At 37.2% G+C, this 72,089-nt stretch overlaps 2 protein-coding genes across 2 annotated transcripts; one reads left to right on the top strand and one right to left on the bottom strand.

Moving 5' to 3' along the window:
- The first annotated feature begins 22,127 nt into the window (after positions 1-22,127).
- LOC114313541 (uncharacterized) lies at positions 22,128-44,238 on the top strand. The gene is made up of 6 exons (XM_082898835.1): positions 22,128-22,585; positions 23,542-23,712; positions 27,968-28,201; positions 29,672-29,761; positions 31,819-31,938; positions 43,969-44,238. Exons 1-6 carry the CDS (start codon positions 22,406-22,408, stop codon positions 44,011-44,013), a joined length of 840 nt encoding a protein of 279 aa, XP_082754961.1. The 5' UTR covers positions 22,128-22,405; the 3' UTR covers positions 44,014-44,238.
- A 2,443-nt stretch (positions 44,239-46,681) lies between these two features.
- Positions 46,682-56,246, bottom strand: LOC114313540 (cardiomyopathy-associated protein). Its single transcript, XM_028259911.2, has 3 exons — positions 55,969-56,246; positions 52,452-55,670; positions 46,682-48,548 (listed from the first exon to the last, which is right to left on the bottom strand). Exons 2-3 carry the CDS (start codon positions 55,623-55,625, stop codon positions 47,037-47,039), a joined length of 4,686 nt encoding a protein of 1,561 aa, XP_028115712.2. The 5' UTR covers positions 55,626-55,670; positions 55,969-56,246; the 3' UTR covers positions 46,682-47,036.
- Positions 56,247-72,089: the final 15,843 nt, after the last annotated feature.

Here is a 72,089-nt window from a genome sequence, read left to right as displayed (position 1 = left end):
GTGTGGGCAAATTAAGGGCATACGGGTTGGAAGGTTCTTCCACAGCCCGACTTAATAGTTCGGAAAGAGTAGTACAAGAATTGGCAGAGATCTTGAGACAACAGCGTCAGTTGCCGCTACGGCAAGAACCTTTGCCACCACCAGTGTGAGAAACACCGAGGAGTTTGTTATCAGACTCCTGGGGCTCGTTATAGATATGGTAAAATGGACCATACGGTAAGGAACTGTCCCCGGATTGAACGAAGTGTGAATGAATCCTCTGCCTTGGCTAAATCCGTACCAGTGGTAGGAATTGCTACTCAGGATGGAGTAATCACACTCATCCCAGAAAGCACTCAGAATGTTGTAACCATTATCCCAGGTATCTATACTGTTTACAAAACGAATGCTTATGTATTGATTGATTCTGAATTAGTACGTTTGTATGTCTTCGCTTGGGATATTATTTGATTCGGATCGGCATATATTTCATATCTGCTGCATGTGTATCTAGATTGGTTAGACCCACATGATCGAGACTGTATTCATTGGAGGTATATGCCCCGTTTGGGAAATTTGTGAAATACGTTTTGGGATATTGATGGACTCTGCACATGCACATATATCTATCTACACCTAAGCTCAGGGTGATTTATTATGTTATCGTCGTCAATGACTAAACCACTGGAATTGTGACCTTGTGATTGTATAACTAAGTTGAGCACCCCAAATAATAAACTCTGCAAATTATGGATCATGTATGTGGAACTGGTAGAAAATTGACTGAACTGCGTGACTAAACTGAGCTTGACTCGTAAGTCTTTGTTTTGTGACCGATTTGGAACTTTTGCGTGACAATCCTAGGTTATGTGTAACTGAGGAACCTTGTTTACCGTGTTACTGTGCACTATGTACTTGCATATAAGACTTATTTGGGAACTGCTGATTTGATTTTGATACATACCTTTTTATATGAACAACTGCATGCAAATGCATCTACACCTGGACTTATGTGAACAATGTCGTATTGTACGTGACCTGAGTCATTTTGATATAAACAGTTGTGATGAATGACCCTGATTTGACTTTGAGAACTGATAGACTTAGGACAGTTGTGTAACTATCAACCAAGTACCTAAGCAAACGAAGTATGCCTTACAGAACCGAATGTGCCTATTTGAGAAAATTTTTATCTGATTCGATCCGGTAGAACCTTTGCCTGATATTGTTCCGATGGAACCCTCATTTGATATAATTTGATGAAACCTTTGTTCGATCTAATCTGACAAAACCGTTGCTTGGATCGACCGATAAGACCCTATCTAATTTGATTTTGTAAAAAGGGGATTAAGAATGGCTTGTGAATAAATAGCCAGATTATTCTTGGCAGAAAAACTGATAGACCCAAAACTTGAATTCATTTGGGATACTTGATTTATTTGAAAGACCTTTTGTGGGCTATCAACAGATTGATCTGACTATGAACACCGTTGAGAACCAATCCCCAACTATTGAGAACATACGTGTTAAAAACGAACGGAATTGTACAAACCCCGTGACTGGGTGTCGTAAGGAGTGTTGTTCCATTTTGTTTGTTTGACGCTATGGGAACCGATGACGGTAGACTGATTTGATTTTGAGCAGTACTGAACATTTGTCTTTGACTGATCAGAACATGTTTTGTAAGGGAGAGTGGTTGTTTCAGTATTATCAGATTTTGGAGAAATCAGGTTATAGTGAATGGTGTTGTGATGCTTTGATGACATTCTTAGAGTGTCCTTTTATGCTAGGGGACGTTAAGCCTATGTAGCACCTTTGATTGAGATACCTTTTGCCACCGACGGTTTCGTACGGGTGGGTTTGACTAATCGATCTGGAATCGGCCGCCGACGGTCGCTAACGGGTGTGCTTCGATTCCGAGACGATTATTCCTTTGTTTTGTTTGGAATGTCATCCTTTGGCATTATGTAAATGTTATAGACGTCCAAGAAGCTTTGAAAAATCCTGATCAACCATAAGTGTGCGAATTCAGTGCACCGTGTGAACGCCTGCCCAGCGCCATCATATTCTGTAATTGGGGCCCTGAGGATGTGTAAATTGTGCTTAACATGTGATTGACTCCTTTGATACTACCTTTGCCATTATGGAGGTTTATATATGAATTGCCTTATGCTTTTAACGACTATAAGATAAAGTAGAAAGACTTGATGGAACAGAGAATTGAATACTGAACTGAATTGTGAATTGCAAACTGTAAACTGTTGAATGAACTGAGAATACGTGTGTTCTATTAGAAGTCGATTGCCTCAGTGTTATTGTACCTTACAATCAGTATTATGGGGATGTCTGGACTATGTGTATTGTGTGGGTAATTACTTCGATGTTACCTTTGTTGTTTCGGGAATCAGTATCTGGATCCATCTTATGTTCCTGAAGACTGCTAATTGACCTTGGATAATTGTGATGAGTCACTGGACTAAATACCGAATCAGATCGTGAATTGGGGAAATTATTGAAGAATGAATTGAACTTTTGTGACACAGAATAGACCGAACTTCTGTGATAAAGTTAGCCGACATCTAAAATAAATTTGTTGGTGACCTACCATGAATGGGGCAATTAGTGAATTTGTGTTTGAATATTTTCGGTACCAACAGGTCGAAGTCGAATATCAGTGGTGGCAGAACTGCTTCAATCTCTCCATTTTGGAATGGGAATGGGAATATGTGGCTACGAATTTCGTTGTGGGGCTACCTTGAGCACCCAAGGTATAAGTTCCATTTGGGCTATTGTAGGTAAAATTATTGAAGTTGCCCATTTCTCCCTATAAAATTTTGTATGATGCTTGTAGACTAGCCACTGTTTACATCGATGAGATCGCTCATTTACATGGAGTCCCAGTACCTATTGTTTAGACAGAAATTCTAAAATGTGTTTGAATCCGGAAAAGCCTTCAAAAGGCAATGGGGGCTCAGCTTCTGTTATGTTATGTTACCCGGACCCGAAGGTTCCCTTATGAAACTGGTTATTCGTAACCTCATATGTATATGTTCTGTACTGTTCCGTTCTGTTCTGTTCTGTTAATGCTAATGGATGTGTCACGTAAACTTAATCATGACTTATGATTTCTGTATATGATCTGGACAAATTACGAATTTGATACGAAACTGAATTATGATTCGGCGCCGTTTTTCCATCCGCAAATTGATGTATGATCAGAAAGAACTTGTTAGACTCTGGGAGAAATGCTCCAAATGTGTACCTTAGATTTTCGAGGAATTGGAAAGATCTATTCATCGTTGGCAGACCTTACTCACGACGACGGCTTACACTTTAGTTTCGGTATGGCACCATACAGGCCTTGTATGGAAGAAAAGGTAAGTCTCTGACCGAGTAAGAACTGAGTTTTGTTTGACTTTGGGGCTAAGTAAGTGGCTATCAAAAAGAAATGGAACCGTTGAATAAGAAAGTATTCCGAATTATTTTCGACTACAGGTAAATTAAGTTTGGAGGACCAAACTTCCTAAAGGGGGGAAGACTGTAATACCCCTGTTCCGTAATATGTTAATTGGTCCTTAACATGATGTGATTATGTATTTTGATATGATTTGTGTTCCACTATGTGAAAATATGTGATTTGAAGTTCCATCTGTTCACCGTAGGAATATCTGTTTGAATAATCAGCTTTGGAAATTTAATTGAGGGCCTTATCGGCCACAGAACCCGAAATCGATTACGCCATTGTGGTTGGCATAATTTTTAGAGCCTACGGTGAAATTTAATTGAAAATTGATTCTGGTCAATTTAAACTGATTGAAATGATAAATTAAGTACCCCATTATTTTATATTATTATATTGACTTAGTGGGACTTAATATATTTGAGCACTACACCTTATTTCTCTCCCTTGGCTTATTTTGGCTGATTCTTGAACTCAATTTGAGAGGGAGAGCCGACCATAGGAGGGAGAAAGAGGGATTATGCAACTTTGGTCTTGAAACTTGGAGATTGGAAGTCTAATTCAAGATTTGATCATAGATTGTGAGGATCAAGCTCCTAGGTGAGTGATTCTTGGATTATAATTGTAATTTTGTGCATGTCCAAGCTATCTTGGTGATCAAGAACAAGATTGTAATGAAGTTGAGTTGTGTTTGTTGAATTGAAGCTTAATATGTGCATGCATGTAAGAAATACTTTGAAATTTGCATGTTTGAGCACAAATGTGTATAACCCATGTGAAATATTAAAGGAAACTCATGTCTTGATCACCATTGGTGTTATCTAAGTTGAGAATGTGGCTAATCCATCACATGCATGTACAAATTGAGAAGATATGAGCTTTGAATGCATGAAATGGCTACATTGGTAATGAGTTGGTGGAAAATGAGCCATGCATGTAAATAAATTATGAAATTGAGCTTCAATATGTTGTAATTCTATGTTTGTACCATGTTAGTATATGATTATGTGAAATTTGGGCCGAAATCATGCATTTAGAGCCTTTGAATGTCAAGATGAAGCTCAAGAACCCAATCTGGAAAACCCAGATTTTCGATGTACGCTCGAGCGGGTGAAGTTATGCTCGAGCGGAGAAATCGAGCTCCCAGCATTTTCTGCAGATGTGGTGTTCGCTCGAGCGGGGAAGTTTACGCTCGAGCAGGGAGCTGTGTAGGCAGGCAGTCCGCTCGAGCGGCCTAGTTCACGCTCGAGCTGGAATAGAAGGCAACCAGTACTTTCGCAGACTTAAGGGTCCGCTCGAGCGGGTAAGTCCACGCTCGAGCGGGGACCCTATTTTCTGAAATTCTGTTTTTGCATTTTGTGTTCTGTTTTCCGTTCTCTTTCACTTGCAAGCACTCTTAGGCATATGTTAAGCATTGTAAATGAGTTAATGAGATAATAATAAAGCCTAAAGAGGAATATGTGAATTAAAGAACGGATTGAACTGTTAATGACCCTTTTGTGTTCATGAAACGTGTAGGGTCAAGCTCCAGGGCAAATCCACAAGCCGATCACTGTGAGTAATATCAATATTTGAAAACTTGTCAATGTCCAATTGTTATTCCCCTATAAATATTATGAGTTGTTAATTGGGATTGTGGACAAAAGTCTGACAAGAATAAATGAATGAATGGGCCAAAGGCCGTTTGACATGAATGAATGGGCCAAAGGCCGTTTGACATGAATGAACGGGCCAAAGGCCGTTTGACATGAATGAATGGGCCAAAGGCCGTTTGACATGAATGAACGGGCCAAAGGCCGTTTGACATGAATGAATGGGCCAAAGGCCGTTTGACATGAATGAATGGGCCAAAGGCCGTTTGACATGAATGAATGGGCCAAAGGCCGTTTGACATGAATGAATGGGCCAAAGGCCGTTTGACATGAATGAATGGGCCAAAGGCCGTTTGACATGAATGAACGGGCCAAAGGCCGTTTGACATGAATGAATGGACCAAAGGCCGTTTGACATGAATGAATGGGCCAAAGGCCGTTTGACATGAATGAATGGGCCGAAGGCCGTTTTGCCATGAATGGAAACCCGGATGGACCAAAGGCCAGAATGTTTGGAACTACAGTTACTTGACTTGCATTTCATATAGTTATATATATTTTGCTGTTAAACAGAAGTATGAATTGGGCCCAAGGCCGTTTGGAGCATGTTGATCTACATATTGTTATGTAACTGTTATATTTGATATTATTCACTGGGCTATCGCTCACGCTCATTCATGTATTTGTAGGTGAGCCAAGGGAAGTCCAAACCCAGCCCCAGTGAAGTCTGCTAGGAACAACAGGAGTTTTGGGAGAGTCAGCCTTGTGCCTCGCGCATGAGACCATCCTTGCCCTTTTACTATGTACCTATGTTTTGTCTTGTTGGCAAGGACCCAGTGCATGTCTGTACATAGTCTGTTATAGGTTGACTCGTTTTGGACGATCCTGTCTGTAATGAATTTTGTGAAGCTGTACTTTTGATGTGGGTTATTAACGTATCTGAGTATGGTTTGTTTGATGTGCATATAAGCACGGCTCTATGGACAAAGTTTTTAATTTTGCTTCCGTTTGGCCCCCATTAACTCTGTTAAAATACGTTTAGAACAGTTTGAGGCCGTAGGTAATCTCATGATTACTGGCCGGTTACGTCCTTAACCCACGGGGGCGGGTTCGGGTCGTGACAGCTGATCACTGTTCTCAGATTTCTGTTCCCAAAACACTGAATCTAATACCCGCGGATGACTGATTCCTGATAACTGATTCTCAACAACACTGATTCTGGCGCCTTCGGGCCCGATACTCAAACTCGCAAACTGGTATATGCATTCCTGTAGAGATACACTCTAAAAGAACATAGCAAATAAAGAGAGCTCAATCACCCCTATGTTGGGGTAGGGTTTCCCTGTCCTATTTTGTCAGGAACTAGGGTTTCACTACGCACACAGCGGTTTCAAACAACTTAGCAGGTAAGCAACCTGTCCTAGTTTGGAATGGTCACTACGGATTCCGAATATGCACTAGGTCGAATGGTCAAGAAGGGTGCCCCGGGTAAACCGGGGTTTGTGTTCCCATACTGTCAGAGCCCATAGCCGGTCAGCCTTATGGACATGCCTTGACAAGGCAAGCCTCCAGCAAACCGTTCAGGAATGGCAGACGGCAAACACTGTGTTCCTAGGCGCATCAATGCACATGCAATGCAAAGAAACACATAAGCGAAATCAAAACAGGATATCACGAGTTCAAGTCAAGCTCTCTAAATTTCCCCAGCGGAGTCGCCAGAAACTGTAACAGCGCCCGCGCGAGGGCTCGTGTTACTGTTCGGACTCGATTTTTGTCACGGTTCTTAATCTGAACCAAAGAGTCCAAATCTGGAAAATCGTTTTGAGAAACAGATTTTTGAAAAAGTAGTGCCAAACATGGACTGCTTTGCCAGATACAGAGTCGCCACCTAAATATTTTAAAATGGGGAAATTTAGGAAACCCTGACTCGGTGCCGAAGGCCACATGTCCGTCATCACCGGAGTTGTCTCGGCTCGGGAGCTTGGGTACGATCGGGGAAGGTCAGCTATGAGCACCCCCTTTCGCCCGGTCCGAAGACCGGCCTCTACTAACCATGATATCAGTATTTGAAAACTTTATATGTTCTTAAACCAATTATTAGCTTAGAATTACTACGTTATGCGCACAGCAAACAAGTATAGGCTAGATTGCCTAATTTGGAAATAAACCTTGCATATCCGTTTGGTTTGAAAATGCTTTGGAATTTGCTACTCGCAAGTAGGCTAAAATACAGATTTCAACGAGTTTTTCCAACTCAAACAATCCAACCTTCACCCACAGGCATTCAAAACAGTTTAACACATAAGCATCTAGCCACATGTTAAGCATGCTGTCATGTCAACATTCACACTCATGCGATATGCTAAAGCGGAAATACTTACATAGTACTCCGTGCCAAAACAAAGAACTTGTTAGCAAACATGCATGATCCAAGTCCATGTGAAGTGCCTAATGCATCGCATATAAAATGTCGCTAAGATAGGCTCGGCTAATCCTAGACATGTCATGTGAAAATGCACAATTATCACATATTCAGTTTTTGATTTGAAAAAACATATGCAGTTAGCATGATGTACCGAGCCTAATGCATGCAATACAAATGCATGGATGCACACATGCATAGCATAAGGTATGCTAAATTAAACGTGCCCTAATCTACCATCGTAAGCAGGTAAATAAAAGGGAAGAAAGACGTGAGGTTGGAAGACATACACACACTCACGCACACTTATTACAGATTTGCCCTCGCTCGGAGGGACCAAAATAATAATACAAATTAATTAACTACACTAGCTAATTAATATTACAAATTAACTAATTTAATCAACAAATTGAATAAATTAAATAAAGCGGGAAAACGCCTCGGGAAGCGCGCCACCATGCGCAAGCTGCCTCTGTTTTCCTTCCTTTCTTCCTCTGGAGGCTGTCAAAGCCTCAGGACTGCATCCTTGGACAGAGGGGGTCATCACCGGCTGATTGAAATTTCCACCGGCAGTGTAATATGGCCATCGGCACAAAATTGAAGCTGTCGGCAGAGAAAATTGTGCCGGTCGGCACATTACACTGCCGGTCGGCAGAGTATTCCTGCAGAACCTGCAACTCACAGCAACAGAGGGCAAAGCAAGGCATGGCAGCACAATTCAAGGCATGTATGCACCAAACATGTCTCTTATCATTGTAATGACTCAAAGGGACATGTGCCTCGGTTCTCGGGCCACCAATCACGCATTTCCATGCATGATGGCCCAAGGAACCAAGCATGCAACTTTGGTTTCAAATGCATGCAAACCAATCAAACAAATTAGGCCCAATTCCTATCACCAATTCAAGGAACAAGGCATGCATGCAAAATGCAATGCAACCTAGGCATACAAGCTAGGAATGCGACATGACATGGCAAGGCACTTATGCAATCATGCAAGCATACATATGGCAATGCAAATGGATGGCAAGATGGACTTATACATGAATTAGGCAGCTCTAAAATAGGCCTAAACAGTAGCCATTGTGCTAAAAAGTGAGAGCTAAATGGCATGCACACACACATGCACATAAGGACCAACACTTAAGCATAAATCAAACAACATTCAAGCACACTTGAAAGAAGGAAACATGGACAAATTAGCATGCAACATGAACCCTAAAATCATGTTATAAAATGATGCCAAATCAAGTTATAAATCAAGCTAAGCATGCACGAAATGGCCTAAGTGTTCAAAGCAAATCAATGAAGCAATGAACTACACTTAATATGACCAAACATGGCATGCAAAGAAGGACCAAAATCAGAGGTTTAGCATGTTAAAACAAAGCTAAAGGACTACTTAGATGGCATCTAAATGGCCCAAATTCAAAGGCATACACCATGGCCAAAACATGGAGCATTGCAACACATGCTTTCAAAGCATTAAAGAGGCATGCAAGGTAATCAAACAAGCATGGAAATGGGATTGAAATAGCATGTAGGATGATTCCAAATCACCAAAACAATGCAAAGATGGCATGCTACACATGCACATACTCAAGGCCAACAAGCCTAAATACAAAGGAGCTATATAATGTATGCAAAGATCAACCCAAACGATTATGGACAGAGCTAAAACATGGAAAAATAAGCACATAATCTTCACAAATGCAAGCCTAAAACATGCTCTAACAAAGGCTAACAACCTAGAACATGTTAAGGCACAAATAAGGCATTACATGACAACAAGGAGAGGGGGTGGCCCTCTCCTTCTTGGGACTTCAAAGCATCATCTTCACCACTGAAATCCCTCAAGATTTCAGTGGTGAAGAGACCTCAACACCAAAATCCCGGAGCTAGCACAAAAAGGCTCAAAATGAGGCCTTTTGAGGCCTAAGGGTGGTCAACACCCCTCAAACAACAAAACACTCTTAATAAACAATAAAGAGGGCTTAAAAACAGAACTTTTTTATGTTATACAATAATCACAAAAACAGCTCTAAGACTAGTAGAAAATCAATGCAAAAATGGAGAAAAAAGGGACTAGTTTCTCACCCTTGTAGTCCTCTTCAACAATGGTGCTCCAATGGCCTCCTTGAGCTTGAATCCAACACCAAAACTTCAAAACACACTCTTTAGAACCTCAGCTCCAAGAGGAAGGTGAAACACTATGTGTTTGTGTGCAATAGTGAGACACAAAACACCTAGTGTGCAAAATGAGAGGAAAAGAGAGATAGGTTGTATATGTCTAACCCTAACCCTAGAAAACCAGAGCTCTCCTCTGTATTTTCTCTCCCTAAAATGTCTAAAGCTTCTCCTCTTTGCCTTAGAGAGGGCTTCTCTCTATATGCCTCTTGTAAAGCTTACAAGACAAGCTTTGCAAGAGGGAGATCCCTCCATGGAGAGCAAAAGCAATACAACTGTCCAAAAATATCTGCAAAAGCAGATGAACAGCAATCGGCCGGCAAAAAATGCCATCTTGGCCAAAAATAGTGCCGACCGGCACAAAAGAGTGCTGACCGGCAACAAAGAGTGCCGGCCGGCAAACTATATTGCCGGTGGCAGCAAAAACCAGCCGGTGGCATCTAGCCAATGCCGGTGGTGGGTGGGGATGGTCTACAAGCCCCACCCTGCCTTTCCAAGGCAAAACACAAGTGTTTGGTGCAAAACCAGACACTAAACGGTCGAGTTCGGAGATCCTGAGGCAAGGCACGCGAGTCGAGGCCTCCGGGAACTCCAAACGAACACAAACATGGATAATCACCGAGTGTTCAAACGGTGACGTCCAAGTCTTGAGGACGGTCAAAAATGGGGTGTCTACAGTGGCCGGTCGGCCACTTGTGTCCAAAACTCAAATGTTTTGCAGATATTTTCCCTCCAACTGTTTTCACAATGTGCCAGCTATCCTAATTCAGATATTTCGACCTGAAGCTCATATATTGCTATATATGGAGGCCATTCTCTATAGTTTTGAAGGTTGGAAGAAAGTTTGGGAGCCTCTCTCTCTAAAACCTCTCTCTCTACAATTCTCTCTCTCTAGAATCCTCTCTCTCTTGATATTTTATGCCTTAAAGCCTAAATTCTCTACACTCTTGCATGTGAGCCCTTGATCAAACTTGATCACTATTGTGTTGAGATTGCTTGAGGTCCTATTTGAGCTCTAGAAGAGGATATTGGCTTGGTTTGACTTGCCTTTGTTGCCTAAATAGCATCTTGTCTTCAAGAGGTAAAACACTTGTATTTTAAGCCTAATTTAAACAATTGTTTTGCCATCTTTGCATTCTATTTTGAGGCTAGTTTTAACCTCTGAAATCTCTATTTTTATGGTCTAAAATGGTGGTTTAAGGTTCACCCTTCTTGTAGCTTGCTTGTTAAGTTGTTGTGCCATTTTTCAAAGCTTTCTAAAACAACTTTTTGGGCCCTTTTAACCACTGAATTCCAGGGAAATTTCAGTGGTAAAAACTTGGTTTTGAGGTCCAAAATAGGAAGAGGTGGCCTCCCCTCCTTCTATCTTGTTTGCAAGTGTAGATAGCCTAAAATTTGAGCATGTTTTTCTACCTTTTTGTGACTTAATCTCAGCAAGTTTAGCTCTTGTTTTGGCATATTTTAACTTTGTTCCGAGCTGGTTCTGTCGGTTGAGGTTTGTATTGCATGCCTCTAGTGTAATGCTCTTCACTAGTTTAGTGTTTTTGGCTTTTGAACATGTTGTGCATGAGTTACTTGCATGTTGTAGTAACATTTTTCATGCCATTTCAGCACTAAAATATCTGCAACCTCCCTCATTTCTTCACTTTTCATTTGCTTTGAGGGTTGGTTAGCTTTTGGGTTGTGTTTAAGCTTGAGATAGAGCTTGTGCTCAATGGTTTTAATCCTCTTTTGAGGGTTTCTACTAACCAACGGCATGATCTCTCACATGTCTTAAATCATCCTTTGGTTGACCCCTCTCTCATTAGAGGACTTTCACTTTGGACTTAACCAGTTAAAGGACTAATCGGTAATGTAAAATGTGTAAACAAAATGAACCAACTAAAACATAAACAAGATAAGCATATTGTGTTGCATTGCATGTGTTTGGATCGGACGTTAATCTAAACACAAGAAAAATGGAACGTTTCATACTCAAAGTGATTAAACGTGTCATTTTTCTTGGTCACCGACACCCTTGGTCATGCATGATAAGGTGTTGGTTGTTTTGGTCTTGTTTGTGTATTCATTGAGCTTGTACAAGCTTGGTTCTTTGGCCATCATGCATGAAAATGCTTGTTGATGGTTTGAGAACCAAAAGCTACACTCCTTTGAGCTTGAAAAATGATAAGGAGTATAACAGTACACACATTTCTTGAAAAATGCATTGCTTTGCCTCTGTTGCTCTCTATTGCAGCGAAAACAGAAATCTAGAAAAAGCAGTGGCCGATCGGCCCCTTAAACTAACGACCGGCTAGTTAAGGTGGCCGATAGCCATCTTCTGTGGCCGACCAGCCACTAATCAATTTTTGTGCAAAAGTCTTTCTGTTTTGGAGCAGAGGCAGTCTGGAAGTTGGTTCGATGTTCAGAGATCACAATGAGTGCAAACAGAGGATGGATTTCCGGGAGGACACAACCAAGCATGCATGTCTCCCTCGCCCGCGAGGCCACTTCATTGCTTTATTAGCTAGTTGTAGCTAATTAATACATGTGTTGTAATTAATTAGTTTAATTTGATTTGTAATATTTTAATTAGCTTAGCATAGTGAGTTATTCAATTGTGTTGTAATAATTAGTTAACTAAAATAGTTAATTAGTTTCGTTTTGTAATAATTAGCTTAGCATAATGTAGCTTAGCTTATTCATTCGGACCCTCCTTCGCGAGGGCATAATGTTGTAATAAGTGTGCATGCGTCTGTCCATGTCTTCCAACCCCACGTCTTTCTCCCTTTTATTTACCCGCTTTTGATGGTTAGATTAGGAACATTTTCAATTAGCATACCTTATGCTCAAATGTTTGCATCCATTCATTTGTCTTGCATGCACCGAGGCTCTGCACATCATTCAAACTACATTGTCAATTTCAATACTTTCTCGAATACGTGTTTCAAAGCATGTTATCAAATTGTATCATATGCCATATTAGTAGTCGAGCCTATTAACTGCATTATTACATGTGTTGCATTAGGCATCTTGTATAGTTAGGATCATGCATTTTTCTAACTAGTTTTTGTTTCGGCTTGGAGTATTCCATGAGTTTTATGCTTTAGCATACTTACATGAGTGTGATTGCCATATTGCCATGATTCGCATGCTTGCCATGAGGCTATATGCTTATTTGCTAAACTGTATGAATGCCTGTGGATGAAGGCTTGGTTGCTTGAATTGGAACAATTCGATAAATGTGAGTTTTAAGCCCATTTTGCGAAGTAGCAAATCATATTTTAAAGCCCGTCATGTTTGATGGTAAATCTGTGTTTTAGCCCACTTGAGGGTGGCAACTTCAAACCATTTTCAAAAACAAACATGAGTTATTTTGTTCCAATTCTTGCAATTTAGTCTATACTTGCTTGCACGCGTGTCACATAGTAAAGTTAGCTAAATAACCGGAATAAGAACACATGTGTTTATAAAACAACATATCATGCTTAGTAGAGGTCGATCCTTTGATCGGGCGAGTGGGGGTGCTCATTTCAGGACCTTCCCCTCTTGTACCCAAGTTCCCGAGCCGAGGCAACTTTGGTGATGACGGACACGTGGCCTTTGGCACGAGTCAGGGTTTCCTAAATTTTCCAAAAATAAAACATTTAGGTGGCGACTCTGTAATCTGAAAAAGTAGTCCAATTTTGGCATTTTTTGATTCAAAATTGATTTTCCAAAATGATTTGCTGGATTGGACTCTTTGGTGTTTATCAGGGGTGGTTTGGGATGATCTAAATAAGTGCACTTTTTGAATTTTTGTGAAATATGGGTTGGGTATGGGTTGGGTTTGAAGTGATGTGATAGAGAGGTGATGTGACTTAAATAAGATGATATGACTTAAATAGGATAGTGACTTTTTGACTTTTAAACTTTTTTAGAGTACCCCAAACAAGGCCTCAGTCTCACATTGCACTTTGTGAGATTAGATTCAGAACCGTGACAGGAGTCCGAACTGTAGGACCAATTCGAGCTCTCCGAAAACGGGGCGCGAAGAAAGTTGAGCCATACCGTAGCTAGTAGACTCTGCAAAACTATAGATCTAGTTCAAGGTCGGCCAGTGTTGGTGTCATTTTTATTAATTCTCAATTGAAGAAGAATTAGACAACCCCAGCTAGATCAGAGTCCGCATAAGTCACCTCTCAAATCCCTTCTACATAATATCCTAGTTGTCCGTTCACCAATTTTTGCAATGGCTCAAAATCCACCTAATTTAGTAGAGATGATTGCCAATCTTCAGCGAACCATGGACAATCTTAATCACACTATGACTGTTCAAGGCGATGCCATCAGTGGCATGCAACAAACCAATAGGGACAGCTACCACACATCCACTACCAATCAATTATCCGGTTTTAGACCCACTTCTGCCGGTCAAGAATTTTCCAGGACTTGCTAGTAAGAGAAGCTAGCTCAAGCCCCAGCCTTCAAAGCTCCAGTACAGCCTGTTGAAGTGTCACGACCCAAACCCGCCCCTATAGGTTTAGCGTCGTAACCGGCCAGTAATCCTTGGATTACCCCGAGGCCTTTGTACAAAATACCACATAATCAAGGGGCTAGTAGAAGCAATCACAAAAAGATAATGACCATAGAGTTGTGTAGACATATGTGGGACAGAAAAGTTTAAAACTTTATATACACACATGTGACGTCATATCTACATTAGTCTTACGTCACTCACTTATACAGATAAAGCCAAAATGGGTCTTAGCCCAATACAGATAAACAAAAACTTGTCCAGATTCAATAAAAGAAAACAACGCCTTAAACTTAGTTCACAAAACTCGACTACTTGACTCTTTTCGGAACCTCCTCGAGAGGCATAAAGGTTGGCCAACAAAAAGCAGCTCCAGGCAATCAACTCTAAGCCTAGTCACGTGCCTGGTCACCCACATACATAAATAATACAATGAGCTGGAGCCTAGTAAATAATAATAGAGTAAAGGATTTAATAAATGTTGCCCATAACAGATACAGAATCAAAGTTCATATCAAAAACAGATTCATATTCATATTCTTGCTCAGAAATCAGTATTTATAACAGAAATGGAATCAAAATCATATTCATAATCAGAAGTTACAATTAATCGTACGTAGTATATGCATTAGCACTAATAGAAATAGTTGACCCATAAAGGGACGACCATGAAGGCATACAGTTGACTCACATGTACAGAGATGATACAATTGGCTCATGAGACGTACAGTTGGCCCATAAATGGGGCGTATACAGAAAGATCCATAACAGTTGGCTCATGAGACATACAGTTGGCCCGTAATTGGGACATAACAAAACAGATAACAGGTGTCATCTGAAACTAAGGATGCCACAAATACATTTTAGAAATATTAGACAACTATTCATTCATACAGAAAATGATAATTCAAAAAATAGATCATCTTATATAATTCAGAAAATACTTATAATTGAACATAGTTTTACAAAGTTATTACTCACAGATGGCTCCGCTAGCAGATCAGATAAGGCAGACAGATCAGATAGCTTAAAGCGCGTGACCTGCATATAAACACATAACAGATATACACGTTGAAACCCATGTTAGGAAGGTACGTAACTCATTTCATTTCTATCTTGGTGTGTTTCTAATCTTTATCTTCATTACTATGTCATAATTAGGGCTTAGGAATGCCTGAGATGCAATGAGGATGCCAAAATGTGCTACGGAACGCTTAGTCAAATTTTCAAAAACAAGGCAGTTCGCTCGAGTGCAACATCAGTCGCTCGACCAGTCTACAAAGTCTGCAAAAGTACTGATTGCTTGATTTTTCACTTGACGAACGCTCGACGGTCGCTCAAGTGCAAGACTGGGTAAACAGGGTCTCCGCTCTAGCGTAACTTCCTAAGCTCAAGCGGTCTACAAAAGTCTGTAAAACTTCTTAGAGCTTGCATTCTTCGCTCGATCGCAGACTTCACCGCTCGAGCAGAAGGTGCAAATTCTGGAATTTCCAGATTGCGATTCTAAGTCCAAAACTCAAATTCAAAGCCACAAAACATGTTCTTTTGGGCTCGTAATTCATCTTGAATTATAACTCATTTCGCAAAATCATGGCCTAAAAGCAAATGAATTATGTTAAATTCAAACTCAAAACTCATGATACAAACATGCATGTAATTCTTTGAACTTAAACCCTTCAAATCATGCTCAAACAAGGTAAATTGATGGAAAACATGATAAAGTCTCAAAATTAAGTTGAAAACATGACATGCATGGAAGAATTACTTGAAATTAACTTCAAAATACTATGAAATGCACATGCATGCATGAATTGATTCTCAATTCCATTCTTTAGCTCAATTCTCATGTTAATTCACCTATCTCACTTGATTCCATCCATTAACCAACTAAATTACCAAACTAGAGGCTAGAATTCTTACTTAAGGTTCTCAATTCTTTAAGGTTCAGACATAATCTTGAGCAATTCTCCAAGTCTCCTAGCAATTTCCTTCCAAACCTCAAGCTTGATCTCAATTCTCTTAGTCCCTCGGTCTCTCTCACGTTTTTGTTGCCTCAAAGATGAAGAAATGAGAATGTAAAGTGTATTCTAGAGATCACTTGTGCCTTACATAGGCTTGATTAATGAGACTTAATTAAGCTTGGCTTAAGCTAATCAAATTGGCATTAATTATCCTAATTAATTTGTTCCGAATTGAATTTCAATAAATTCTAAAATTTTCAAATAACAAATAAATCAAGTCAATTTCGTGATCGGATGCTGATAAGGCCTTCAATTCATGTATCGAATCAGAAACACAGACAAGTATTCCTACGTCAAACAAATATGAGCACATATAACACAATACACATGCAATTAATTTAGAATTTCTCTTAATTACTTATTAGGCATTCCTAATCAAAGATTATGATAAATCACAGGTTAGGGTTGTTACATGAAGGGCTTTTTCCCCTTGACCTCGCTGAATTTGATTCGGCTATGTTAAAGATAGCCAAATTGGAGAATATGTTCAAAAAATCCAAGGGATCAATTCCATTCCAAACATCGAAGATGGGTATACAAAGGCGGCTATGAGATTACCAGAAAGATTCAAAATGTCACATGTGGATTGGTTTGATGGGTCTGGGGACCCTATGGTGCATATTCGCTTATTTTCAAATGTTTTGAAACCTATGGGTCTGACCCATCCTCAGAAATTGTCTCTATTTGGGAGGACTTTGTCGGGAATGGCTACCACCTGGTATGCCAAGTTGGCGGATAAAGTAAAGCAAAATTTGGAGAAGTTAGCTGAGGCTTTCATTACTCAATATTCCTATAACACTCAGATCGAGGTAACCACTCGAGAGTTGGAAGCTACCCGTCAATAACCCAAGAAAAGCTTTGTGGAGTTTGTAATTAGATGGAGAGCTAAGGCGGCCATTTGAATTGTGGTTAGAAATATGCATGGCAAAATGTTATAGAAGATGATAGTCCTTCCACTCCTTACTTTCAAGGAATTACATGAGATGGGGGTCCAGATTAAGGACACCATATAGCAGGGAATTATAGTAGACGAGAAAGAGCTCATCAGAAAAACATTTCTTTGTGGTTCCAATGTTACTAGTAGTAGTGGTATAGTTGTGAAGCCTTCAGAAGTCGGTACTATTACCACATTGGCCAAAATAATTAACCTATTTGCCGATATCCACCCATAACCCTACAATTCAAACCAACCCCTGAATCGCAACTTTCATCCCCTTTACATGACCCTATTCTGAGCTATGAAAGTGTTGGTGGAGAAAGGCCACCTAAAATCTCTTGAACCTCACCCTCTTCCTAACACTCTTCCTCCCAGGCACGATGCATCCAAATACTATTCCTTTCACCGACAACATGTCCATGAAACCGACCGGCGTGTCCGCCTCTTTCATGAGATTCAGGATCTCATTGACCATAAAATCATAGCTCATCACAGAGGCCAAATGTCACCACCAACCCACTATCTTCTCGCTTTAACCTTACCCATACACTACCACCCACCTTTAAACCTAGCATATATATCACCCCTTCCCACTTGCCTAGACCTGAGGTCCATATTCGTGGGAGTACTGATCTATGCATGATGGATACACTTCAACCCCAGCCAAGACCTAAAGATCTTGTGGTGGCAGTGGTATCACAATTTGAAGAGAAAGAGACAATGATAGAGAAAAAGGAGTCCATCCCAAACTCGACCCGTGACCATCCCTACTTGAGTGGCATACAATATATAGTAAATATTAAGTGTCGACTTTTATATTTAAAATAAAAAATTAAACAGAAAAAAAGGAGTAAGGCTCAAACCTTTGGTCTTAGGTCAAGTAAATAATACTCTTACCACTTAACTAATACATAATATATGTAGCAAATATTTTATTTTATTTTTATTTATTTGAATTGCACACGTATCACGCGTGCTAATCGCTAGACTGTATATAAAAGTGAACACTTATATTGGTGTACTGAAGCCTTTACTTCTCTATGTGCCAAGTGGATTTTTCAATTTAAAAAAATATATATATTAAAAAATAGGATAAAACTTGAGCCTAACACCTACACTTACTATTTGAGTGACATACAAAGTGTAATATTTGTTTGTTTTGTTTGTACTTTTTTTAATTGTGCACGTATTGCGTATACCACCCACTAGTAAATATACATCCACAACTAAAAACTTATACTTTTAAAAAAATAAAGATACATTACACTTTATTCCTTAATGTTTGGCTATTTTTTCACTTTGCTTCATAATAACATATTTTTTTTCTTCTTTGGCCCTTTTGTTTCAAATTTTTCTCAATTAATCTAAAAACTGACTTATGTCCAAATTAGGAGGAAAAAAAAAAGCACATTGATAGACATGTGTCATAAAAATGTTTTATTATATATAAATCACACATCTAACACAGTCAAACCATAACATAATAATATATGTTTATGTCATGTGATAGTTAACGTGATATTTTTTGTATACTTTTGAAAAAAAATTAGGATAAATTAGAAGGAAAAAAAAATTGAAACACGAAGGAGCAAAATAAAAAATATATATATTAAAAAAAAAAAACTAAAGTGAGAAAATGACCAAATATATAAGAAAAAAGTATAATTTACCAAGAAAAATAAAAAAAAAAATTACAAAAACAATATCACAGTGACTCTTGTAACAAAATAAATCTTAAATTTTTCATTTTATTAATTTAAACCCCAGATGTTTTTTTTTCAATATAAACCATTTACTTATTTTCATTAATTAAGTAAAATCGATAAAAAAAATGTTATTTTAGAGCAACCTCATCAAACTCAGTAGAGTCCTTCTCCAACTAAACTAGCGAGATAAACTCTAAAAAACCAAGCCCATCAATCTCACTACAAGCATGCCAAAATTTAAGTGTGCTAGGGTATCTCGCTACAACAAACGAGGTACTGTTCATCGTTATTTATTTATTTTATTCTTTTTCTATCGCGCCAAACTCTACCCTCTTCCTCTTCTACGCCAAAACTACAGAGCGGCAACCACTCCACAGCATCTGCTTTCACCATATCTGAAGTTCAGGTTCTCTCTCCCCCTCCTCTCTCTCTCTCTCTCTCTCTCTCTCTCTCTATGTTGTACTCTAGATTTGGATTAGATTGGATAAATTGGGGTCTATAATTTTATTTGAGAACCGTCAGGTGTCTCTTTGATTGAATTAAGTTGTTTCATGTTGAACATTTTTGAAATTTGTACGCACAAAATTCTTGTATCACAACTGTTCGATAAATTGTCTCAATGAAAGTGAAATGTATTGTTGATTGTTCATTGTCTACCACTGTTTAGTTGAAAGTGATCAAGTGTGAAATGTATTCTTGACTGTTCATGTCATTGAATATAACTCTCAGAGAGAGGATGGAATGCAAAGCAGAATGTTCGAAGAATATGGTCCAGTTTTGGACTTGGGGTCTTTATGTTTTACCCGAAACGCACCAGTTGGCCACCGTGTTGGTGACTCTCTAACTATCCGATCCACTCATATTTTAGAGTTGATTAAGTAAATCAACCACAAAAAATTTCAACTCAATCGGAGATCATCATAATGGCTGCCTGAGCTAAACAGCAAGCACCCGTTTCCTCCAGTTTTACCTTTACAAAGGAACATAAGAATTGTTTGGCTGACATTCTAGTGCTACTTGATCAAGCCATGTAACGCCCCAATTTTCATGCCCAAATGGTAATACAATAGTCATGGCTCTTTAAAGTAAAATGATAATAAATCCTCATACTTGCATTACATGATGTAAATAGCATTCATGCGATAATACAATTAATCCAACAACAATTAATTAAACAACAAATACCCCCAAGGGTTTACAAGTTTCCAAGGCCTGAGCCTGGTTACACAAAACAGTTATTCAAATCCACACATACAAAGCCCTTGGCTTACAATCAGAGTCACAGCTAATGAGCACATTATGCTCTCTGCACACACTTCTACGCCTTCAGTTAGGCGGAATCACCACATCTTTTCTTGCACAAAAATCCCGTAGGGTGAGCATAAAGCCCAGTAGAGAATTCTTAACAAAGTATATACATTTTACACAAGTCTCAAGAGATGGAATGCTTATGCCATGCCATGCCTTTTTGAAAGTAAAACACACCTTCATCTTTTAAAAACCAACATGCTCAATGATGTCATGCCATTTCAACTGCTCAACATTTATCAAACTTTATTCGAGGGGCGGTAAATACAACTCTGGTAATCCCTAGGTCAGTGTCTGCAAATAGACTATATAAGTACTACCAATTTGTCATTTTTACCAGTATCAACTGGAGGGCTCGACACCCATAATATGTCAATTTTACCAGTATTAACTGGAAGGCTCGACACCTATTCTCTACACTACCTTTCAAGACTTACCACTATATTTACCCCAAAACCATTTCATGAAAAATTGTTTCTCAACATTCCTTTCTCAATGCAAGCTTTCAAATCAACTTTCAAAATTTAATGTAATCATATGAATTGATATGCCAATGCAACAATAATCAATACAATGCAACAATTCTTCCATTTTCAATTCTTCCACACAATGCTACCATTGTGATCAAAATTCTCATTTCTCCTTTCCATGCAATTTCACAAGATAAATAAATATACATTTATTTCAATTCATCCGAGGAATAATACATCCTCCCTATTTCGAGCATTTTCAACAAATTAGCTATTTCAAGACTATATCAACATTTTGAATAACAATTTTCAAAATGAACAACAACTCTCATATTTCTCAAATTTATCATTTATACAATATAAACAAGAAAATTTCCAAACATCATTTATTTTGGGCATTCAAAATAAATATAACAATATCGACCATGGATTTTCAACTTCTTTTTAAAATCCCTAAATTTCTAGGTTTTCTCATCAAAACCATCCATCTTCAAACATTTGAGAAAAATCTTACTAAAGACATTTTTCTTTAACATACATAGTTCAAAACCCCCAATTTCTATCTCAAATGATCAAATAGTAAACTCACTTTCAAAATTACTCTTTTTCTTGAATCAACAATAATTTTTCAAAACTTAACAAGGGATGATTTCAAAAATCATCAAGATCTTGCAAATATATATATATATATAACTCAAAGAAAATCTCTACCTCAAGTTTGAAGAAGAAAATATTTGAATCCCCCAAAATCAACGACGATGAAACTCGATCTCCACCGCACACAACGAAGCTCTCGAGAAGTTACACAACTTGCACGAAGGAACTATGGCCAAAATCCCAATGGATTTGGAGAAATCAAAGAGAGAATGTGGTTTCTAGAGAGAGATGCTCTAGATCTGGATCTTGGAGACTTTTAGAGAGAGGGAGGATTGCAAAAAGTGATCTGAATTGTCACTTTCGCGAGCTGATAAGACGCGGTCTGCTCGAGCGTGAAAAGCCCCGCTCGAGCGTCAGACACAGACCCCCGCTCGAGCATGAAACCTTGCGCTCAAGCGTAAAACACGCTCTCCTAGTATTTTTGCAGACACAGTCCCTGCTCGAGCGCCCAAATTCCCGCTCGAGCGTGGAGCGAAATTTATGAAGCCCGCTCGAGCGCAAGAACGCCCGCTCAAGCGGAAGAGACAAATTCTGGGCAACAAAGGTTTGGAAAAACAAGCAACCAACTTGTTCCAAACACACAACAACAACCCAATAACCAACATTAAGGGGAAGACAATGGAAGCAAGACCTAAACCACCATCCAAACCATACAAACTCGAGTCCGAAACACCTCAAAAGACGAGTCAAAACCAGGGTCGCTATAAGACAACTCATCAATTTAATAAAAAAAAGAAAGAATAATAAATACAATAAAAAAAATAATATTTTAATAAGATTGAGTTAGAATAAAAAGTTTGATAAAGTGGTACTAAAAATGTGACTAGTCTATGTAATAAAATAGCTTTTTAAGTTATAATTTGACTAAAAATTTGAAGAGATTGGTGTAAATATTTTTAGCCATGAAACTCAACCTATGTGTATATTAAATGTTTAAAATATAATTTTTTATTAAATTTAATAACTAACATACATATTTTTTTGTCAGTTTTACTTTTGAAGTAGATAAATAATTTAAATTAAAAATAAATCAAAAATTATGATTTAAATTGAAAAATTAAAAACTTTGTTAATATTTTTTTATTTTTTTTTAATATGTTTAAAATTTGTTAAAAGAGAGGGTTTTGAACATTACCAGTGGCAGCAGCAAGCAGAGGAAAGTGGGAGCAAAATGGAGGGAGAGGCACTGATATACCTGCAGCTGCACAAGCTATCAACCATAAAGTCCCAAGAAGACCTCCAACACATCCTCTCAACTCTTTGGAATACCAGAAAAACCGGTCTCTCTGCCCCCGACAAATCTTCCCTTCGGTCTCTCCTCAATCTTCCTTCCTCCGCCGAACTCGATCCTGTAATCTCTCTCTCTCTCTCTATCTCTTTTCAAACAATTTTTATTTTATTTATTTATTTTTCAATTCTGTGAGTTTTGGTTTTGAAACGCAAAAGGTAGGTTGCAATCCAAGAAATGCAGAGAAAACAGTGCCAAATTTTGCTTGATTTGTTTAGAGTTCAAACAATTACAGTGAAATGGAGAAAAAATTGTTGGGTTAGCTAACAATAACACTAAATTTTCCCAGAAAATCTTGGGGTTTATATACTATGAAAATATTTCAGCCCTGCAATTTATGTACATATTTATAAAACAAATCTAGTGCTGCATTGTTTCATAGCATTTTTTAAAAGACCTGTTTTAGCAATTTTTAAATTTTATTTTCTGTTTTGTGGTTTTGGTTTTCAAAGCACAGGAAATTCACTCCAAGAAATGTAGAGAAAACACTACCAGTTTTGTTTGATTTTTTTTAGAGCTCTAAGAAGTAAGTACTACAGTGAAGCTAATTTAGAGCTAGTATGGATATGTACTTTTCTACTTCTTTTTTTATATATTTCTTTTTTTTTTTAATTTTAATTTTTAACTAATCTATTGCTGCATTGTTTCTTCCCATTTTTGAAAAACCTGTTATAATAATTTATTTTGTTATCAGTTAAACAATTTTGATTGTTGCCCATCTGCACCCAAAAAAAGGCCGAAACAGCAAATCTTTCACTTTGCAATACTGTCTTTAGGACATATTAATCTTGGGTCTCTTTTACTTCCCTCTGTGGTGGACCGTTGGTTCTCTTTTTTATTGTACTTTTTTGTTGTATGTTAATAATATTTTGTTTGTTGCTATGGATATTACTTCGCTTGTATTCTTATTTTTTCTATCCAGTTCTATAATCCATCCATAATCTCCCTCTCCCCCCCCCCCCCCCTCTCTCTTTTAAACCAGCTTTGGCATATAAATAATGTACAATTTCTGACCGTAGGTTCTGGCATGCCTTCGTTCGCTTATTAGAAAATGTGTAAATGAGAACTTCACCGGTGATGATATTCTGAAGCTCTTTCCACCTGATCTGCCTCTTGATTTGCAAAGCACTCTTATTCTGTTATTCCAGAAATATCAGGACCAGTGGAAAGAAGAAATGTCCAGAGAGCAGGTGATGCTTCTCTAACTTGTTTATTATAATAGGTACAATATTTATAGTAGAATTTGTTGGATGTGTGTGTGTCTTTGTGTCTTGCATATGTAGCATATTTGACAATGGGAACATTTATTGGTTGATTTTTAAATTTGAACTCGTAGCTTTGTTAGATTGTTCACATTACAGACCCACTAACTAGAAGTAGCAGGCTGCACTTTAAAAACAGAACTAGGTGACTCACACGTTCTAAAATTTTATGTGCATATATTTGAAGATTGTAGCCTGTTATGGTATATACTTCCGTTGAAGGCTCCTTGACGTGTTATTGTCATCATGATAGCATTCAATGATTCCTGCCAGTGTAAAATGAAACTAGGGAAGAAGGGATTTTCTGAGAAGAAAAATCTTGTTAATTATTTGATTTTCTCAACATAAATGTTTTACATTGGGAAATGTTTGGTGCAAAATTTTCTTCTATTGTAGTTCTTAATTGAATCTTTGAAAATAATTACTTAGGTTTACACACTTAAAAGTATTTATACTTGCACTACATGCACGTATGTGATTGTTGAGATACGTATTTCTATAATATATTAATACTTGAGGGTAGTTTAATTATTTGTCATTTGCTTCACTTTTCTTAGGGTATCATTGTTTATTAGGTTCTTTTGTATTATGTAATTTTCTTAGGCAATAACTGTGCAGCCATTAAGTCCTTTTTCTCTTTTCCAATCTCTGCTAACATGGTATTAGAGCTTGGACTTTTCTGAAACCATAGTTACCAAAATCATTGTCATCATCGTTGGAATTGTTGTCAACCAGATCCATTGGCAAATCATTTCTCTCCGTTGGCGTTTGACTTCATCGCCAATCAAATTTGAAACACTAGTTGGATGACCTTCCTTTGAACCGTAGCTAACAGCCTCCTCAGTTCACCTCACAATTCGAACCTAGACCATTGGAGCCTCAACAAACAGGTCGAACTAGTTGGAACCTCTTTTCTCTCTTTCGATCATCACAAACTCTTGCCGCCATCAGTCATGGAATCTCCTTCTTCATAATTGAAATTCCAGCCCCAGTGTTCGTCTCGAAAGGAATTGATAACAGATTGTAATGACTTAGTGGGTAGAAGAACACCTTTCCTACTAATAGGACCTGAAAATTCGTTGACTGAGACAATATGTGGTGTAACAGGAGTTGAAGTAGACAAAAGATATGAATTACCAGACATATGAGAGCAAGCTCTGGAATCTATGAGCCAAGGTTGGGGTGAATTGGCTACACATGCAATATTACCTGAATAAGCCAAGGTGGCAGTAAAAGACGAGGGAAGAAATGTTTGGACAAACTCAACATGATTACTAATCTGAGTAGTGAGTGCATTATGAGAATCAAAAGCAGGAGTCACACATCCATGAGTGGAAATTTGTTGTGGCAGTGTAGCACAATGGTTCAGTATGGTTAGTGGAAACACAATGGTCACACTTATTACCATGTCCATGTGAACCACCACCACAAGAACCACCTTGAGAATCAAGCTTACCAAGGCCATCACAAAATCACTGCAAGAACTATCCCCTCTTCAATTGCTAGAAACTAAAGTTGAAGATGCTAGTGAAGAGGTAGTGGCTATAGTCTCACTAGCAAGCAAATGATCTTTAAAGCCCTGCAAATTTGAATCGAATCTAGACAGCCATGATGCAATCATAAACTTTTCCCAAGGTTGCTTTTGTTTTGTTGTTTCAACTCAGTGGTAAAAAGCCTGTGTTGTGATAACCGATCTCACAAATTTTTTTGGAGTGCTGTGATAGCCAGACAACTGTTGTCGATACTGCTTATTGGTAAAAAAATCTTCTCACATATTTGAGAAACATTACTTTGATGTGAAAAAGAGTCTGCAAGAGAATCCCAAATTTGTTTAAGAGACTCACAAAGATCAACTTTGCTTTGGGCTTTTGTGTCTAATCCTTTTAGAGGAGTTCTATTTTTCTTGATTTCTAGGGATTGGGCTGCTATTTGCCGTTCCTAGTTTTGGGCTTTTTTGTTTTTGTTTTTGTTTTTGTTGTTGTTCTAGAACTTCTTGTTTGAGGACTCCTTGTCTTTCTCTTTTCTTGATTGTGCTTAATAATATTCTTCATTGCTTTTTCAAAAAAAAAAAAAAAAAGGGGTTCCAAACTGTAGCACAGCTTCTCACATATTAATCAAATTCCCACTCAACCAATCATCATGTGTGGAATCCCCTTGCGAGGGAGGTAGGACTATAATAAATTTCACTCTTTTTCCTGTGCAGAAATACTTTACTGGCATGTGCCCATGCCAAATAAATCAATCCTTTCAATTTCTTCATGGTGGTCGATTTTGGTAAATCATCATCTTGAAGTAAAGGGAGTTTTGCTCAGCCATAGTAGATCAACCAAGCCAACAAGTTTACAAAAGCAAAAATCTTGTACCAAACCCCATTGTGAACCAACATATGCACTACCAAAGCAAAGGAGGTCCAGACCCAGCCAAGGATAACCAACCAATCAGAGAACAAGGCCATAGGAAGAGCCAAACAATGCAAATAGGGCGAGAACTTGACTGCCAAACACAACTTCTCTCATTGCCAACACCAAAAAAAAACCCAAGATCACCACATCATCAAAAAAACACCAAAAGAGACTTGTACAATGTATTTTGGCCCCATAGAAGGAATCCCAATCATCAAACTGTATGGACCAGTCTACATATTGCGGATCAAAAAATAGGGGTAAAAACCTGAAAATGCTTTGAAATAGAAAAGTTGCAACAAACAGCCTCAAAAAAAGGAAAAAGAAAAATCACAATAATTATCAGGAGGGAAGGGAGAGAGAATTCAGGGAGGGTACTCACCGGACATTGGCTGTTGATGTCATCATAGGTTGCTGACATCAACACTCTGTTGTTATGTGTCAACAGTCTTTGGAGATCTGTTATGGCTTCTAGGATTGGTATAGCTTTGATACCAAGTTGAAGTGTAACATACAAAGAGAAGGGCAGAGAAATAAGAGAAGACAAGGAGAGAATTAGACAAATAGCTTTTCGGTATTCTATCAAATCCTCCACCTTGGCACATTTTTATTAAAACAATAGAAGATTAAAATAGTGCCCTTATCACAACATAAGCACTTGAATACTCTAACAGTATGCAAGTGGCTCTAGATTGGCTCACTTGGTTGTTGCAACAATCATGCTATTGAAAACTTTATCTTACCCAAACTCTGACAGAAAGCTTTGGCATGTTCTTGTGGGGCTACAAGTACAAGTCTACAATTAAGAAATGTCAAAGAACCTGATAAGTCTAGCTCACTTATCAAAACTAAACAAGCAAAAATCCAATGCATTCTATTATGTTCATGTGTTGTACCCTTTCAAGGAAACATATGTCGTCATTCATGAGTCTACTTAGGTGAGCTCACTAAAGATCGAGCTCAGCTCGTCTATGAAACAAGTCTTGAAATTGAGATGGAGCTGGGCTCATTTCTGTGTTGAATGAGTTTGAAGGCACACTGACAAGTGTTTTGTGAACAACTCACTTATTTGCAGCCCCAGTTAGATCTAAATCTGAACTCGAATTAGAGAATGCTGGTTCAAGTCTAAGGGCAGACAATTAAAATTTTGCCAATGGTTAGGTTTATATCCAGTCTACCTCTACCCAACACCCTGGCTTGTAGGGGACCTGTGTTGGGGAATAGTCTAAATGAGACACCACAAAAATGCTTTGAAAAGGGTGGGACTTGAGAGAGAGCGAGAGAGATGGGAATAGAATGGAAAAGTCCAGGCCCTGGTTGTAAGAGGAGTTATAATATAAACATCAATTCCAATTGTTCCCTATGGTTATGGACATATAATATTTATATATGCTTTGTTCAAAGCTTGTTGAGTCCAGCTTAAGATTGCTTGGACTCAGCTCATTATAAAGTGAACCTTAAATGCTGCTCACAGTTGTTTTTATTTTTTATTTTTTCAGTTGAACAAATCATTTCCAAGCTGAGAGCTGCTTGGCTCATTTTCTGGCTCTCTTATTAAAATTTTGAAGCTTAAGTAAATAATAAATATTCGTACATATTATAGATAGTCTTTCAAGATTCTGGAGTCTGATTAGGCAATAATTTTGAAGTGACTTTTGAATTCTGCTGGTCCACCCCATTTTGAATGCCGAGTTTTTATGTGCATGGTTAACTATTTACTTACCCTTGTCTTTTTTCTACTGTTATTTGATTATTGTATTGTTCATTTGCAACTTTGCCAGCATCTATTGCCAAGGACTAGTGTCTCCCACCAGGTCAATGTGGGTTTTCTACCTTCTTTCACATCTTTCCCCCTAACAGAAAATTTTGCATCACTGTGGCCTCGGCAAGATGATCCCATTAATCGGTTTAGTCGAAATGATTTTGGGGCTTCTACACCAATCACTGCTGAAATTAGTCTGTCACACATGGCTTCGATCCCTCTCCAGCCAAATGTTGGTCCTACTGACAATCTGGTATGTTGAATAAAAAGTTAATTTTTACTCCTCATTGCTTTTATATTATTCAATTTAGTGTCTTCATGTTAGTTTGTAATAAGAATGCATTTCATGGAATGTCCTCTTCTTTTGTTTATTATTATTATTATTATTATTATTATTATTTTTTAATTTGAATTTTAATGCTACCTCTGTGATATCCTAGCTTGTCCTTGTAATGTTGTGTGTTTGGCATGGTATCAGAGCTCATATTAGGAGAGGCCTTCGGTTCAAGTCTCTCCATTTGTATTTGTTTCCCTGTTTGCATTTTGTTCCTCTACATGTTTGGATATTTGCATCTCCACATGCAAGATGGAGTTGCATATGTGGGAGGGTATTGGAGAGTTTGATATACATTGTTGGATTCCTTTTCTAACAACTTGGGACTAGTGGTGATCTAACGAAGATCACAGACAATGCGAGAATCTGATTATGAAGTTATAATTGAAAAATCTAGTCCATACTTTTCCTCAAAACCCACATATTAAGGAGAGAGAAACTAAAACCTTATAATTAGTACAGATGAGGCAATTGCAGGCGATGTGAGACACATTCCAACACACCCTCCTGGACCACGACATACAGTAGCCGGACAAACGGCACACCAGTCATAGGCCCAACCAAGCTTTGATACCAAATTGAAAAGCCCAGCCCACATTTATCCTTAAAATACAGGTATTAAGGAGATGGAAACTGAAGCCTTACAACCAGCACAGATGAGGCAACTCCAGGTGATGTGAGATACATTCTAACAATTATCATATTTTATTTGTGAGTGAAGCATATGAAACCTGTATGATTTGCATTAATTATTTTGGAGAGACGTTCAATGATGCTAGTCCCATTGTGTCATTCCTTCTATAAATATAAAAATAAAATAGATCCAATTGCTAAGCCAATTGTTTAAAGTGTCAAAAGTTTCATGTCATGTGTCAAGAACCCTAATGCCCAGTTGTGAATGTTTTTGAGAGAAATTGAGCTTCTGCCAATATCCTAGATTCAAATTTTGTTCAATTATGTCCAACGATTGAGCACTTAGTAACTTTAATCATATCTCAATTGATGTTCATTTCCATGCAAAATTAAATGTCTTTGTTCCTTTGTAACTGACGGTTGTCATAAGAGACGTGACGTATTTCATTACTTTGATTCTCAAACAATATACTAGACTCTGTAATTTTTTAAGGATAACAAATTTTGTTTGTTTCTTTATTTTTTGTTTGAACTGTGTAGTTGCTTCAGTTTTAGAACTGTTACTTGTTCATTAACAAATTAAAAATTGCAAAAAACTAATAAGTTGAGCATCATTAATTTGTAACTACATTCATTGGAGCACACGCATTATTGTATGTGTAGAAGCAATGAAACTTGCAAGCTCACAACAATTTAGTTTTTTAATTTAGAACTGTGTTGTAGCTTTGTCTCAATATCTAATTTTTGTTGATGCAGGGAATTCTACCCCGACTCAAGTCAATGACATGGACCTTAGAGAATCGAAATAAAACACCAACTAATAGAGTTGCTGTCATCAGTCTTAAGGTATTCACATTAACAAAAGTCCAAATAGTGAAGTGCCTATTAGCTGTTTTTTAACTAACATACCAAGATGGTGACAGATTTTAGTTTGATGCATTTTCAAAATTGGGACTCCAGTGGAAGTTTGCATTCTTGGAAGTATATATTACATCAATGGAATGCCTACATGCAGAAAGACAGGCAGAACCTGAAAATCACTGAAATTACTAAAGATACTAAAAAATACTTTTAAAAACTCAAATTTTTATAAATTAATACATGAATATGTGCAAAGAATTCGGAAAAAAATGTTCATACACTCTGACTGTGTTGTGTTTAGTGTTTTATCTTTTACACAACGGGTCCCAAGCTTGGATAAGGATGGTTATGTGTTAGGCAGCCTGACAACAAGCACCTAAACATACCCATTAGATCCTTTACGAACATGAATCCTAATGTGAATATGCAAGTTTGGGTTAGGGCATTCTATGTAAGAGATTCATTGTGCTTGCATTTGAGCATTTCGAAACCTAAGGATATAACCCTTGACAAAGTGGAGAAACAAAAAAAGGGGTTTATGTAGTTGGCCCTACCTGAGTGGGACACAAGGCATAACCATTGACATAAAACAATAGGGCAAACTTCACTTTACCTCCTTTGTGGTTTGGGTCATGTGCGGTTTATCCCCCTAACGTTTAGAAATGTCCACACAACTCCCATATGGTTTGTGGACTAAAACGCAAACTAACTTCTATTAACAGAACAGGTAGATTGACCTTTTTACCCTCGTCTTCTTTCTCTCTCTTTTGAACGAAACCTACACACACACACACATTCTTTCTTCTTCCTCCCATTGTTGTCAACTATAGAAAATTCTGTCCCAACTTCGACAAGCACTCAAGCAGCACCTGCACACCTGCACACCAGCAAATCTCTTTACCAATTCTCATTTATTCATGTTGCTTTGGCACTAATGACGGTAATAACACATTGCTTTCACTGACCCAAACAAATTATCTCGACTATGTGTTGTGAAAGAATTGTTTTTTATCTATTAAATACATACATATATATATAGATAGATAGTTTGGCAACAAAGAAGTATTAGATTTAGACAACTAAAATCAAAGCAAAATAGATAGAAAAAGAGGGTGAGAGATTAATGTCTCACCAGAGGAGTGGAAGACCAAATCTAGGTATTAGCCCTTTTAAAAGTTGTAATTGATTAAACATTTGTCGAACTAGAGAAGAAGAAAAATAGAAATGCAGAAGAATAAGGAAAAATTTCACCGGATTCCATGGTGTGGCAGCTGTTTAGTAGCTTTTCATGTATAATTTTTCTTCTTTTTTTTTTTTTTTTTTTTCGTTACCATATCTGGGTATTGTCTCTTTTAAGAGTCTGTAATTGACTAAACATTTGTTAAACTAGAAAAGAAGAAAAATAGACATGCAGAAGAAGAAAGAAATTTTTTGCCGGAATCCATGGTGCTACCAACATTTAGTGGCTTTCATATAAATTTTTTTGTTTTGTTTTTTTGTTCATGAGTGACCCCTCCAACATTCTACCAATTTCTCGATGGGGGTGCAGTGTATGTGGGTTGGTGAAGTGATTATGCAGTGGGAGTGGTTTGATCATGGGGGAAGCTGCAAGTAGTGGAGGTTGATGAGCTGGAAAAAAGAAAAGAAGAATAAAGGAGGAGAAAAAGAGAAAAAAGGGAAAGCTGCTAATGGCTGAAATGAAAGCAGCAGAGAGAAATAATTGAATGGCATTGTTTATAAATTTGAAGATGTGCAAGGGGTATTTTCATCTTAAAAATAGTGTTACTCTCCCTGTAAGCGCATGACTCACACAATGTGTTATCTTGAACGGAAAAGCTAACTGTGCATTTTAATCCACAAACCGCATGGGGGTTATGTGGTCATTTTTAAACGTTAGGGGGGTAAATCGCACATGACCCAAACCACAGGGGATAGAGTGAAGTTTGCCCAAAACAATATATCTGACATTGCACATTTTGTAAGCATGATTCTGTCATCTGCCCAGCTGATAGACCCTATTTCTTTTTTCTTCTGCCTTCCAGCTGCAAGATTATACCAAATCTCCTTCAGGAGAGATGGAGGTGAAGTTTCAGCTTACCAAAGACACCCTTGAAGCTATGTTAAGATCAATGACTTACATCAGTGAACAGCTATCCACCCTCGTAAGCATGCTTTTGTTCTTTTTAATTTATGAGAAATTGTTGAAGAATAAAAGCATCTAAATTTGGATTTTACTGCTTTAATATTTGCGTGTTTCTAGTTTGGTAAACTTCCACTTCTATGTCCAAACCTTTTATTTTGTTTTAAAATTGATAACAAGGTAAATTTTTCAGTAAATAACATTATAGTCTTGTACTGGTGGCCTCTGGCCTCTGCACAAATGACTAGAAATTTCTTTAGTCTTTTTCGCCTCCCTCTGATTGGTTCTGAATGGTTTTCTTCTCCCTCTAATTCATTCTGAATTTGCCTTTTTTCTTCATGTCTCATAAGCCAAGAAGCACGAGCACAGGCACGTGACATGACATGAACAGACCAACATGACAATTTTAAAGCAATGCACAACATGATACGTGGGGACACACTCAAAATATGGTTTTATATATTTATTAGATGAATATTGTCTTTCAAAATTAGTAAAATATAAGACATAACACGAATTTCTAAAGATCAAAGGATAATGGATTAATAGGGTATAAATCTACATTGTTTTGTTTATTTATTTTTATTAGATCTTAAATTATTTTGTTAAAACTTATAATTTATTTTATGTGTCTAAGCAATGGGCACGTGTGTCTCCTAAGTGTCAAAAAAAGACGTATCAGAGTGAAAAATCTAAAAAAATAATAAGACATGTTTGGACATTTGTTTGACTAGCGAACACATAAACGTCACTTGAAAACATATTTTTTACATACATAATTTATTCAAAAACTGCAAGGAGGGATGAACGTTAGTACACCATGTATTTAAATGGCTATAACCCCTCACCTAAGCAAGCTCACCCAAAAAGTCAACTAATGAAAAGGAAGATTCACGAAAAATTTTAAATATGGAAAAAATTAATCGAGGAAGCTTTTGATCAATGTGTGGGTAGCTGTAACACCCTCAAAATAACAACATTAAACCCATCAATAAAGATATGCATTGATATGTAAAAGTTCCACATTCTTCCATTTATCAGAGTTCCATTACAAAAGTATTACAAGTTAACAACAAAAGCAAATGCCCTATGGGCTTACAGCTTTCCAAGTTAACACTTGGTTACAACAAAAGAGTACTAACTCATTTACACATTAAGCCCTTGGCTTGAATTTACATGTAATACATCAAAAAGTAAAACGACAAAAGTATGTCCGCCTCTAGCCTCCCAAGCTATGTCCTTGGAGGTGGCATGCTACCTGTACCTGAAAATGATATTCCCATATAGGGTGAGCCACAGCCCAGTAGAAATACACTAAACCAACCATGAACAATGACTAAAAGATTAGCAATTGATAGATGGCCAACCCTGATACATTCACATAAATCACATATTTATGTCATACGACTTATGAGTCCAAGTTACTTTTCATTTTCCCTTTTTCAACAGATAAGCATATAAGCTCTATCATTATTTCAACAGATATGTATAAAAACTATATCCCACATTCACAGATAAGCATATAAGCTATATCCACATTCTCAACAGACATGTATAACGACAATATCCCACATTCACAGATAAGCATATAAGCTGTATCCATACTTCACAAAGATAAACATATGAGCTCTATCTTCACTTCTCTAGACAAGCATATGAGCTGTATCTACGGAGTTCATCCCCTATCTTCTCCCAACACTATCCGGTTTAGAGGTACATCCCCCATCTTCCCCTAAACTGCGGAGTACATCCCCCATCTCCTCCTCTACACATAACGTATACAAACACATTGGTTCTATATACAATCACTCAATACATACAGTTAATTTATTCTATCAACCGTCAAATTCCATGACACATTCCATTGATTAGTTTCCGTTTGCCTAATCATCATGCATTGTCTACAACAATCACGACTATCCTCCACTGGTAGCCCAAAGCAATTATTTCTAAACAGAAAATAAATGTACAAATGGATATTCAATCAACATTTCATTCCGCTGAGTGATAAATAATTCAACTACACCCTTTACCCCTTTGCATTCCCAATCTCAACAATCTCATTTCATTTCCTCATTTCTCACAATTAATTATTCCAATTAATCAAACAATGTAATTAGGTCATTTCCATAATTAACATTTCAACCCTTAGGTCCCATTTTCATCAATGATTCAACATTTATTCCATTTCTCTATGCCAAACATGCACCTAGGTTTATTATGAATAAAACCCCAACTTTCGTAAAATAACACAAAAGTCCCAAACTTTCACCAAATTACCAAACCAACCCCAACATCTCAGAATACTAAAATTTAAAGACAAAATCCATAGAGAGGAGTAGGATATCCCTACCTCGAAGTTTGAGCCAAAAAGGAGATGAAGACTCGAAGATCAACGTGCTCCAAATCCAAACTTTTTCAGATTAAGTCGAAGCTCTCAACGCCCTCTATCTTTTTAACAAAGGTCCTAGGCTAGATTCACACTCTAGGGAGATCAAATCTTAGAGAGAGTATAGGTTTAGAGAGAGAGAGAGTCTCGGATCTAGGGTTTGAAAGAAAAAGAAAGTGAAAAACTGATGTTCAAAAACGCTACTGACCGCTGATATAAAACACGCTCGCTCGAGCGAAGCCTTTGTCGCTCGAGCGATCAGACACAGAAAACTCTCGCTCGAGCCAAGAAGTTCTCGCTCGAGCCGAAAACTCAGAAGTGCGCTCGAGCGAAAGAATGCTCGCTCGAGCTAACAACTCAAACCCTCAGGTCTGCAACCAGAAGCACGCTCGAGCGACAGACTTCTCGCTCGAGCGAAGAACAAACCAGACCGCTCGAGCGAAGAAAACTCGCTCGAGCCAAGAAATGCAACTCTCAGGTCCAGAACCAGACGCAATCGCTCGCTCGAGCGAAGCCACTCTGGCTCGATCCATCAGGCACGAACTTAACTCTCGCTCGAGCGACCAACTCCTCGCTCGAGCGAAGGTCCAAAAATCTGGGCAGCAGCACTAGGCTCCCAAACACAACCAACCTGTAACAAACCTGCCCAACACATCCTATAACTCAATATACAAAGTAAAAAGGATGCAAACAAGATAATAAACAACTACCAACATCCACGGACACATGTCCGGATCACTGTACAACAAGGGTAAACCCGGGATCGCTATAACCTCCCCCCCTTAAAGAATTTCGTCCCCGAAATTAAGCACAAGTTTTCAAAAACAAGTTTTTCTCCATTTTAAACAATGTTACACTTTAACATTCAACAATTCGACCCATTACCGGTCATCCCATCCCTTTAACAAGAGGCATTTCACAATATGTAAACAACATATGTACTTTCAACATGCATCAACATTACGCATTATCTTTCCAATTTCAACAATATATTCAACATATATAGTGTTATATTCAACTTCCATATGAGGCAAGTTCCAAAACATACTTCCAATAAACCAAAACATTTTCAATGTTTCACAACTTAAGACATATATAAAAGCTCTTAAGTTCAACAATAATTCAAAATTTAAATATAAGATTACATATCAACAAACAAGTCCGGATATTTTTCGCGGACTTCCAACTCACGTTCCCAAGTGGCTTCCTCCACTCCGTGATGTTTCCACAAGACTTTCACCAAAGGAATGGTCTTGCCACGTAGGACCTGATCCCGCCTATCCAAGACCCGAACCGGTCTCTCTTCATACGAGGCATCCTCACCTACCTCTAAATCGGTCCAATCCAACACATGTGATGGATCTGGCTCATACTTCTGAAGCATACTCACATGAAACACGTCATGCACTCCGGACAACTGCGGCGGTAAAGCTAACCGATAGGCAACCTCGCCAATCCTCTCGAGGATTTCAAAAGGCCCAATAAACCGAGGGGATAACTTTCCACTCTTCCCAAACCTCATCAAACCTCGCCTAGGTGATATCTTCAGAAAGACATGATCACCTACCTCAAACACCAAAGGTCTCCTCCTACGGTCGGCATAACTCTTTTGTCGACTCTGGGCTGTAACAAGCCTCCTACGGATAAGCTCAACTTTCTCCGTCGTCTCCCTAACCAACTCCGGACCCAACAAAGGTGCATCACCCACCTCGGCTCAACAAACTGGAGACCTACACGGTCGGCCATACAAGGCCTCAAACGGTGCCATACCGATGCTAGACTGGAAACTGTTGTTATAGGCAAACTCTACCAATGGCAAGTGCCTCTCCCACGTCCCGCTAAAGTCAAGGACACAACCCCGAAGCATATCCTCAAGGATCTGAATAGTACGCTCGGACTGCCCGTCAGTCTGAGGATGATAGGCCGTATCCAAGGCACTCTGCAAGCTCTGCCACAACCTAGCAGTAAAACGAGGATCTCTATCTGAGACGATCGTCACTGGAACCCCGTGCAATCTCACTATGTCCCGAATATACAAGTCGGCAAAGATGATCTACCGAATCTCTCACGCGCATAGGAATAAAGTGCGCCGACTTAGTCAACCGGTCTACAACCACCCAAATAGCATCACTACCCCGCTGAGTCCTCGAAAGACCTACAACGAAGTCCATAGTGACATGCTCCCACTTCCACTCGGCAATAGGCAAGGGTTGTAACAAACCCGCTGGCCTCTGATGCTCGGCCTTCACTTGCTGGCAAGTAAGGCACTTCGATACGAAAACAGCTACATCTCTCTTCATACCCAGCCACCAAAACTGGCGACCCAAATCCTGATACATCTTAGTACCTCCCGGATGCACCGCAAGGCGCGAATGGTGAAACTCTCGGAGTACCTCCTCTCGGCAAGACTTCGGTACAAACAAACGGTCTCGGTATCTCACACTCAGGTCGGGATACACCGTCAAACCCTTCTCAACTTTCCCACTGGAGATCTTCTCTCGGAGGGATTCTACCTCAAGGTCACCTCTCTGTGCCTCTAACACTCTAGTCACAAGTGTAGGCTGCGCAACAACAGAAAACAAGGCCGCAGCCTCAACAGATTCGCCCAGTAGCAAATCAAACTCACCAAGTGCACCCAACATCTCCCATTCCCGGATGGCTATACTAGCTACATCACTAATGGATTTCCTACTAAGGGCATCGGCCACAACATTGGCCTTTCCCGGATGATAGTGCAACTCAAAATCATAATCCTCGATGAACTCCATCCATCTCCTCTGCCTCAGATTCAAGTCTCTCTGGGTAAACAGATACTTCAAACTCTTGTGATCCGAGAATACCTCGAACCTCTCACCATAAAGGTAGTGCCTCCAAATTTTCAAGGCAAAGATCACTGCTGCTAACTCTAGGTCGTGTGTGGGGTAATTCTTCTCGTGTATTTTCAACTGACGTGAGCCATAAGTTACCACTTTCCCCTCTTGCATCAACACACAACCCAAACCCTCTCGTGAGGCATCACAATAAACCGCATAACCCAACCCTCTCTCCGGAATAATCAACACCGGAGCGGTGGTCAATCTAACTTTCAGCTCTTGGAACGACTTTTCACAAGTCTCACTCCACACAAACTTGACTCCCTTCCGAGTCAGTCTAGTCAACGGTAACGCTAACCTGGAGAAATCTTTCACAAACCGACGGTAATACCCAGCTAATCCCAGAAAACTGCGGATCTCAAACACACTCTTAGGCTGTGCCCAATCTTGCACTGCCTCAACCTTGGATGTATCAACAGACACCCCTTCCCCGGATACCACGTGGCCTAAGAATTTGACTTCCCTCAGCCAGAACTCACACTTTCCAAACTTGGCATACAGCCTATGGGCTCTAAGCAACTCAAGCACCACTCTCAAGTGTGCCTCGTGCTCCTCCTCAGAAGGCGAATAGATAAGGATGTCGTCCACAAAAACGACTACAAACCGATCCAAGAATTCCTGGAAGATCCGGTTCATCAAGTCCATAAAGACTGCCGGTGCATTGGTAAGCCCGAATGGCATCACCAGAAACTTGTAGTGGCCATACCGCGTACGGAATGCCGTCTTAGGAACATCCTCCTCCCTGACCCTCAACTGGTGGTAACCCGATCTCAAGTCTATCTTAGAGAAACAACGGGAACCCTTCAACTGGTCAAACAGGTCATCTATACGGGGGCATAGGATACTTATTCTTAACCGTAGCCCGATTCAACTTCCGGTAGTCAATACACAATCTCAAGGCACCATCTTTCTTTTTAACAAAGAGGGCCGGTGCTCCCCACGGCGAAACACTAGGGCGAACAAAGTCCTTATCGAGCAATTCCTGGAGCTGAACTTTCAACTCAACCAACTCTGCTGGAGCAAAACGGTAAGGTGCCATAGAAATCGGCGCCGTGCCAGGCACTAAATCAATAGAGAACTCTATCTCTCGGTGAGGTGGCAAACTAACAAGATCTTCGGGAAAGACATCCGAATACTCACAAACCACCCTCGGCAATACAATCTGGGTCTCATCACACTCACCACTCTCAAAGCTAGCAAGTAGACCACTAAGCTCACTTCGCCCTCTCGAATCATACCCCGGTGGCAAAACACTACCAACCCGGTCTCCCAAGAAATGAAACCACTCCCCGCTCAAGGTACATAACGTGACCCTCTGGCGGTAGCAATCAATAACAGCCCGGTATGACGATAGCCAGTCCATACCCAAAATAACATCAAAACCCTTCATGGGCATGACAACAAACGGAAAAAGAAGCCTATAGTCGGCGACCTCTATATCACGTCCTCTAACACCCTGTTTCAGGATCAACTCACCACCCAAAGGCGATACCACACAAATAGGAGATGCTAACTGTGTTAACTCCAATTCCAAAACAGATGCAAATGCAGCAGATACAAAAGAATGAGATGCACCCGTGTCAATCAACACACTAGCAACCGAGTTACAAAACAGAAAAGTACCTCTCACTACCGATGGAGCCGGTACTAAATCCTGCGCGGTAACAGCATACACGCGCCCCGTAGGCCCCTGGTCTACCTGCTCACCTATCGGAGCAAAAGACTGCTGCACAGACTGGGATGATGAAGCTCCCGGATTGGCCCTCGAGGCCTGCACAGACTGAGCTGGCTGAAAACCCTGCGTCTGCCTAGAACCAGACGCTCCCAAAGTGGCACTCAACTGCGGGCAAAACCTCTTCAGGTGCCCAGGCTGTCCACACTGATAACAAGACAAGGGCTGCCCCCTGCCCAAACTCTGACTCTGCGGTCTAGCTGAAGAAGCAGCAGCTCTCTGACCCCCACCCTTCTGCGGGCAAACTGAAACCTTGTGACCCAGCTGGCCACACTTGTAACAAGCAAACTCCCCCTGATTGCCTCTCCCCGAGCCTGCACTCGGCACTGGAAAAGTCGATCTAGATATTGCTCCCTGAGACTGCTGAGGGTTATAACCCCTCTGCCTCCTGCCATCACCCTGGCCATCTTGGCTCCTCTTGGAGCCCCTCTGCTCTTCCTCCTCTTCCTGCATCATAATTTCCATATGAGCAGCGGCATCTACCAGGTGTCTATACTCTCGGATGTAAGACCCACCAACTCTCAACTTGAGGCCCCGCCTTAACTTCCGCTCAAACTCATAGCAACGGCGTTCCTCAGACGCCACTAGTTCAGGTGCAAACCTGGACAGACTGGTAAAAGTAGCCTCAAACTCGGCCACTGACAAGCCCTGCTGTTTAAGCCGGCTAAACTGATCCCTCAGCTTCTCCCTAGCTGCTGCAGACAAAAACCTCTCCTGAAAAGCATTCACAAACGCCTCCCATGTACCACCAACACGAGCCTTCTCGTACTTCCACCATTGACCCGCATCCCCCTTCAGTTGGAAGGATGCCAAGGTCACTTTCAGTGCTCCGTCCTCGATGCCAAGCATCTCGAACGTCTTACTCATTTGCTCTAGCCACTCATCAGCCTTCAGTGGCTCCTTCGGATCCCCGATAAACTCATCCGGATTTGACCGGAAAAACTCCCTCTTCAAGAAAGAAGGCCCTGCCTCAGCTGCCTGATTCCCAGCTCTAAGAATACCCAAAGCTCCTGCTATCTCTCTGGCCAAGGCACCCATAGCCTGCTGACCTGCTGGCTCGGCCACATTGGCCTGGCCAACTCCCTCCTCCACTGCCGGAACCTCCTCCGGTAACAGTACCTCCTGCCTCGCAGGTCTACCACGCCTAGCACCTCTTCCTCGTCCTGACATCCTAATAAAGGTAATACAGAACGTTAGCACATTCATAAATGTGCCGAAACTAAACACTCACGTCCTAATGCATGGACAACTGTAATTCACTCCACGTAAGCACATAAACACATAAGCACTTACGAATTGCATTGATCAACCATGAACACATAAACACATAAATGTGCCGAAACTAAACACTCACGTCCCGAGGCGTTACTAGAGTTCCGGTTAGAAATAGCATTGATCAAGTGCTTTTCCAACAAGACTCCCAGAAACCCAAGGATCCAATCAACATCCTAGAAATTAAATCCCATACCCACATAGTCACATAAGCATGTTATCAATTAAGCACATAGCATATGATACTACATCTAAGTCTCTATCAAGCGAGACAAACCCATTGTGATCCTAATCACTTCCCACGTACCCAAAGTATTCGAACCCGGTACGCTCTGATACCAAGTTGTAACGCCCTCAAAATAACAACATTAAACCCATCAATAAAGATATGCATTGATATGTAAAAGTTCCACATTCTTCCATTTATCAGAGTTCCATTACAAAAGTATTACAAGTTAACAACAAAAGCAAATGCCCTATGGGCTTACAGCTTTCCAAGTTAACACTTGGTTACAACAAAAGAGTACTAACTCATTTACACATTAAGCCCTTGGCTTGAATTTACATGAAATACATCAAAAAGTAAAACGACAAAAGTATGTCTGCCTCTAGCCTCCCAAGCTATGTCCTTGGAGGTGGCATGCTACCTGTACCTGAAAATGATATTCCCATATAAGGTGAGCCATAGCCCAGTAGAAATACACTAAACCAACCATGAACAATGACTAAAAGATTAGCAATTGATAGATGGCCAACCCTGATACATTCACATAAATCACATATTTATGTCATACGACTTATGAGTCCAAGTTACTTTTCATTTTCCCTTTTTCAACAGATAAGCATATAAGCTCTATCATTAAGCATATAAGTTATATCCACATTCTCAACAGACATGTATAACGACAATATCCCACATTCACAGATAAGCATATAAGCTGTATCCATACTTCACAAAGATAAGCATATGAGCTCTATCTTCACTTCTCTAGACAAGCATATGAGCTGTATCTACGGAGTTCATCCCCTATCTTCTCCCAACACTATCCGGTTTAGAGGTACATCCCCCATCTTCCCCTAAACCGCGGAGTACATCCCCCATCTCCTCCTCTACACATAACGTATACAAACACATTGGTTCTATATACAATCACTCAATACATACAGTTAATGTATTCTATCAACCGTCAAATTCCATGACACATTCCATTGATTAGTTTCCGTTTGCCTAATCATCATGCATTGTCTACAACAATCACGACTATCCTCCACCGATAGCCCAAAGCAATTATTTCTAAACAGAAAATAAATGTACAAATGGATATTCAATCAACATTTCATTCCGGTGAGTGATAAATAATTCAACTACACCCTTTACCCCTTTGCATTCCCAATCTCAACAATCTCATTTCATTTCCTCATTTCTCACAATTAATTATTCCAATTAATCAAACAATGTAATTAGGTCATTTCTGTAATTAACATTTCAACCCTTAGGTTCCATTTTCATCAATGATTCAACATTTATTCTATTTCTCTATGCCAAACATGCACCTAGGTTTATTATGAATAAAACCCCAACTTTCGTAAAATAACACAAAAGCCCCAAACTTTCACCAAATTACCAAACCAACCCCAACATCTCAGAATACTAAAATTTAAAGACAAAATCCATAGAGAGGAGTAGGATATCCCTACCTTGAAGTTTGAGCCAAAAAGGAGATGAAGACTCGAAGATCAACGTGCTCCAAATCCAAACTTTTTCAGATTAAGTCGAAGCTCTCAACGCCCTCTATCTTTTTAACAAAGGCCCTAGGCTAGATTCACACTCTAGGGAGATCAAATCTTAGAGAGAGTGTAGGTTTAGAGAGAGAGTCTCGGATCTAGGGTTTGAAAGAAAAAGAAAGTGAAAAACTGATGTTCAAAAACGCTACTGACCGCTGATATAAAACACGCTCGCTTGAGCGAAGCCTTTGTCGCTCGAGCGATCAGACACAGAAAACTCTCGCTCGAGCCAAGAAGTTCTCGCTCGAGCCGAAAACTCAGAAGTGCGCTCGAGCGAAAGAATGCTCGCTCGAGCTAACAACTCAAACCCTCAGGTCTGCAACCAGAAGCACGCTCAAGCGACAGACTTCTCGCTCGAGCGAAGAACAAACCAGACCGCTCGAGCGAAGAAAACTCGCTCGAGCCAAGAAATGCAACTCTCAGGTCCAGAACCAGACGCAATCGCTCGCTCGAGCGAAGCCACTCTGGCTCGATCCATCAGGCACGAACTCAACTCTCGCTCGAGCGACCAACTCCTCGCTCGAGCGAAGGTCCAAAAATCTGGGCAGCAGCACTAGGCTCCCAAACACAACCAACCTGTAACAAACCTGCCCAACACATCCTATAACTCAATATACAAAGTAAAAAGGATGCAAACAAGATAATAAACAACTACCAACATCCACGGACACATGTCCGGATCACTGTACAACAAGGGTAAACCCGGGATCGCTATAGTAGCTGCAGCTCCTCAAAAGTGAGTCTATTACATTCCGTCCATGCACATGCTTTGATGATTCTCTTGGAAGGCAATTCCATCTCCATGACTGGTAAAAGGTACTAACTGAGGCCAGCATAACCCAAGTAGCACCAAAAATGGTTAACAGCAAATTCCATAACTATCATCACTTGACAATGAGAAGCAATTGGTGCACGGACTGCTCTGCAGTACATAGAACACCAGTTAGGAAGCAAGAATGCTCAAAAAAAAAAAAAAAAAAAGAGTTAGGAAGCAAGTTCCTTCTCTGAAGATGTCAACTCATGTCAACAGTTACTAAATAGATTCTATTACTACTATTGTTGTTGTTGTTGATAAAGATAAATGGAAAAAAAAAAAAAACAAACAAACAAACAAACAAACCTCCTAAAACTGGAATATGTGAGGTCATGACCAAGTAAGTTTGCAAAACCAAGAAACAGGGAGAATTAACCAAGAAGTTTATACAGTAGTCTCTCTAGAATACTGATCCATCTAAACTTTCTACGGCAGAGTCTCCCCTGTTTGTGACGATTTCTGTTACATCGATGGATGATCTAGAAAAACACTGAAAAAAGCAACCAAGAGCCTGTAAGAACTAAATATGAATTTTCTTGACAGTTGGAATACATCACCTATGAATCAATGACTTTCAGAATCATCTCTATATTGTTGAATGTCTTTTGCCCAATTGCTGGCAATCTTGCTCTTTGACATCTTCCCATTTAGTTTCTCTAAGGCCTGGTATATATGCCCTCTGTTTAGCTCTGGTGGTGTGCTTCCATAGATAAGGTAAAGATAACATTATCATATCAACCAATTGAGCTTATCTTCCCAACAAATTAGAAATTTGGATCAGCAGCAGCACATTAAAGTGTACAACATCTAAAGGCATTGGTCTAAGGCTTGTGTCCTTTTATGGCACTATTAACTGTTTATGGGGCCATGTGGAGGTTTTGTAGTCATGCCAAGGATGTGATGTAACTCCCATTAGAGAGAGCAATGCCTGAGTTGAGCTTTCTTAATTTTCTTTACCTTAAATTTTATGCATCACTTGGGCTAATCCTTTTTTTTGTCCTTAAATCCATATTGATACTTTATTTTTGGGCATAATCTAATTTACATAGAAGCAAACTCATTAAATCTTGCACAGAATTTGTTAATTGGTCTCTACTACAAAGAAAAAAGAAATAACAGGATTTTATTTTTGTATTGTGCTGTTTTTTCTTTTTCTTTTTTAAATATTTATTTTCTGTTTTGGTTAGGTTGGATCTTCTACGGAGCCCTTGCAGAAGAAACAGAGGCAGTGATCATTTTGTTTTTGTAATGTCGTAGTCATGATCAAAACACTATATTGCTGGCTTGAAATGCATGCAAGTGCCGTTTCAGCAGCAAGGAAAAACACAAATCGCAGGTGGCAACTAGCATTTGTGCCCAATGTTAACAGTTTGTATATGTTATTTTTGAATGCCCTCAAATTCAAATGTAATGATCAAATTTGTTTATATATTACTATTGGTGCGATGATTTGCCAAGTCCAAGAGAGCAGTAGTTCTATCTGCTTAGAAGTATTTCATAAAGGGCAAGGGAGCAAGCAGATATTGAATTTTGTCTGTTTGGTGCTCATAATTGATTTCATCTGTAATCTAACACCTAATTAGGAGGGCAGGCGTTGAACCCAACATGGTGTTGAGTTCGAAGATATATTTTACACGCGCGCACACACACACATCAGTCAATATTCTTTTCATCGTGTAACTGATCACAGTGAGGCCGTCGAACTCCCTTTGCATCTTCATCTGAGACTGTTATCTCCTACCCTAACATCATGTGGCTATTCCTCGTTGGATTCAGTGGCTGTCATACATGTCTAATGACTTTCTCTGTCCATTCGTTATTGCTCTCGCTGCCATCACACGGGCATCTGGAGGAACCTATAGTCTTTATAGGTTCCAAAATCAATTATCTGTAGGAATAATGAGGCTGTTGGAAGTAAGATTATATTGTCAAAGATATCAGAATATATAGAAGATACTAGAATATGTGGTGATTCCATGATTTGTACAAAGGGGAGTGTTTAAAATCTGAATGCGAAGGACTTGAACTCAGAACTTATTCTGATATCTTTGACAATACAAACTTATTTCCAACCGAAGCATGGTGTTGGCCAAAACCTCCGATGCTAAAATTAGCTATGTACCTTTTTTTAAGCCAGATGTTAGGAGGGTGTCATTTTTGTAGGTCAATTTTGTGCTGTTGGCACTATAGTGAATTTCAAAAGAGTTTTTGTTGGGACCCTTGTCTCAACAATCTCACGTGACAAACACATTTGAGTTGTATTCGCATTCGTTTAGTTGTAATGTTGTGAGGTTCTGAGTGTGTAGCTGTGAATCCATTCATGATTGATGATTCTTCAAACTCATCACCTTCAACTGCTTGTGCAAGACCTCATGGACTGGTCGAGCAACCAAAGGTGCGCTTGAGCGGACTTTCCAGCCTTGCAGCATCTTAGCCTGCGGACTGAGATCCTGCAAGCTTTGCTTGACCACTCAAGATACCAATTGTGCGCTTGAGCGACTTGTGACACTGCAGTTTTTGATACTGAGTTTCTAAGATATTGAAAGGTTGGATTCACCACTCAAGCAAAGTTTTGTGCACTCAAGTAAAGAGTCAGTTTCTCAAAGTATCTTGGTAGTTCAGAGTTTGTTACAACTACCTTTCTAGATACACTGTTTGAGCGGTCATTTGTGTGCTCGAGTGGTCTAAGCAACTTTGCTAGTTGAAACCGCCTTAAATTTCTAAATTTGTTGTTAACTCATCCAGCTCTCTCAAGAAGACATAGAAAACAGGAAGCGACTTCCGTGGGAGTTTTATTGATTTCCTCTTGATAATTCATAGAGATTTTCACTTGTCTCTTGGATTGACATGTATACATCAAGAGGATTATAAAGAAGTCTCATCTCAAGCAATCACCTGGTGGATTCTGAATCTAGTTTGAAGGTTGTGGATTCAACTTCAACAATTGACAAGTTCAAGAAGAAGAGTGGGTGGTGAAGATTGTGAAGAGTATCTGGTCAATCATCTGTGGATTCTAATGAAGGTAGATTAGGCGTGAGATCTGGTTGTGATCTTCCTTTCTCTTCATAGTGGATTTATCTAGCCTTTGGCTCGTGATTTTTTGGCAATATCAATTGGTGGATTCCAATTGGGATGTCATTTACACGTCGAAATCGTTGGTGTTGATTTGTTAATTGTTTTGGTTTGATTTAAATCAATTTCAGCTACGATTGTTTATTTAGATTAAACTTTGTTTGGGTAATTGGTAAATTGATCATAGCCATATTTCACAATATCTCATCACTTGACTTTTTCAGTTTTGACCCTTCTTTTTTCATTAATATTTTTAAATTGTATTATTCAATGGTTTCTCACATAAAGTCAGAAAATAAATTTGCTTTATAAAAATATTTGAGTGACATATAATTGAGATCATAAATTTTTGTTAGTTGTGATTATCAATGATCGAACAATTAACATGATATGCAAGTACAATCATAAAATGAACGCTGTTGATGGGGGCGATTATTGTTTTTAAGTGATGCAATATCCCGCTATGAAGTCGTCTTTTTCTTCCTCGGCAACAGCATTTCAATGTGGTAGTCAACACAAAGCTAGCATTCTATTTTCCGCAAAACAGCTCCAGTAATAGTAATAACTAAAACAAAAACAAAATCAGAAAATATTCAAAAGCAGAAAATGTGCAACCATACGGTCTCACAGTTTTCTGGAAACAATAACAAAACACGATACCTGAAGGGCCTTAGCCAAAGATAGAAAAACGATTACCTCCACATTTTCTTTTCATTTCCGTCACCAAAATTTGCAAACAAACAGTACCTTTTCACATACCAAAACAAGCTTAACCATATATCGATATCCACATGAAATATTCAGAGGAAAAACAAATTGCACAATACGTTTTTAGAAAACACTCAAACCGCAACCTTTTTCAACAAATTAATTTACAACATGAAAGGAAAAACGATCTCTCTCCCAACAAGCCTCAAACTGTTTACTTCGAAAAATTCAAGAACTGAAAACAAGAAAATTTCACACTTCAAGAAATCAAACCAAAACTCATTCTTGAAGGAATAAATCAGTTAAAGATGTTACCTGAAAGGAAATGAACAAAACCCGATTTCTCTTATCCAAAACACAAAAAAGTAACCAAACTAGAAGACCAAAACTCCCATTAAAGAGGAAAACTCAAACACCAAATTCCTTTCCTTTTTTTTTTTTTTTTGCCTTTTTCTTTTACCTGCATTTTCACTCTCTACTCAGAATCACTAGAGCTCGATCTAGAGCTGGAGCTGGAGCTGGACTTATGAGACTTTTTCTTCTTACCTTTGTCACCAGACATGCTCAAATTTAAATCATCAAACTTTTGAACTCCATGGTCTGGTTGTTCAGTGGAGGCGTTTGTGCTAGTTTCTGGTACACTGGGCTCTTTGATGCTTGATTCAATCTCTTTGGCAGAACCCACTTCATTTGATTCACTTTCTTCCGAACCATCTTTAAAATCTGACTTCACGAGCTTGTCTACACTGGGCTCTTTGATGCTTGATTCAGTTTCCTTGGAGGAACCCACTTCATTTGACTCACTTTCTTCCAAACCATCTTTTAAATCTGACTTCATCAGATTGTCTACACCGGGCTCTTTGATGCTTGATTCAATCTCCTTGGAGGAACCCACTCCATTTGACTCACTTTCTTGCGAACCATCTTTAAAAGCTGACATCACAGGCTTGTCTACAGTTGGCTCTTTGATGCTTGATTCAATCTCCCTGGTAGAACCCACTTCATTTGATTCACTTTCTTCCGAACCATCTTTAAAATCTGACTTCATTGGCTTGTCTACATTACCTTCTGAGGCCGGCTTTAGATCCACATCAGCAACCAAGTTTGAACTAGTTTCTTCTGGATCTTTGGATTCTACAACATCAAGCCTGTCATATACTGAACTAGGCTCGCTTTGGCTTTCGACATGCAAGTCTGAATAGGTTTCTGCTGGATCTTTGGATTCAACATCGCGCCTGTCATCAACCGAACTGGGACTGTTGGATCTCTCATTGTCGTGAAGCTGTTTAAAAACCAAATTAATATCTTCAATTGATCTTGCTTCAACAACTGGTAACTCCATCTTGGTCTCTGCGAGACTCGAATCTTCATTGGACATCCCATGTTCAGAACACTCAGCTTTAGTTTCTTCAACAACATCCTTTTTAATTTCTTTGTCACTATCTTCAAGTGATTGTGCTTCAAATTCTGCCATCCCAGAATTGATCTCTTCTTTAATTTGACCCGTGTGTGGTATCTCAATCTCAACTTCAGTTTTTATTGCCACCGGTTCAGTTTTCTTAAAAATGGAATCAATATCTTCAAGTGATTGTGCTTCAACAAGAAGCATCTCTGAATTCATCTCTTCTCCAAGAATTCGGTTATTTTCAATCTCATTCAAGTTTGATCCCAACTCTTGGACGCTAAAATCGCCAACTGCATCCAATTCCATTAGTAACCCTTCATCTATCTCCTTGATCTCATCAGCCTCTTCCATCATATCTTGTTCACGAACCTGAGAACCAATCACTTCCTCAGGAAAATTGAAGGGTTGAACTGGAATGTGGTCTTGATTCCCAACTCCAGCAAGGTAATCATCTTTCAAATCTGATAAACTTCTTGGTGATCCGGTACCAGAGACTGTAGATGAGTAGATATTTGAAGAAACTTTGTTTTCGGGCTGGACTTCTGAATCCACAATAGACTCCACATGAATAATTGGTTGTTCCTGATTGATTAACAGAGTAGTGATCGTTAATATTGTTTATTCAATATGTCAAACTTTAAAATATGCTTCAAATGAATGCATCAAACATGCCAATGTGACCACACATACAATAACAATTTGCAGTCTTGATAATCATACCATGAAAGATTAATCGAAGAAACAAGTCACATATATAGAACCAATATGTTGTGTATAACACAAGCACATGTATAAATAAAAAATGAAAGAAGCATGCATTTTCTTAAAATACAAATACATACAAGACACTCCTCGGTATTTACAATCAGTGTGCAATAAGCATCGACACCACCTGGGTTCAGGAGTGGGGTACTCGCATAAGCACAAACATTCAAGTCTGTCTTTATCTCAATAATGTGCAGAAATTTAGGACTGTCAAAGCCTATTTTCAAAATCACCTGATGTGACATTAGTTTATTGACTTTATTCTTCAAGCTTGAAGGTGGCTTGTTGCCTAGCATGGATGGGGCCCTAGAGGAACCAAGGATGTGAGTTCTAATCCATAGGTCCCAATAATTAATAGATTATTAGTATTAGAACATTGAAGTTTACATTCGCCCTTAAATGGTGCTCCAAGGGATGTATAGGAAAAATGGATTCACAGGCCTGACCCAATCACAATGCCAGTGGAGCCGCCAAGCTACAGGTCCATATCAGAGGTGCTGCACACCTAGCCCAGCATGTTATCAGCAACGATTTCATCATTGGTTGAGAAATGTGTCACATTGTGACGTCAACTCTCTCTGACATGCTTTTTGGTCCAGCCAATATGAGAATGCCACCATTGTGAGCCCCGATCGCTCCAGTCCAACACCACCAGGTATCCCTGAGCCCACATCCCTTACCAAAATGTACAGGATAATGATGAACAACAAAGCCTGAGAAGCATGATCAATTCTAAGAAGATAACATGTTGGACACGACACTAACACAACAGGACACTTGTCGGACACTTTCCAATACTTCAACACACATAAACATTGTACAAGTTTGAATAAAATAACTTACAATTCAATGATAAAACAAAAATAATATAAATTTATACCTATTCTCCTCTTTTCGCCTTTTAAAATTATTAGCTTTGACTTGAATATTGATATATATGATACATAATAATTATTTACCCTAAGCCAATGACCTTGTGGCATGGGTGCAACAATTAGGTGCTTGCAAGGGTGAGGCTGCGGGGTTCAACTCCACCAAGATGCTAATCTAACAACTAATAACTGACTTTCACTGATAAAATATAAATATACTTACCCTTATATATGTTATATAATAAATATATAAAATTATATATCTGCACGTATTCCCCAAGTGCCGTATCTTACATTTTTTGAAAATTTCCATATCATCATGTCCGTGTCCAAAACCAAGGTAGGGTTCCCCAAGCCTTGTACCTGACTTGGGCGGGGCATCAAGTCTGACACTTTCTTATACTTTCATCAAATTTATCCTGGAGACATGACCATCGAGATGGCAGTCCTGAATGACTAGTTCTTGGAAACACTCTCTTACAAGCTTTGATACCAAACAAATGTGGGTTTGGTAAAAGGAAACTGGATGGTTTACGGCTCCTGAAGGCACAAGAAAGGTAGTCAGGTAATGTTTATGAATTAGAAGGGACTACAACTTATTTGGTTATTCAAAAGTGCAGGTTGCCAGATTTTTGGAAATATTATGCTGGAAGTACCAAACTGCCACTAAATTAAGGTTTTAAGTAGAAGGCCCAGTAATACGGGAAATGATGGCAAATAATTTAGTATTGATCTGGTAGAATTTTAGTCTGAAATATGGGCTGTTTGGAGACTGAACAGTACTATGAGAATGGTAACTTTGCTAGTTTTTCCCCCTTAAAGTAAGTAATTTGGTTGCTAATTGACGGAGGGCTACACCTTGAAATGGGTTAAAGAAAATCACAAAACATAACTGCAAATTATGCATAAATTTAGGTCTTCTGAATGGGAAGCTTACATGCATATTATAAGTTGCTATGTTTCTTGATCTTCTTAATTTAGCCCCAAATCAATCGCTGGACAGCTTTAATACTGATAAGTAATTGATTATTACTGATCAGGGATGCCAGACAAAGGCTTTGGGGATTATTATATGGCTTATAGAGGCTGAATACTGAGTTTAGTAACCAGTGAGCAGGTCAGCAAATGCAGAGAAATCTTTAGGAGAATGAGAGGAGAAGAGGTAAAGCCTAGGCACTCACACACTGGTTCTTAGGTAATCTCTCCCTAAGGGATGATGTACCACACAAACAAATAAATAAAAAAGTGCTGAAAGAGTTCTTCATTTCTTCATTGCTTTGCACAAACTAATACATCACAAATATATTGGTGGATCAGGTTATTGGAGTGGCCCGAGCAAAGAAGGGAAGAGCCGAGATTGTTTGCCTCAGCCCAGCTAAGATCCAACCCTTGGGGCTGAGCTGAGCCGGTGATTAAAGGATGACCCGTGAGCTGGTCTAGCTGGCATGATCGTGCAGATGGTCATAACAAAATGTCGTCATCATGACATGTAAGCACAAGAATCAAAGGGAATCTGGGACGTCTGAAGAGCACGTGGCAAGTTGGCAACCCTACATATATATATGGCTCAGTGGCCCTTAGAGAGATATGTTTGTATATTATGTCTTGTACGTTCTTACTTAGTTTTGGCTAGAGAGTGTGAACTGGCTTGACCACTGGAGGTTCTTTGGCTGGTACCACACCGGTACCACAAAGGACTGACACGAAATAAGTAGGAATGCTCGCTAATGTGCTCTTAATCAATGTCACCTTCCCCCCTTTGGATAAGTACTGCCACTTCCAACCTGCCAACCGCCACTGAGCCCGTTCCACCAACCCATCCCAAACCCCCTTTGCCTTAAAAGTAGCTCCTAAAATCTTCAAAGCCATATCTCCATCCTCAGCAGCTTCCCTCCCATCTCCCAAATTGGCATCACAGCACTTCACATCGCTTGGTTCCCCACCTCTACCTTTGTCAATCTATTCAGACCAAAAAAGTCGCCCAATTTAGCCGAGAAACAAGGCCCTTCCCCTTTTTCAGAATAAGAAGGAACCCCGTCCTCTCTCCACTTCACCTCCTCAGAGTCAGAACCAAGCACCCCCTCTTTGCCCAACTCAGACTGCAACAAAAAAACCTTTGTTGGGCTGCCCCAAAAAACCCCTTTTGAGCATTATAGGACATACAAGGTCAATACTTATTGATTGAGCATTCTCATGTTTGGCAAGTCTAATAACCACCACCATGGTTTGGAAAATATATTAAGCACAGACATTCATTATTTAATCAAATTGGAGCATTGTCATGTTTGGCAAGTCTAATAACCACTGATTTGGAAAATATATGAAGCAAAAGCATTTATAATAAATTGTTTGATCACTGAACCAGTTTAATATGAAATCATTACTTTAGTTCTGGGTAGGAAAAGAGCCAACATGATGTAGCAGTAAGAGCAAGAAGAATAGAAGAAGAAGAAGAGACTGGGGAACGCAATCCTAGAACAACTCTCAATAATCAGTTATCAATATTCATCAAAGTCTCGTCTAAAACATTACATAAAATCCACATATATAGGCATTTAATGTCCTTTCATTTCCGTTCACAAAAGTTCCATGGTTTATACTGGCAATGCCCCAGGGTATTCCAAGTGACTTTCTCAATGGAGACGCAAGAAAATCTTATAGGCTACGGAGTGCTTCGAAGTAAGTTACCTTATTTGTATTTTGTATCACAACAGGCAATTTGCAAGAACAGTGATAAAGATAACCAGTGCAACAGAAATGAAAAATAAAACACAAAAGGAGAGAAGGAGATGGATATAAAATGCTAATATTAAGAAAATAAATCATGCTCAATAATTTAATGACTTACTCGCAATTCTTCATGATTTTCAGAAGATAATTCAACCATAGCTTTGTCTGACAACGGCGGCTGTTCCTCCAACTCATACATGGGTTTTTCTTCACAAACACTTTCTGAATGTGTGGACAACTGCTCCTCATTTGCTTCTTGGTCAATCCCAACATGGAAATTTGCATCAGAACTTGATGAGTAGACTTGATCTTGTTTAATCCGAAGAGCTCCTTCTTCATTGATTGTATGTTCTTCTATTGATTCATTTTCAGAAGAAGATGCAACAGGGTGAATCCCAGTAACTTGCTCATAAACCACTGAAGGCTGTTTCTCCTTTGGAGCCGTCACACTTAAATCTTCAGAAGATGTATGTTCAGAACTAGAAGCCAAATCCTGACCTAAATCTTGGTGGACCGCAACATCGATATTTGTACCAAAGCTCAACGAGGAAACTTGGTTCTGTTCATGCTGATAACTTCCATCCTGATAGATCAGACGGTCCTCCACTGCTTCAGCGCCTGAAGATGGTTTTAAGTCAATTGAAACATGCTCAGCAACAGCTTCAGGCACTATTGATGCATTTGCACCATCTAATTTTTGGTCATCTCCTGAGAACCCACGATTCAAAGCAATGTGCTCAGCTTTCTCAGAAATCCCACTTGTTACCAATTCATTTTTATCCACTGGATGTACCTCTGATGAGTCTGCTAAAATCTGTTCATTACTAGGAGTATCTGATGCTTTGCTTTGATTACCCACATCAGATTTTCTATCTGAAAAAGACTCAGTTCTTTTAACCAACTCTGGTGCAAAACCCATTTCAGATGATTCTACTGGCAGGTCAGAGGACATGGACGAAGAAGAGAGGTTCTTCTGAACCGCCGGTGGGCTTGAATCATACACAGGCTCCTTGTGTTGACTGTCATCAACCAACCCAATGGTAATATTGAAGTCTGACTCTTCTAACGAACGTTGATTTGATATGCCAGACTCCTCAATAACATTCTCTTTTTTAGGCTCCAAACTTGTCAACACTTCACCTTCTTTCTCATCAAAGATCCTTTCGTGTACTTCTGACAATGATGACAAGCTCGATCTACTACTGTAATTAACTTCATCAGATCCTGTATTCAGATGAGTTTCACCTGCACCCTGTTCGTCATGAGTAGCTACATCTCTTGTTTCAGAAATGCTAGACACCATTTCAAGCTCATCATGCTCAGTGCCTATCTTCTCAGATTGGCATAGTTCCACAGAATCGGCATTTTCAGAGGATTCGCTTCCATGTCCAACATGCTCAGCAGGGTGCTCTGTATCTGATATCTGCTCTGCTTCTTGAGATAAATCTTCTTCAATGAGCTTCGTATCATCCTCGTCCTCAGCTGAACCGACAACATCTACATCTTCAGAGGATTCACTTCCATGTCCAACAAGCTCAGAAGGATGCTCTACATCTACATCTGAGATCAGCTCTGCTGCTTGAGAAAATTCTTCTTCAATGAGCTTCTTATCATCCTGGTCCCCAACTGAACAGATTGAATCCGTTTCAGGAACAGAACTCACCTTCGAATCACTAAGCTCGCTCGATTGCCTTTGAAAAGAGGAATAGCTAGTCCCTTCTGAAGCCATCCGTTCTGGTACAAAATAGGGTTTAAACTTGATATCTTGCTTCTCCTGCTTAGGAGGCCCAAAGAACGATGGTCCCACGTTAAAACTTTCATGCCTACGGAAGAACACCTCCTTAGGAGCAAATGGCATAAACTCTTGTTCAAAACCATCTTCCATGAGATTGGGTTTCTCTTCACTCGAATCATAAGGAAGATCAAAAGGGTTACGTCTTTGTAACATAATAGAAGGAGCAGAGCCAGGAATGGGCGGTAATCCCATGTTGTCATTGGAATCAAAAGGTAGATCAAAAGGGTTGCGCCGTGTTGTTGAAACAGGGGTAATATTGAAGGGAAGATCGGAACTTTCCAAGTCTATCAAGTTCTTCTCAGTCATCATCCTCCGTACCCTTCTTCTGGCAATAAGACTCTCCAGCCGTTGGTTTCTTTCTAGCTCAGAAGTCCCCAAATCCATGAGATTCTTTTGATCATCATCAGTCCATGTGATAACAGACTTCACTGCATCATCTTTGTCACCATGTGTCTCTTCTTCCTCTTCATCATCATCATCCTCATTATCATCATCATCACCAGCTTCCTGGTCTTGGTTTTCATTATCCTCGTTGGAGTCATTAGTGCAATTGCTTGATCTCTGAGACCGCTCTGAACCGGCATCAGAGCCATCATGAGACATATGAGTAGGTTGAGGAGCATCTTCATCTAAAAGGGGATGGAGCTCATCGAGCATTGGAATGATGTCAGTCATTGAAGCATCAGGAGACGAACTCTCAGCCCGATCAGACCCAGAATCTGAACCCTCATCATCCACTTCCTCCTCCTCCTCCTCCTCCTCTCGTTTCCACAGTGAACTTGGAGAACTGTCTGCACGATCTGCCATACGAGAATCAATGGATTCTATTGGTGATTGGTCACGTTGCAATTCAACATTTTCATCTTCCACATTTTCAATCCGAGAATACTGATTCTCAAAAAATTCCCTATCGGCAACTATCTCTTTAATCGTTTCAGCATTTGTTTTCAATCCCGAGTAGTGTAATTCTCTATCTGCTTCCTCAATCACCGGCTTCTCTAATTGAATTTCCCGGGAATTCTCTTCAATCAGTGGTGCACCATAAACCAAATCACCATCACTTTTATCAACTTCACTGACCATATCTGCTGCAGAACTTGCTTCTTCAATCGGCTTCTCTACTACATCCCTTCTCTTCCCAGTGTACTTCTCTACCACAAAACTTTCATCTCTCTCAACAACAGTGTCATCTCTTTGAATCCCAGTTTTCAGGGACGCAATCTCATGAGTTGTTGTCTTCTCTTCCTTCTCAATTTCAGGTATATTCGTTTGCCCAAAACTCAAGAGAGTTCCAAGCAAAATAGCAGTGCAAACAAGAACAGGGGAAGCAGAAACCAAAAGGGAAAACAGAAAAGGAAATGATCTGTGCAGGAAAATCAAAACAAACACCAAACCAACAAGAAATGGATGATTACAAACCGATCTGTAAAATGTTCTGATCGAATAGATCACAACTTTCCTGATTTGAACTCCAATCTCCATAATCTCAACGCCCATTTCTCTATCTTCTTTTCTCACTCCAAAAACCTTCTCGTTTCCAATCTGTTCCATATGGGAAATCGAATTAGGGACACAACCCAATTCAATTAGATCAAACCCAAATCAGTTCCAAGACAAATACAGATAGAAAAGTGATTGGAAGCTAATCTGAGCACAAACCCACCTCAAAAAAACAAAAAAACAAAAACAAAACTTTTTCTTAAAGAAACCAAATCAAAAGAGAATCAAAAGATTCAGATGACAATCAATTCAGCACCTGAAGAGCAATTGCTTGATGGGTTGTAGTGAAAATCTTGTGAGTGATGGAAAAAGGGAGAAGAAATGGAGAGAAATGACTTACCAGGGTTGAGGAGTGCCCAAAAAAGCAATATAGAATCCTCTGCTTTGCACTTTTTCCTTCTTCCTTTTTTTTCTTGTTTGCTTTTTGAATCAGCAACAGCTAAATCCTTACATGAATGCTCTGTTGTGTTGTGTTGTGTTGTGTTGTGCTTTGTTGAGTTTGTGTATTCACATTCAGAATTTGACAGATGGAGATTGTGAAAAAAAGGAGGATTGGGCGGTACCGAAAGAAGAGAGAATTGAATAAGAAAAAGGAAAAGTTGCTCTCTCTCTCTCTCTCTCCTCTCTCTCTTACTTTTTATTTATTTTATTTTATTTATTTTATTTTATTTTTTTAATTTTTATTTTGATTTCAGAGGAGATATTCTTAATCACACTGTTATGGTGATCCCATACATCCATACCTCAATCTTGGCCGTCAGATTTGAAATAATGGTTACATTAACAAAGTGTTAATAGGTGAGGTTACATTAACAAAGTGTTAATAGGTGATTTGAAAGTATTATTGTATGACAAAGAGCTCCTTTGAAAAGTTGATTATTTAGCAACTTTTTTTTTAATTTTTTGGTAAATTATAAATACGTTTCTTGAAATTTATTTAAATTATAGATTGTTTCTTATAGTTTAAAAAATTAGAAATATCCTCTCATTAAATTTTTTTTATTTAACAGAATTAACTAAAAAAAATTTATAATTACTTTCTAATACAATAATAAAATTACTTAAATTATTAATTAAAATATATTTATAATATCTTAAAAATTATTAATTAACTTGATAATTTATTAATAAAATGGACGATTTATTATGAAATTAGAAACCTTAGAATGTGGAATGTAATTTTCAGAACTACATGGGGTGATTTATATTTTAATCAAATCTTAGGAGTGTATTTTTAATTTACCCTAATTTTTTTTAGTTATTTTAGATTGGTTAAAAAATTTATATTTGAGAAGTTGGTTCACTTGTGAGAAAAAAAAATAAATAATTATGGTTTAAATATGATATTTTTTCTTAAACCTTATTTGGCATCTCCTAAATAAATGTACTTATTTGAATCATATCACCTCTTTATTTTTTTGTACATTTTTTGATAGTGCTATATGTACCAATTAATGTACACACTAGTATACCAATTAGTATTATACCATTATTATTAACCCCACTTATTATACAAATTATAAATACCGAAAACCTTTAAAATTATGTCACATCATCTATTAGTATACTAGTTAGTACATTAATTAGTACATATAGTATTATTTCATATTTTTTTATTAAAATTTTAAAAATACATTTATTTAGATCATTCTAAATAATCATTTATTGACTATTTTAACTTATTTTTTATTAGCTATTTTAAGGGGAGGGGGGGGGGGGGGGAATCACTGCCAAACAACATATCCTTTTCAAACTCATTTGTGTTCTAGAAATTTTTAAAAAAAAAAAAGATTATGAAATAATAATTCTAGTATTATGTTTATCATTTTATTTTTTTTAGATGGGTGTTTATCATTTTGTTCATCAATATAATATTAGCATAATGAGTCTTAGCACTAATAGTCGTAACATTACTCATTATAAAAATAAAATAATATGTGAAAAATCGACACACACGAGGCCATACATTAGTTAGTCTAAAATTTAATCTTTTTTTTTTTGTGATAAAGACATGTTTAATGAAATTATTGAGTGAGAAGGACAATTTTTTAATTTTTTTTTCCAATTGTACCCTCACCACCAGACCTACCGTCGGTCGATCGCCAAAAAAGTCACTAGCGATAGCAGATGGTGGCGGCGGCGGCGGTAACGGTGATAGGTGATATAAATAGATAAATAAATTAAATGAACAGATAGGTGACTTATTAATAAATGGTAGGTTGACACATAGATAAATAGATGGCGTGAATAAATAGGTGAACAGTAAATAAATAGCCAATTAGGTAGGATAAAATGATCTTCCTAATTAATTATAATTATATTTTTTGCCTTGACCTCAGTATCATGTAAAAAATGACAATAAATTCAATGAAAAATATTTAAGTAATGATAAGTAACCATATATTTTTATTATTTTATCTCATCATCTAATATGTTGGTTTAATTGACAGCACTGTATTGAATATATATATATATATATATATATATATATTTGTGATAGAGGACCCATTATATGATATGTTGACAAATAAAATGATACATATAATACTGTATAAAAATTGAGAGAGCGTAACATTATTGAAAATGTTTTCAAATTAATGAAAAATGTATTGTTTTTTCATTTTTTTTTATTATATCTATTTAGCAAGATCCATGCTTTATTAATGCCCACAAATCCTAAACTTTGTTTGTTGCTGTTTATTAAGCTACATATATGCGCGCGCACACACATACAAACTGTATAAGAGTATTTGATGCAATTTTTGCATATAGTAATTTATATAAGAACATTTGATATAAGTTATACTTATAATTTATGAAATGCGAATAACTTAAATAAATTAATTATTTAGAAGGAGGAGTGATTTTATTTTATGTTTTTTGATTATCACTTTTTAACTCTAGAAAAGTTACACTAAATAGACCTATAGTAAAATTATTAAATCCTTGTTTGGCAAGTGAGTTGAGTTTAGGTTGGGACTAAAAAAAGCACAAAAAGATAAGATAGGCTAAATAATTCATTAAGATAAAATATTATATTCAAATCATAATTATTTCATTTTTTTCTCTCATAAAAAATCAAAAAATTCTTTCCAAACTGAAAATTAGCCAAAAGGCCAAAAAGTTAGACTAAAAAATTCTTTCTAAACCAACCCTAATCTTAGGACATTATGTGATATTATTTAGTGCTCGACAAATCTATCTATATATTATATAAGTAAAATGAGATCTTGTGAGAGTTTCAATATCTCATATTAATTTTCCTAATGTTAAACAATTAAGAAAATCTCTATTGGCTAGCTTCTATTTAATCATATAAAAGTAAAACTCTAATTAGTTTATGATTTATGTAATAATCCCACATCGGGAAAAGAAAGAAAAAGTGGTTTGTTTCACTTATATAAAGTGAATCTTATACTCTCATTATATTGTAGTGTTGTGCATCTTTCAATTCAATATAGTTTAAATTTTAAAAAAATTAATTAATTAATTTTTGTATAAGTTGGTTAGTCTTTTGACTTAACTGATTAGGCTTAATCATTTTTGGTTTGATTGATTCGTTGGTTTAACTGCGATTTTAGCGGTTTTATCAAAATATATTGGTTAGATTTGTTTGATTGGAAATAAACAAAAGATTGATTTGAATAAAGATCGAACGACTAAGATTACTTAGTTAGAAATAAACTTTTCGTCCAAACAATTGTTAATTTTTATTTTATAATCTCATATAAGGAAAAGAAAAAAAAAATGAGTTATTTCACTTATATAAAGTGAACCTCATACTCACATTTAATATTGTAGTATTATGCATGTTTCAATTCAAAACAGTTTAAATTTTAAAATTAAAATAACATTTAAATTTTTTAATTAATTAATAGTTGTATAAGTTGGTTAGTCTTTTGATCTAGCCAATTAGGCTGAACCGTTTTCGGTTTTATTGATTCATTGGTATAACCGCGATTTTAGTGATTTTATCAAAATATATTAGTTAGATTTGTTTGACCTAATTAAAAATTAAATGACTGATATTGTTTGAGTCGAATAAACTTCCCCCGAACAATTGCTAATTTTCATTTTACGCAATCCTACATCAGAAAAAGAAAGAAAAAGTGAGTTGTTTCACTTATATGAAGTAAACCTATACTCCCATTTAATATTGTAGTATTGTGCATGTTTCAGCTGAAGACAGTTTAAATTTTAAAATAAAATAAAATTTAAAAGTTTTAATTAATTAATTTTTGTGTAAATTGGTTGGTCTTTTGATCGATTTTAACGATTTTCTCAAAATATATACATTGTTTTATTTCTAAAAAGTATGTTTAAATTTTATGACAAACTTCTAAAACTAAAAAATTTATGAAACGAAATTTATTTTTATTTTAACACAAAGATATTTTTTTTTTTAATTTATTCTATTTTTTTTTTCATCTTTACCAATGTATTTCTTATTATGAACTTAGAATATACAATTAATGACATTACAAATGCAATATATATATATATATATATATATTCTAATTAATGGTTAAAAGTTAATTTATTCTAAATTATTTCTGCTATACTTTTTAAACAAATTTTATGTTATTTTTTAATTTTAAAATTAATTTTAATTATTTATTTAGTCCATGTATTGCATGAGTTCATATGCTAGTAAAGAATTATAATATGAGTTATCACTTGTCTCTCAACTATCTAACAATGATAAGCTAGTGTTATCTTACCTATTGAAATTTTTCACTAAGTGAATAATGTTGGAACAATCTTTTGTGTAAATAAAATAACTTAAAATAATTCAAACAAAATAAAATAAAACTTACAGAATTTATTTTGTTGAACCGAATCAATAATTTAAAGACCAAGTCGAGTGTGTGACACTATGTCTTTAAGATAAATTCGCCCCGCTACGGTGCTTACGGCTATGTGGCGTCTATCTTCCAGGATACAATGATATTCACAAATTTGTAGTAGCACTTCAAACAAATTTGTTCGACGAACCAGAACCTTGTGTTCTATAACTCTCTGAAATTTTCCCTAAAATAATATGAAGAATAAAGGACGCAAGAGAGCAAAATGAAGGCAAGGAAAATGAATTTTCGGAATCAATCAAAATTGGAATGGGGCTGCCTTTACATAGGCTTTGTTGGCACCTATTCAATTTGAATAAAAAAGGTATGAAGAAGGGACATACCCCTTCCTTTAAAATAAAGAGACACCATGAAAGGTTTGCACTCTTTCATTCAAATGGAGGTTTGACCCTTCCTTTAAAACAAAAAGACACCATGAAAAGTTACACCCTTTCATTCAAAATGGAGTCTATTTCAATTCACAACTACCTCTTTATAAATTTTCTAACAAACCCCCACATAAATGAAATTGACAGACAGAAAATGCAACAATATGATGTAAATACAGAGAGTACAAAAAATTTGGAAATATTCTGCAAAGAATAGGTAGCTTTTGGCTTTGAACCTTCCCTTGTGAGATACTATCGGATTTACTAGCTAACCAGTGAACATGATGTCTTAAACTGTTCAACCGTTTGTGTAAACCAAGACAATAGAACTCACACAGTATATCTCCAGACACAGTTTAGTTCTCACTATTGTGTTCATTTTGGCCCTGAACAACCTGGTCTTTCATGAGTGCTCTAAAGACTTGTAGCCCTTCACAAATCTTATAGAACCGGCCCAGTTCACACTCATATAGGTAATTCTTATGAAAAGTATCCTGCCATACTCCACTAGGTTTACCTAGATATAAGAATCATTAAAAGTATTACTTAACCTAAACCGCTGCAGACATCACTATTTCATCAAAGAAATGGGTAGGAGATAAACTCCCCAGTGATCCTTCTGAGTCATTCACAACTCAGTTGTCCCTTTAAACCTAGAACTTGGGATCTCCAGTCAACTAGGTTGGATTGCCATTGTGGTAACTCTTATTTAATAGGCTTTAGTCACATTCCCCTCGATGAATTCTCAACTAACTCTCTTGCTAACCCTTTGGTTAGTGGATTCGCTATGTTGTCTTTAGACTTAACATATTCTATGGACATAATTCCATTAAAGAGTAGTTGTCTTACGGTATTATGTCGACGACGAATATGTCGAGACTTACCGTTATACATATGACTCTGTGCTCTACCAATTGCTGATTGACTATCACAATGTATGCATATAGCAGGCACCGGTTTTGGCAATATTGGAATATCTTCAAGGAAGTGGTGAAGCCATTCTGCCTCTTCCCCTGCTTTGTCTAAAGCTATGAATTCAGATTCCATAATAGACCTAGCAATACAAGTCTGTTTGGAAGATTTCCAAGATACAGCCGCCCCACTAAGAGTAAAGGCATACCCACTAGTGGACTTTGAGTCTCTTGTATCCGATATCCAATTTGCATCACAGTATCCTTCAAGTACTGCTGGATATCTAGTATAATTAAGCCCAATGTTACGAGTAAATCGGAAATATCTAAGAACCCTTATAATTGCTTTTCAGTGTTCTACTCCCGGATTTCTCGTATATCTACTTAATTTACTTACTGCATAAGATATATCTGGGCGAGTGCAGTTCATCAAGTACATTAAACTTCCAATAATTTGGGCATACTTTAATTGAGAAATACTTTCCTGTACATTTTTAAAAAGATACAAATTAACATCTACAGGAGTTCTAGCAAGATGATCATCATCTTTGCTGAATTTGTCAAGTATTTTCTCAATGTAATGAGATTGTGACAAAGCATATCCTTCTGATGTTTTGGTAATTTTCATACCAAGGATTACATAAGCAATGCCCATGCCTTTCATGTCAAAATGTTTATTCAACATTTTCTTGGTAGTTTTAATCATGTCATTATTACTACCAATGATGAGCATATCATCTACATAAAGACATATAATGACATAACATTTATCTGTGTTTTTAATATAAACACATTTGTCACACTCATTAATTTTAAATCCATTTGACATCATTGCCTTGTCAAATTTTTCATGCCATTGCTTTGGCGCTTGTTTTAAACCATATAATGATTTAACCAATTTACACACTTTCTTTTCTTTCCCTGAAACAGAAAACCCTTCTAGTTGTTCCATGTAAATTTCTTCATTTAACTCACAATTTAAGAAAGCGGTTTTAACATCCATTTGATGAATTTCTAGATTGTATAGAGATGCAATGGCAATTAGCATTCTAATGGATGTTATTCTAGTAACCGGTGAGTATGTGTCAAAGTAATCTAGACATTCTTTTTGTCTAAAACCTTTGACTACAAGTCTTGCCTTGTATTTGTCTATTGATCCATCCGCTTTCAATTTTCTATTGAAAATCCACTTGTACCCAAGAGGTTTACAACCTGGTGACAAGTCCACTAATTCCCAAGTGTGATTTTGCAAGATGGATTCAACTTCACTGTTGACAGCTTCTTTCCATAACGGAGCTTCAGGACTGGACATGGCATCTTTAAAAGTTAAAGGCTTATTTTCTAACAAATATGTTAGAAAATCTGGACCAAAAGATTTTGAGGTTCTAGCACGTTTACTACGCCTAAGTTTCTCTTCCTCATTTTGATCTAACTCTTGTTCTTGATCATGTTCTTGATCTTGACTAGTAATAACATCAAAAGATCTTTTATTAGTACTAGTCTCTTGTCCAGTCTTCTTTGGAAATACATGTTCAAAGAATGATGCATTCCGAGACTCAATAATAGTATTTACATGCATTTCGGAATGTTCTGATTTATGAATCAAAAACTGATAAGCACTACTATTCTTGGCATAACCAATGAAAATGCAATCAATGGTCTTAGGACCTATCTTAGTCTTTTTAGGACTAGGAATAGCCACTTTAGCCAAACACCCCTACACTTTTAAGTATTTGTAGGATGGTACTCTTCCATGTCACAATTCATAAGGTGTTTGATTTATTTTCTTTCGGGGTACTTTATTTAAAATATAATTAGCAAAAAGTATTGCTTCCCCCCACAAGTTCTGAGGTAATCCAGAACTTATTAACATGGCATTCATCATTTCTTTTAAAGTCCTATTTTTCCTTTCAGCAATGCCATTTTGCTGAGGTGAGTAAGGAGCGGTGGTTTGATGAATTATTCCATGTTCTTTACAAAACTCACCAAAAGGTGATTCATATTCACCACCTCTATCACTTCTAAGTTTCTTGATTTTCTTACCAAGTTGATTTTCAACTTCATTCTTATATTAAATGTAAGTTTCCAAAACTTCATCTTTGGTTCGAATTAAATAAACTTTATAAAAGTGATAAAATACTTTTTCCCACCTCTAATTTGAATTGATTTAAAATTACAAATGTCACTATGAATTAATTCAAGTGGTTCCGTACTTCTTTCAATTGAATGAAAAGGAGTTTTAGATAATTTTGCCTCAACGCAAACTTCACATTTATGATTTGAATCAATGTTAAATTCAGGTAAACATTCCATATTAATTAATCTACGCAAAGATCCATAATTAACATGTTCTAATCTACCATGCCATAAATTTGAAGACTCAAGCAAGTAAGAAGAAGATGTAGTATTATTAATAACTGAGGGTACAACGGTCATTACATTTAACTTGAAAAGGCCATCAGACATGTAATCTTTTCCTACATACATCCTGTTTTTGGTAAGTACAAACTTGTCACTTTCAAAAACTAGCCTAAACTCATTCTTACTCAGCAAAGATCCGGAAACTAAATTCTTGCGAATGTCCGGTACATGCAGCACATTGTTGAGAGTGAGTTCCTTTCCAGATGTCATCTTGAGTACAATCTTTCCTTGTCCTTTAACCTTGGAAGTTGAGGAGTTGCCCATAAAGAGTTGTTCACCATTGTCTACTATAGAATAAGATGTGAACATCTTTTTGTCAGCACAAATATGGCGAGTAGCACCAGTGTCCACCCACAATTCTTTAAGATTTCCGACAAGATTTGCCTCGGAAACAACTGCAGAAAGATTGATATCATCTATACCATTGGAAATATTGTCCACTTCAGTCATGTGGACTTGAGCAGGCTTCTTGCTTGTTCTTCTTTTGCTTTTGCCTTTACTATGGCAATCTTTGGCCCGATGTCCCTCTTTGTCACAGATGTAACATTTGCCATTAAACTTGTACTTTTTATTATCCCCCCTTTAAAGCCTTGTGATGAACTTTCTCCAAAAGACTTTCGTTTCTTGGTTTTTGAAACATGTTCCACCACATTTGCCTTTGACTCCATAGGATGCTTACCAGCCCGCTTTTCAGAATTACGGTTGTCCTCCTCAATTCTCAAACGCACAATTAATTCGTCTATAGAAATTTCTTTGCACTTGTGTTTGAGGTAGTTCTTGAACTCCTTCCAGCCTTTTGGTAATTTTTCAATTAAGGCTGCAACTTGGAAGGATTCACTGAGAGACATGTCTTCTGCGTGAATGTCATGCAGAATGAGTTGGAAATCTTGAGCCTGGCTGATCATAATTTTTGAATCAACCATTACAAAATCCAAGAATCTGCCAACCACAAATTTTTTTGAGCCGGCATCTTCCATTTTGTACTTTTTCTCCAACGATTCCCAAAGTTCATTTTCTGTCTTAATTGGACTGCAGACGTTGTATAATGTGTTGTCAAGTCCGTTCAAGACGTAGTTCCGGCAAAGGAAATTGGCATGTTTCAAAGCATCAACCGCAGCAACCACTTGCCGGTCGGTTTCATCCTCTTTCAGGATATGAGCATCTTCACGGAGAAAACGAGCCAGGTTCAGAGTTGTAACATAGAACAACATTTTCCGTTACCATCTTTTAAAGTCAGTTCCTGAGAACTTCTCTGGCTTCTTTCCATGATTTATTGGTACTGTCATCACAGGAGAGGGGGTTGGTGCAATTGCAGCCACCACAGTAGTACTTGTTTGGGCATTTGTTTCAGTAGCCATCAATCCTAATTTATAAAACAAATTTAAAATTAGAATTTTCACTACACTGAAAATTAAATCAAATTCACAGAATTAAATTTTGTAAAAATAAAAGAAACAAGAATGTAACTTTTATTTTCCAATTAATTTGGAAATAAAATAAAATTTTATTTAAACAAATTAATTCCACACAGAAAAATAAATTCTGTAAAATAAAAGAAATAAAAACTATAACTTTTATTTTTCAATTAATTTGGAAATAAAATAAAATTTTATTTAACCAAATTAATTCCACATAAGAAATTAAATTTTGTAAAATAAAAGAAATAAGAAAATAACTTTTATTTTTCAATTAATTTGGAAATAAAATAAAATTTTATTCAACCAAATTAATTCTACACAGAAAATTAATTTCTATAGCACTTCAATAATTAAAATACTAAAACAGAATTTTAAGTAATGAAAACTCAGAAAATAATTTCTAAAACCCAAAATTAATTTCTGAAAAATTCCACAAAAATATATTCTGAATTGTTAATGACACCAGTATCGTACTACTAGTTGTTGTCAAAGAAAAGAGACAGTATATTACTACTATCTGTCAAATAGCATATAATCACTATTTATTTTTCCAACCAGAATATTATTTTGTAAATCCACAGAAAATAATTTTCTTCCGAAATTATTTACGAAGAATGAAAAAAAAGGAAACAAACGAAAAATTCTGTAAACAGAATAATTTGAATCTGTCTTAAGATTGTTGGAACAATCTTCTGTGTAAATAAAATAACTTAAAATAATTCAAACAAAATAAAATAAAACTTACAGAATTTATTTTGTTGAATCGAATCAATAATTTAAAGACCAAGTCGAGTGTGTGACACTCTGTCCTTAAGACAGATTCGCCCCGCTACGGTGCTTACGACTATGTGGCGTTTATCTCCCAAGATACAATGGTCTTCACAAATTTGTAGTAGCATTTCAAGCAAATTTGTTCGACGAACCAGAACCTTGTGTTCTATAACTCTTTGAAATTTTTCCTAAAATAATATGAAGAATAAAGGACGCAAGAGAGCAAAATGAAGGCAAGAAAAATGAATTTTCAGAATCAATCAAAATTGGAATGGGGCTGCCTTTATATAGGCTTTGTTGGTACCTATTCAATTTGAATAGAAAAGGTATGAATAAAGGATATACCCCTTCCTTTAAAATAAAGAGACACCATGAAAGGTTTACACCCTTTCATTCAAATGGAGGTTTGACCCTTCATTTAAAACAAAAAGACACCATGAAAGGTTACACTATTTCATTCAAAATTGAGTCTATTTCAATTCACAACTACCTCTTTATAAATTTTCTAACAAATAATATCACAGGCTAGCATGAGATAATTGGGTAACAATATACAAATAAAAAAAATTTAATATAAAAAGATGTGATCATTTGTCCTTGTTTTATTTCCAACTCAAACAACCCTTCTTACGATTTATAATTACAATATTATTATTATTATATCATTGTAATTACATTTTTTAATAAAAAAGTGATGTTTGTAAATAATTTTTCTTCATAATTATCCAAGAAGACAATGGTTGTGGAACCAATGTGAAGACCATGTTCTTAGATTAAAATAGAAGTTTAGTTTGGTCCCCAAGTGGGGAATATGTGCGTGAGGAGGATATGAGGGTGATCATTACTTTCCCTCTGGGATTGTGGGTTTTATTCTTATCTTTCAATCTCTTTACCCCAAAAGTTGGCAAAAGACAGGCAAGCAAGCCTGCCTGTATTCAGGGTTTTTTTTTTTTTAATTTTTAATTTTATATTTTTTTTCTTTATTATTATTTTATATATAAATATATATATTTGTACATAGTGTATGATATTTTTTTAAAAAAATTACAAGGTTTGATATCAGTATTAAGGCCAAGTTTGGCATTTACTAAATAATACAAAAAGTCAAAAAGTCACTATCCTATTTAAGTCACATCATCTTATTTAAATCACATCACCTCTCTAATACATCATATCAAACCCAACCCAAACCCAACCCACATAAGCCAATAAGTCAAAAAGTGCACTTTTTTAGAACATTCCAAACCAACCCTAAATCAAATTGCAACTTTTTATTTGTTTTAGGTCTTGTTTGGCAACTTTTAATTTTAGTCAAAAAATTACTATAAATTATCATATTACTCTCTACTTTTTTACACATCTTTTCATAAAAAATTAAAAATTATTAAAATAGTCTATTCTTAAGCAAGATGTTATATTCTTAACTTTTAAAATAATATCAATTTGAATGATCATTTAGTTATAACTAATGGAATAGTGACAATTTATATAATTTAATCATTTTTGTCAGTTACACTAGACAATGATTATGGATTAAGGAAGGAACTAGAGAGCTGACAGTAAGGGCAAGGGGATGAGTAACAGTGGATGTGAAAAATGGATGGTAGTGGATTAGGGAAGAGAAATGGTGACCATGATGGTGATGGATGACAATAATAGTGGGAGGGAAAGGGGAAAAACATAGTTAAATTATTTAGATTGTTCTTTTTGTTAGTTATGATTAACGGATTCAAACATAGTTAAAATTAATATTATTTTAAAATCTTAATATTTAAATTAAAATAATTAAAAAGTTAGAATTTGACTTCTTATAATAAAATTTTAAGATTTTTTTTAATATTTTTTTTTGTATTTTAATATGTAATTTAAAAGGCACAAGTTAACATTTTTTTTGGTTTAGTTTTGTTTTGGTAATATATATTTTTCTTAATAACATTACAAATTCAGACTTATGAATTTAGAATTTAATTAGAAAAAGGAATCAGTGATTTAAATGCATTTCACGTATGGACCTCATATATCATCAATTTAATTTTCACCACACAAATATATTTGAAATAAATTATAGATTGATTTGGATGAATTCATAGCGTTTTTGCATTTTTCTTGTCCTTGGCCATGCATTCATTAGTAATGTAGATTTTACGGCTTATTTTGAAATAATTAAAAATTAATTTTTTGATTTTTTTAATTTTTTTTAAAAAACGTACAAAATAAAATAAAATAAAGACGAAGTGACAAAAAACAAAAAATAAAAAAGTAAACTTTTTATCAAAATAGGCCTACGTTTTACTTTTAGAATTTATTGGGTCCGAGATTTGCTCTGTGTGCACGATCATGTGGGCGTGTTATCTAAACATAGTAGATTACACTGTGCTATTTAGGCTCCCGGGACCATTATGGTTTCTAGTTTGATAATCTGAACCGTGTAATGTATAAAACACGTCAATTATTTTAAGCTTGTATAAAATTATATTGATCAGATATCGATAACAGTTTGATTAGATCAGATTTATGTTAATAATTTATTTTAAAAATCATATCAATATCCGATTAACGTAATTTTTTTACAGAAATAAAGTACTCAATCAATTTCACGCATTGAAAGGTTTGGATTATCGAAATAAGACCCGTAATGCGCTCCACGAGTCCAATAGCATGCTCTAATTCGATCTCAAACCGGAGAGAAACTTGGTTTTTATCTAAATTATTATTGGAGGAAATTATAAAAAAATCTCAAGATTTGAGTTTTGTAACAAAATGAATTTTGAAATTTTAATTTTGTCAATTTAAATTTTAAAATTTTTATTTGTTTTCCATCTAAATAATTTGTTTATTTATGCTAAATAAAATCAATAGAAAAATAAGTATTTTGGTTATTAAACTCAATAAAAAATGATATTTTAGACACTTTATGTATATTTACATTAAGTTTAATAATCAAAATACTCTTTTTTTTCGTTAGTTTTATTTAACGAAAATAAGCAAATATTTTAAGTTGAAAATAAATCAAAAGATTAGAATTTAAATTGATAAAATTAAAAATTAAAAATTAGTTCGTTATAAGAGTGAAACCTTGGAGTTTTCTCAATAATTATCCCTTATTATTGTTTTTAAAGTTGAGAGTTATTTAAACTTAATTCTCAAATTATATGCAAACGTGTTTTTTAAATATATTTTTACTAAAATGAATTTAGCAAACGCATTTCCAACTGTTTTGGACTTGGCAAAGTAATAATATCACATGGATAAAATAATAAATAATTATAAAAAGCGGTTTTAGTAAGAACGCTTTTAAGTGTAAATAGGTTTGATTTTTAAAATTAATTTTGAAAGAAGAATAATTTTTAAAAATTTATTTAATTATATATTTTAAAAATCCAAAACTTGTTTGGATTTGACAAAATGCCATTCTGTGCCCCTTTCTTTTTTTCTTTTTTTTTTCACAATTGCAAACGCTGAATTCACAATCCGAAACACCTTAAACTTCATAGTAGTCGGTCAACATGCAATTCTTTTCTTTTCTTTTTTGTAGTAACAATTTTTTATTTTTTTCCTCTGGCCTAGAATAATGTATTTTTAAAGGAAAAAGTGTGGTAGTTCGAATTGGAGGGGTTCGAATGGCTCAAATGAGTGTTGGTCGGTCGTCCTCCCAGACGACTGGATGAAAGATTGTCTACCGCAGTCGTCACCTTTGTTGACCACGGCTGTCATCTTTCTCGCTGGATGACCGGCCGAACGATCCGCCGAACGTTCGCCCGAACAACCAGTAAGGTGAATTTCGAGCCAACCTCATATTTGGACAACCAAGCATTGTTTTTTTTTAATTGGTAATTTGGCACGGAATTGAATGCATATTCTAGGGCTCTTTTTTGTTCAGAAATTTTCCCAAATAATTTAATCGTCTCCATCACAGTATAATTTGCACATTCTTGGTTTGTAATAGTTTTTCATACAGTTTTAAAAATTTTGATTATATTGCAAACCATTGGTGCCATTGTTTTTAAATTAACATTTGGGCGTCTGACCCAAAGGTCCAAGCCCAACATATCATACCCCATTTAGACCCAAAACAAATTTAATACTCCATTAAGTCCTCAAATTAACAATAAGACGAAAATACCCACAATATATCATCCAATTTACACGCGCGCAACCATCTCCCACGTCCCCATCATCTCAGTCCGATCAGTACACTGTCACGTCTTCGCCGCTCGAAATCGACTCCTCAGTCCTCCATCTCTCTTCCGTTCAACTCCATCCCCTCTGAAACCCTAACCCTAACCAGAAAACGTAACCGTTCATCTTCATCACCCACAATCATCTCAGTCTGATCAGTACACTGTTACATCTCCGCCGCTCAAAATCGCATTCTCAATCCTCCATCTCTCCTCCGTTCGACTCCATTCCCTCTGAAACCCTACCCTAACCACAAAACCAAACCGTTCATCTTCAACACAACACCAAGCCGTTCATATTCTCCAATCGGCGACTCTCAACAACACGAAGAACCATCACCACTCTGAAGAGATTTCATAGTTCTTGACTTCTGATTCACAAAAATGGGGAAAAAAAGTAACATCTCTCTTCACCTATTCATTATTTTTCATTCACATTTGTACATCATTCTTTCATATTTCGTATATACACATTTTACATACTTCCAAATGTATAAACCCTCTTTTATATATAGTCCCCTGTTTTTCAACATTCTAAACACTGTTTTTACACATAAATCCCTGTTTTTACACATTCAACACCTTATTCTTATTCTTGTTGTTCAATATTGGCTTCTCTTATTCTTATTTTTGAATTTTTAATCTTCTTGTTGTTATTGTTGCTTTTTACAAAATACAATGGGCTGTTCCTATTGTTCATACTGTTTCCTTATAAAAACTGCAACATCATAGTGTTTCATTTCATCACTATACAAGTAACATATATAAATTTATTCAAACTGCAAATGAAATTGCAAAATTACACAATTTAACCACTACTCAAAACAAATAGCTAACTTATTATAAAGTGCAAATCAAACTGTCAAATTATACAGTTTCGTAATTTTTACCAACAAAATACATATAACTTCATATTAAACTGCATATAAAACTTCAAAATTATACAGTTTTGTCACTATATTACTCATACCCTGCTGTCACTTTCATTTTTTCAGAAATAGCTGTTGGAAGATATTGGAAGAAACAAACCCATATGCTCACAAATCCAATCAGGGATTTAACCATCTCCCCTTTTGAAAGTCCATCTCCTGTATCCACTAAAATGCCACCACCATCTCCCCATCCACAAAAAACCAAACCATCACACCCAAAAACAACCAAACCCAACAGACCCCACCAAAAAACCCATAAAACAACCACACAACCTACAAGAAAAAGCCCAAGAACTACACCACAGACCCCACCCACCCAACAAACACCAACCACATCTCTAACCACAACAAAAACAAACAAAAAAAAGCCAACAAAAAACCAAGAAGCTCCTCTAACCAAAAAAAGAAAGCTCCAAGAAAGCCAATCAACTCCCAAAACAAAAACCAAGGCATCAAAAGAAAAAAAAAAGTAGCAGTCCCTGCAAAGAGAGTCCAATAATTTAATTATCGTTCCAATATCAGAACGGTAATCAAACTATTGAAGGGGGTCAAATTCACAAAAGCCCAACAGACAGAGCTGCAAAAAATCCCTTTTTG

Source organism: Camellia sinensis, chromosome 12 (genome assembly GCF_055761805.1).
Source record: "Camellia sinensis isolate YWXY chromosome 12, ASM5576180v1, whole genome shotgun sequence".
NCBI lineage: Eukaryota > Viridiplantae > Streptophyta > Magnoliopsida > Ericales > Theaceae > Camellia > Camellia sinensis.
Note: the sequence above shows the minus strand (reverse complement) of the source record. Positions and strands in the feature narration are given on the sequence as shown.

Bases quoted from the DNA above. Each gene is read 5' to 3' on its own strand.
- LOC114313540 (XM_028259911.2), bottom strand. From the start codon at position 55,625: ATGGGCGTTGAGATTATGGAGATTGGAGTTCAAATCAGGAAAGTTGTG. The intron at 48,549-52,451 runs GTAAGTCATTAA...TTAATCAATCAG, and splicing joins AAAATCATGAAGAATTGCGA to GAACAACCAATTATTCATGT.
- LOC114313541 (XM_082898835.1), top strand. From the start codon at position 22,406: ATGGAGGGAGAGGCACTGATATACCTGCAGCTGCACAAGCTATCAACC. The intron at 28,202-29,671 runs GTATGTTGAATA...TTGTTGATGCAG, and splicing joins TTGGTCCTACTGACAATCTG to GGAATTCTACCCCGACTCAA. The intron at 29,762-31,818 runs GTATTCACATTA...TCTGCCTTCCAG, and splicing joins TTGCTGTCATCAGTCTTAAG to CTGCAAGATTATACCAAATC.